This window comes from Hyaena hyaena, unplaced genomic scaffold (assembly GCF_003009895.1).
Source record: "Hyaena hyaena isolate Hyena2069 unplaced genomic scaffold, ASM300989v1 scaffold_31, whole genome shotgun sequence".
In the NCBI taxonomy this organism is placed as follows: domain Eukaryota; kingdom Metazoa; phylum Chordata; class Mammalia; order Carnivora; family Hyaenidae; genus Hyaena; species Hyaena hyaena.
In genome coordinates this window covers 2,588,352-2,656,665 of record NW_024080664.1, presented here as the reverse complement: position 1 = coordinate 2,656,665, position 68,314 = coordinate 2,588,352, and the positions used below count along the sequence as shown (strand labels likewise).

Here is a 68,314-nt window from a genome sequence, read left to right as displayed (position 1 = left end):
AGAGAGAGAGACAGCATGAGCAGGGGAAGGTCAGAGAGAGAGGGAGACACAGACTCTGAAGCAGGCTCCAGGCTCTGAGCTGTCAGCACAGAGCCCGACACGGGGCTCGAACCCACGAACCGTGAGATCATGACCTGAGCCAAAGTCAGACGCTCAACCGACTGAGCCCCCCAGGCACCCTCATTTTATCTACTTTTAAGTGCACAGTTCAATGGCATCAGGTACATTCACAATGTTGTTCAATCATTACTATTTCCAGAACCTTGTCACTATGGTATAGTAGACAGAGAGACGTTGTGCCCATTAAGGAGCATCTCCCTATCTGTTCCTTCCTCTTGCCGCTAGTGAACTTATTCTGCTCTGTCTCTATAAGTTGGCCTGTTCAAGGTCCCTCGTGTAATCAGAATCATACACGATTTGTTTTGTGCTTGGCCCATTTCACTAGCAAACTGTTTTCAAGATTCATTTACATTGTAGCCTCTATCAGAACTTCCCTTTTTTGGCTAAATAACATTCCATAGATTTTTCTAAAGACTTTCTTTTTTTTTTTAATGTTCTAATGGCAAGTGAATTAATTGTGACTGGCTCATTTATTCCAAAGAATTGCCTTTATCTTTCTGCAGTAATATAACAATCAAATTTTCACAACTCAAAAAATGGTTTCAAAGATTAGAGAAATTTGAACAGAATCTGTGACCTTGAAAAGTTGGTGTTTCACTGTGATGATCTCTAAAATGGAAGTGTTGTTGTTGTTGTTTAATATTCAAATTGATGGTTTAATAGATGAAGCTTTGCGGAAGATGATGAAATCAAAGAAACAAAACAGGACAGAACATCTTGAGGGATTTTTGATGTTACACTTTGAGCAAAAAATAACTTGCCTCTTAGGGAATCCCATGAAACTAATGGAGGTCCATGCATCTTGTCTAGTCAAATGCAAATGTGTAATGATATAAGCCAGTCACGTCAGATCTACTATCAAGAATAAAGGGAGCAAATACCTTTCCTTACTTTTCGATTGTGCCCTTGCTGGAAACAAGGGTCAGACTGTGAGGGCTGCTTGCATTACGAGTAATGTCATAATGATAAAATCACTTGTACTGACTTTATTGAAATGAAAGAGAAATCTTTTTAGGTGTGGCTTATGAAACCAGAGGTTGGACAAAGAGATTGATATAAAAAAATGTTTGTGACCCGGGATGTGATCAGGGAGCAAATATGGTATGTTACATAAGATGCATATACCCTTATTTTCCCTGAAATGTGATTATGTTAAATTAGTGCCTTCCTCAGCTCATAATCTTAATGTGCAAAAATGCCCCGTGTGTGAAATCAAATTTGATGAGCTCCATTAGCACTGTGCAAAGGATATATACACAAACATGTTTTGTGAGTTCAAAAATTAAATGAGCAGATGGGTTACTCTTCTGTCTCTGTACTTAAAAAAAAAATTTTTTTTTAACGTTTATTCACTTTTTGAGAGAGAGACAGAACATGAGTGGGGAGAGGCAGAGAGGGAGGGAGACACAGAATCCGAAGCAGCTCTAGGCACTGAACAGCACAGAGCCCGACGGGGCAGGGAGCTTGCACTCACAGACCGTGAGATCATGGCCTGAGCTGAAGTCAGACACTTAACCACTGAGCCACCCAGGAGCACCCCCCGTTTTTTTAATGTGTATTTATTTTTGAGAGAGAGAGAGAGAGAGAGAGCAAGCAGGGGAGGGGCAGAGAGAGGCAGACAGAATCGGAAGCAGCTCCAGGCTCTGAGCTGTCATCACAGAACCCAATGTGGGGCTCGAACCCACAAACAGCAAGATCATGACCTGAGCCGAAGTCAGACACTTAACCCACTGAGCCCCCCAGGTACTGCCTTTTATCTCTGCTCTAAAATCCACATTAAAAAACACATCCAAAGGGGCACCTGGGTGGCTCAGTCAATTAAGTGTCTGACTTCAGCTCAGGTCATAATCTAGAGGTTTCTGGGTTCAAGCCCCACGTCGGGCTCTGTGCTGACAGCTCAGAGCCTGGCGCCTGCTTCGAATTGTGTCTCCCTCTCTCTCTGCCCCTCCCCCACTTGTTTCTGTCTCTTTCTCTCTCAAAAATAAATAAACATTGAAAACAAATTAAAAAATTAGTCCATGGGGATCAAGATTAAATGCAATCAAGGCACTTCACTCACAAAGATATTTATAAACATGAAACAGGTATGCAGTGAAAATTGCACTATGTTACATTGAAAACATGACAGTATGAACAGACTGCAGACGGCTCTCATCTGTGTGGGACGATAACTGGTGGGAAAGTGATAAGGTTATACGATAAAAACATGACTGTCATTTAAGCTGCATGTTAATAGAAGCCTGTCTCTTTGCTTACAACACAAAAGTGACTTTGCAAGTATAAATGTAAAATTTTAGCAGAAGATCTGAATATACGGCCTGAGTTTTAAAATAAAACTATGGAAATTGAAAATGAATTGCTGGACGGTAGTGCCAATCATGAGAAAACTGCCCATTGAGTGGAAATTAAGGGGCTTTCGGATACTCTCACCTCACACTGGAAATGGAGACATGAAGCACTGGAATGTCTTGAGTTTGGATTTTTAACTGCAGAAAGCTTATTTTCTGTGCATACATTCCATGTCCACAAAGCAGCCACTTACGTGACTCTTAACTTTTTTTTATGTAAATCCTATAGACTGTACGAGTTTCCTCTGAAATAGTCTTAAGCAGTATGCGTTATCAGTACTTGGTGATATAAATCATCACCGGGTTTGCAGCTTCTAGAACGGGTCACAAGTTTGCTGAGTGCAATCCTATCCACTCTGGAAGTGGGCTCAGGAAGGCTGTTCACTCTGCCTGCCACGGTGGCGTTCTATAAGGCATCTCAGTAAGCTGCAGTTAATGACAATGAAAAATTTAAGATCATCACTGTTCAAAAGAAATTAACCCAGGGGCGCCTGGGGGGCTCAGCCAGTTAAGCATCCAACTTAAGCTCAGGTCATGATCTCACAGTTCATGAGCTCAAGCCCCGTGTCGGACTCTGTGCTGACAGCTCGGAGCCTGGAGCCTGATTCGATTCTATGTCTCCCTCTCTCTCTGCCCCTCCCCTGCTTATGCTCTCTGTCTCTCAAAATACATAGACATTAAAAAAATAATAATAATAAAAAGAAATTAATCTGGTAATTCTCTCCAACTGAAAATAAGTAGTAAACTTTGGAAATATTGTTAGTTTCCATTAAAGGTGGTTAAGTAAAATCATCCATTGGCTTTGTCTAAATTATATGTTTAAACTTAAAAAAATATCCTGAATTTTGATATAGCTACTTTAAAATTTTTCAGTGGTTTTTCACCTACTTTATTGTTCTGCAAAAAATTAAGCATGAATTTGATTTTTCCTTTTCCTTTGTGCTCCAGTGTTGCTAGGCAGGGTACTGAGTGGCCGCCTCTGAGCGGGGGTGGGGACTGTCTGAGGAGCATGAGGGAACTTTCTGGGGTGACGGGGAGGCTCAGTATCTCGGTAAGGGTTTGAGTCACAGAAGTGTACAGATTTGTCAAAACTCAGCCAATGTTCACTTACAAGCAACACACTTCATTGTAAGTTTTGCATCAACGGGAAAAGACTGTGAGTGATGAGTGCTAGTTAATGTTGGAGGGGAATTTCCTCTGAAGACATCAAGAATAAAATAGATTAGGGCGCCTGGGTGGCTTAGTCGGTTAAGCGTCCGACTTTCGCTTAGGTCATGATCTCGCGGTTCGTGGGTTCGAGCCCCGCGTCGGGCTCTGTGCTGACTGCCAGCTCAGAGCCTGGAGCCTGTTTCAGTCTATGACTCCCTCTCTCTCTGACCCTCCCCTGCTCACGCTGTCTCTCTCTCTCTCTCTCCTAGAAATAAATTAAAAAAAAAACATAATAAAAAAAAGAATAAAATAGATTAATGGATAGCTGCCCAGATGTGACAAAAGTCTAGGAAGATGTCAACAGTAGCCCTGCAGATTTCCATAACGAAGGCTGCGGGCAGCTCTAGTTCTCTAGAATTTGCTGCTTCATCTGAGAGCTCGGTCGGACCCGAGTCTCTCCAGGCGGAAGTGCTGGGGCAGATCTGGATGCAACAACCTGAGAAGTGCGGAAACCTCCAGGGTCTGGATCAAGCCTTGGAGGAGAGAAGGGGCAGAAAAGAGAGTTTGGCCCCGGGGCAAGGGGAGATCGGGGAGGGGGTACGCTCCCCAAATGGAGTGGGGCCTGCCCTCCCCTCCATCTCCCTTTCCCTCATTTTCCTTCCATTCCGTCAATCACAGGCAGGCCGAACGAGCTACTAAGGAAGCCGCAAGCCCTTTCTAGATTCGCTTTATTACTCGCACAGACTACAGAACAGCCGAAGGTGCCCGCGCCCCAGTGCCCTCGCGCTGCACGGAACAGTGGCCTCATGAAGCAAATACGGAAGCCTGGGCGGCTTGCTGCTGACGGTGGCTTCTATCCCTGGCTTAGCTCCTGCGCAGCATCAGGCCTCATCAGTGGGGCTCAGTCGGTTGAGTGTCTGACTTCAGCTTCAGGTCATGATCTCATGGTTTGTGGGTTCGAGCCCTGCGCCGGGCCCTGTGCTGACAGCTCAGAGCCTGGAGCCTGCTTTGGATTCTGTGTCTCTCCCTCACTCTGCCCCTCCCCTGCTCATGCTCAGTCTCTCTGTCCTTCAAAAATAAATAAAAATTAAAAATTAAAAAAAAAAAGACTTGGGTCCATCTGTGATTCAAGTCTTGTCTGAGTGCCGACGTGGGCACGTGCAGACGCCAGGGCCCTGTGCGTCCTTCTCAGGTTTCTTTCCTGCCCTGCACCCCCAAGGCCGTACCTTCAGGGGATTCTGGAGGTGGAGGTGGGGTGCCAACCTGGCTCTGAGGAAAACACAAAGAACTCATAAGCTGGAGAAAAGATGACCCATGTCACTCAGGAAATGGGAGTGAAAATTAATCAGATGCCTTGGAAAGGCTTACAGGGAGCGATGCACACAATCGCTTTGAATTTTTTACAACTTTTAATGTTGATTTCTTTTGAGACAGAGAGACAGAGTGCGCACGTGTGAGCACAAGTGTGGGAGGGGAGAGAGAGAGCCAGAATCCCAAGCAGGCCCGGAGGTGCCAGCGCAGAGCCCATGCGGGGGCCCCATCTTCTGAACTGAGAGGTCATGACCTGAGCTGAGATGAAGAGTCAGATGCCTAACTGACGGGGCCACCCAGGTGCCCTGATAGAAAACTTTTTAAATTAGTGCACCTCTTGGGGCACCTGGGTGGCTCCGTCGGTTAAGCATCTGACTCTTGGTTTCAGCTCAGGTCATGATCTCACGGTTTCGTGAGTTCGAGCCCCGAGTCTGCTCTGCGCTGGCAATTCCGATCCTGCTTGAGATTCTCTCTCTCTCTCTCTCTCTCTCTCACTGCCCCTCCCCCGCTCATGCTGTTTAGCTTTCAAAAACAAACTGTAAAAAATTTTTCTAAAAAAATTATTTTAAATCACTGCACCTCTTGCCAGTGCACTTAACTCTCTAGGCACTGGTGACTTCAAGGCGTACCCTTTCAGAACTTAAGGACTGTATTATCCCAATGCTATTTAAACTATTCCAGAACACACAGGAATAAAAGCAAGACTTGAGGTGCCTGGCTGGCTCAGTCGGTGGAGCCTGTGACTCTTGATCTCAGGGTTGTGGGTTCAAACCCCACGTTGGGTGTAGAGATTACTTAAAAATAAAATCATAAGAAAAAAAAGAGCAAGACTCCCAATCTTTTCCTAGGGGTGGCTTAACACAGACACCCAAATGAGAAGACAGCACGTACAAAAAACTATACAGCAATACCCCTTAGGAATTTTGATGCAAAAAAAAAAAAATCCTACAAAACACTGTGGAAAAGGAAAAACTATGCAGATAGTGGAAAGATCGTGACTGTGAGACGCTGGGGGGAGGGAGAGATGAACAGGTGGAGGGCAGGAATTTTAGGGCAGTGACACTCTCTGTATCATACTCTGTGGTGGACGCGTGCCAGACATCTGTCCAGAGAATGCACAGCACCTAGAGTGAACCCCAGTGTCAACTATGGACTTTGGGAGAAGACGGTAGGTTCATCGGCTGCAACAAATGGACCACTCAGGTGGGGGTGCTGATGAGGGGTTGAGTTGTGTGTGTGCGGGTACAGGGGTACGAGGGAAATCTCTGTCTTCTGCTCAGTTTTGTTATAAGCCTAAAACTGCTCCAAAAAATAAGGTCTCTAAAAAGAACCCTACATAAGATTATATACAAACCAAGTTCAGCAAGACCTTGACCCCATTGTGACCATCTGGGGTTCATTACAAAACTACAAGCATCAGTCGGTCAAGCATCCGACTTCAGCTAGGTCATGATCTTGGGGTTTGTGGATTCGAGCCCTGCGTTGGGCTCTGTGCTGATGGCTCAGAGCCTGAAGCCTGTTTCGGACTCTGTGTCTCCCTCTCTGCCCCTCCCCTGCTCGTGCTCTGTCTCTCTTTCAAGAATAAACATTAAAAAAAATAAAATAAAGACACTGTCGCAAACACCCCTCCTCTGCTGAAGGTGGGAGTATAATAGTTTTTCAGGGCAATGATCTGACAATATTTACACATTTCCCACGATGTACCATTTGCCCAGCCACTTTAATTCTAGAAGCATATGGTTTATTGCAAAGTACCCAGGATGTCTGCTGAGTACTGGTCTTGGAAAAGCCTCTAAAACCCTCTCTACACCTTTGGTGAGGTCAATGTGCGCGAGAGGAGGCTCTGCACCCTGCAATGTGCTGCAGGAGGGGACCCCGTGAGGGAGGGGCTTTCCCTCCTCACCACTGTGTCCCTGGTGCCGAGGACAGTGCTTGGCACACAGCAGGGGCACGGTTCCCAGCGCTGAATGGTTGATTCTACTGTTGAGTTAAAAAAGTTGCAGAATAATACATACAGAATGGTCTCACTTGCAGAAAAAGAAAGACGTTTTTCCCAGATATCTATGCTTGCAGATGCATGCAGGGGATCAGAACGGTCACCCAGGGAATTGTTAAGTGTGGAGACTCCTGGAGAGAGGGACGAAGGTACGGGGTGGGAAGAGACAAGGAAGGCCGGGACTTCCCATGGCAGCCCTTCTGTAATGCTGGCTGTTTCCCGGGCATGTGTGTTGCTTTTAAAATAAATCTCTAGTTTAGGAACAGGTACTTAAGCCATCTGAGCCTCAGTTTCCTCATCTGTAAAATGGAGAAGAGTGACCCTTCCCCAGAGGGTCACTGTGACATCTGAGACCCCTGGGACTCATGGGCCTCCCACATTTGGCTAATCTGCAGTGTCAGGCTTTGAAGGACTGAGGTTCAGGAGGTAAGACTGGGTGGGACCACCCCCCTTCTCCAGGCGGCAGGGACAGAGGGGACGAGGAAGATGCCACGTCATTCACTCATTCATTCACTAACGCTATTATCAGGGGAGGTTGGTGGCTCCTGGATGTCACTTGCATGGGGTGAGGGGTGGGGGGCTGAAGGACAAGGAGGTGTCTCCTGGTCAGGGGTCTGCCCTGGGCGGTGGGGAGGGCCCTGTTGTGCTCAGGGATCCAGAACACGACAGGAGGCACAGGTGGGAGCCGAGTTCAGGTTGCATTTGCTGAGTCTTTATAACCTGTGGGGTATCAGAGAGGCAGCAGCAGCCAGGGGCATCTGGATAAACTCCACGACACCTTCAGAGAGCCCAGCTGGGCCAGAAGTCATGCGTGGAGTCAGCGACACAGGAGGGAAAGCCATGGGGACCACACGATTGTAATTTAGCGACAAGGGGGCTACAGAAGGAAACACAGGACCCGGCCATACTTAAAGGGGGGCTGAAAGCCCTAACTAGGATCTGAGAAGGAATGGCTGAAGAGGAAGCAAGAACACTAGACCGGGCACGGGGTTTTAAAAAGCATGAGGGGGAGGTGCGGCGGTGGCCCAGTTGGTTAAGTGTCTGACTTTGGCTCCGGTCATGATCTCATGGTTTGTGAGTTTGAGCCCCGCGTTGGGCTCAGGGCTGACAGCTCCGAGCCTGGAGCTGCTTCAGATTCTGTGTCTCCCTCTCTCTCTGCCCCTCCTCTCCTCATGCTCTGTCTCTCAAAAATAAATAAACGTTAAAAAAATATATTTTTGCAAGAAATAAAAAGCATGAGGTTACTGACAATGTGAAATGCTTCAATATTTAGGCAAGAAGAAAACTAAAGAGTTGACTTTGCAGTAAGGACTTCCTTGGAGAGTTCCAGAAGCTTCCGGTACAGTGATGGGAAATGTGGGCAAGAGTGACATTCTGTGACAAGCAAGCAGGCGAGGAAATGAAGAAAAGGAAAACAGAAGTTATTTTCAAGAAACTGGGCTGTGAAGGAAACTGGGGCAGTGACCGGGTCCCAGCGAGGCGCAACACGTTCCACTCCAGGGGGGCTGAGACAGAAGGCAGGAGCTTAAGGTTGGGGAGCTAGGTCGGCCGTGGGGGTGACAGGGTCCCCTGAACGGTCACCGACTTGGCTGAGCACACGGCGGATCTTCGGAGGCTAAGGCGGGGCAGGACCTGGAGCGGGGAGGGGGACAGCACCCCAAGCGTCACCTGCTGATGGCGGAGCAGCAAGGCCCCGACTCGGCAGCGCAGGTCTAGCCGGGGTAGGATGCCTGGGTGCGCCCACGACAACCTACTAGGCCTCTTGGTCACCAGTTAAAAACCCCATTCCTTCTTCTAGACCCATCTAAACCCAAGGACAGACATTAAGAACCTGGTAAGGTCTGGGCTTCCCGGTGCCAGGACTGCTGCAGGCACGGCAGCGCAGCCGCAGCAGGGACGCCGCCACTTGCCCGAAGACACTAGGATCCTGGCCGGCACCGCGCTCCCGACGCTCGACGGCAGGGGGCGTGGCCTCTGGGCCCGGAGGCCTCTGGGAGTCGCGGTCCCGGCTCGGCCTGCAGCGGCCTCGCGGAAGAGGAAATGGAAGGACAAGAACTACATCTCCCAGGAGGCTTCGCGGTTCGCCTCGGGCGGGGAGGGACGTGGCCCAGGCCTCGGCCCCGCCCAGCGCGGAAAGTCTCCCGAAGTCTCCGGACAGCCTCCCAGTCCCTGCGGCGCCTCGGGGAGCTGGGTGCCGCCGGAGCTCAGCCCGAGGGCCCCTGGAGCTCCGCTCTCTCATTCCCAAAGCCGCTTTCCCCGCACCCCCAGTCTCCGGCTGCTCGCCAGGGCCGAGCGGAGCGGCGGGAGGGAGGGTCCGCGGAGGCAGCTGCGGGGTCCCTGCTCGGGCCCTGCAGGCGGCTACCAGGCGCCGCACGCGGGAGTGGGGAGGCGGGTGGGGCCTGCTGCGCAAGCCCAGGTTAAAGAGGAGACGGGGGGGCGGGGGGGCACCTGGGTGGCTTAGTCGGTTGAGCGTCCGACTTTCGCTTAGGTCATGATCTCGCGGTTCGTGGGTTCGAGCCCCGTGTCGGGCTCTGTGCTGACTGCCAGCTCAGAGCCTGGAGCCTGTTTCAGTCTGTGACTCCCTCTCTCTCTGACCCTCCCCTGCTCACGCTGTCTCTCTCTCTCTCTCCTAGAAATAAAAAAAATATATATATATATAAAAAAAATAAAGAGGAGACGGGGGTGGCAGCCCTCTGCGGGTGGAAAGGTGGCGATGGGAGACTGGAGTTAGGAGGAGGGCTCGTGCACTTGATTGAGTGCAGGTGAGGCCGCAGGAGACGAGAGTGTGACCCGTATAGATTATCTTCTGTTAACGGGATGCCATGAAGGGCCGGGCGCCCTGCGGGTTGAGAGCCGGCTGCGCTCTGGCCGCCGTGGGTGGAGCCCGTCGGACGTCCGAGTGCAGGTGTTGGGTAGATCTGAGGCTGAAGAGCGGACGAGGATAGAGATGGGCTTCGGATCGGGGTGGACCAGGTGGGGTTGCAGGGCAGGGTGACAGGGAAGGGCCCGGTCCGGACCGCACAGGTCCGCATTCGGAGGTCAGTCCGCAAAGGAGACTGAGGACTGCCAGGGACAACCCCGAGGGACGGAGTGTGCGTGTTTCTGAGGCGGAGGGAGTGTCCCGAGGGGGGAGGTGATAGCCCTTGAGGACGCTGCACTGGAAGGTCAAGTGCGCTGAAACTTGAGACAGGCCCGCTGCGCTCACGGGGGATCTTGGCCGGGGGGCAGCTTCCCTGGAGGCGAGGGGAGCGCTGGCCAGACTGGAGGGGAGCGAAGGGGAGTGAGGTGCGGAAGTGGAGACCGCTAGTGAAAACGGTGCTTTTAAGGAACGTCGCTTTAGAGCAGAAAAAGGAGGCCGAGCCTGACGGGATGGCAGGCCCGGGGAGACGGGATCTCCTTTCTCCAGACGGAGAGATTACAGCTTTGTAGGATGATGCAGAGGGAGGAGAGATGGGTGACGCAGCAGGGTTCCTGAGAGGTCGGAGGGGAGCGAATCCACGGCTGTGTGGAAGGCTGGCACCACGCCGTGCCATGATGGAAGGTACTACCTGGGCAGAATAATGGTTCCCTAAATATGTCCACGTCGTCATTGCCATGTCCATGTGTCGCCTTCCATGGCAAAAGAGGTGTTGCAAATCTGATGAAGGACTGAAGACCCTGAGCCAGGGAGGGTGTCCTGGATTACGCACGTGGGCCCAGAGAGCATCACGAGGTGGCTCAAAAGTAGAAGGAAGAGGGAGCCACGAAGGTCGGAAGATGTGACCGTGAAGGAAGAGCCCCACAGGTGCACTGTTAGTGGCCTGGAAGCTGGAGGAAAGGGGCTGCCAGCCGAAGAATGTGGGCGGCCTCTGAAGCAGGAAAAGGAACCGGATTCACCCTGAGCCTCCAGAGGGGATGTAGCTGCTCTGAAATCACTGGCCCCTCCTTCGGCCCAGTGAAGCCCGTGTCGGACTTCTAACTTACAGAAATGCGACATAATCAATCAATGTTTGAAGCCACCAAGTGTGTGGCGATTCGTGGCAGCCACAGAAGACCACTACAGTGGGCCAGGGGCTTGATGTGGGAGGGAAGCAAATCTCAGCCAAGAACAGGGCCAGGGAGGGAGCCTGGGGGGTTTCAGGGAAAGGAGGGGGCATGAGATAGTTGTCTGGCCGAGTGGGAAACTTGGAAATAGAGCTTCCCGAGGAAAGCGGGCAGGACGCTGGTGGTCCGGGCTGCACCGCCCGCGAAGGGGCGGGGACAGCTCTCGCCCCACGGAGGCCGCCCGTGGTCACTGCTCTAGGGACCACTTACCTGTCTGAGAAGAAGCTGTTCCTTTTTCTTTCTTTATTTTAAAGTTTTGTTTTGTTTTTCTGAGGCATACAGAGAAGCTGCCCCGTACGTAGGTGGGAGGGCCAGAGCCCTGGGTTAGTGGCTTCAGGCCTGAGGAGGGCCCTGGCTCCAGCGACACCTTTCCGCCCAGGTCAGCCTGCTGCACCTTGCATCCTGAGTCCTGGGGGCCCTTTGGCCCTCTTCCAGGGTGTCTGGGAGAATGTGACAAGTGTGCACGTGAGAGGAAGGAGTTAACGCTTCAAAGCAGTCCCTGGCAGATCCCCTCTCCCCCAGTGGCATCAGAGCTTATCACAGGGGCCTGTGTGCTGCTGGAAGCCACATGCCACAGAGGCCTTGCAGGGGGACCTGCTCTCCGTCTCTGTCCCTGTGGACACATCCTACATCGGTCTGTCTGGGCAGCTAAAATAAGTCCAGGAATATCGTTCCCATGCCTTGAGCCCTCTCCTGTGGGCCTGCCTTCCCATCCCACTGGCTGATCCCCAGTCGCTAAAAATAAGGTGCATCTGGTTATACAGACTAGTGGCTGAGATCTGAGATTGAACCACAGGGGAGCCAATGTGAACCCCCCCCACCCCGGTGGCCAGGCCTGCTGGGGGGCCTCTGTAAAAGGACTGTTGGGAAAGATGTTCTCGAAGCAAAGGTGCACAACCAGAGAGGAGACCCAGGTGACAACCCTGAGTTGTCACACTTCAGGCCTGGTCTGGGCACTGGCAACCCAAGCTGCTTTGGGGTCCTGAGCAGGAGGTGACCGAGTTGGGCTACCTGTAGAGTGACCGGGTGTCAGCTGACCATGTGCTTTCTGCAGGCCCTGCCCCAGCCCAGGAGGGCACTGTCCCTGTTCCCCATCACTCTCCTTTCTTTTTATTTTTTTATTTTTATTTATTTCTAGGAGAGAGAGAGAGAGAGACAGCGTGAGCAGGGGAGGGTCAGAGAGAGAGGGAGTCACAGACTGAAACAGGCTCCAGGCTCTGAGCTGGCAGTCAGCACAGAGCCCGACGCGGGGCTCAAACTCACGAACCGCGAGATCATGACCTAAGCGAAAGTTGGACGCTTAACCGTCTAAGCCACCCAGGCGCCCCCATCACTCTCCTTTCAAGGCTTCTGACCTCGTGGGCCCAGTCTGATCTTCAGTCCAAGCTGCCTAGAGCCACAGTGCTTTGACTTCAAGCCATGAACCGAGAGGGTCTCCATGTCCCCGACCTCCCTGGCTCTGGGGGAAGGAAGCTCCCTATTCGGTCAGGAAGAGAGACAACCTAACAGGTAGACTGATGTCTGCATCATGGATCCTAAAACAGATCTTTGAAAGAAACTTCCAAACCACATGGCTAGGAAGTAGGAATTTATTTTATTCCTAGAAGCTTGTATACCAGACAATGGTCCTGGGACAGGCTCTCTCCCTGGTGCTGTTACTCTGGAGACAAGCCCCATGCCGGTGGTGTCCATCTCCAGGCTGCACACAGTCCCTGGGGGGGTGGAAGCACCATCCGTTGTGAGACGTGCCACCCGGGGGGGGGGGCAATCTCCACCACCATTCTACTCCTCGCTTGGCTGGCAAAGGGTGGGAGGTTTTAGAAAAGTTCACCAACGTTAGATACAAGAAAAATGCCCTTCCTTAGTTTTTACACATTAGACATCAGTCAGTCATACTTCTGAAGGGTAACTAACTCTCCAAAATCCTTTATTTGACAAAACTGGAACATGTGTTGGTAACCCTAATACACACCCCCCCAGTGTGCTAAATGCAAGACTTTCAGGGAGGCTCGGCTTCTGTCTGGCAGGTGACAGGCAGTGCTGCCCAGTGCACCTGCCTCCCCTGTGTCCTGGAGGGAGTGGCGAGTTCAAGCTTCTGCTCAGGCCAGGGCCACCAGGGTCCGAGGTCTCCCTCTGTCCCCAGCACTAGTGCCCAGCACCCAGAAGGGTTTCAGCACCCCTGCCCCCGGATGCACACTGTACCTGGGAAGGCTGGGCGGCCTGCAGTCCTGGAGAACCCTGATGGCTCTGTTAGGAGTCTTCCTCCCGCCCGCAGCTCCCGCCGGCCACCCGACCCAGGCCTGGGGGTGGGGGTCCCACAAAAGATACGCGCTTAAGAAATAGGGCCAGGGGCCCGAATGGGCTGGGCTTCCTGGACTGCCCTGCCACACAGTCACTGGAGGAAGACGTCAGGCAGATCTGGGAGACATTCAGGCCCCTGCCGGCACCACGTCTGTCCCCAGGGAGGAGGGAACAGAGCAAGGGAAGGCCACACCCACCCTTGCAAACCTCCGGCTGGGCTGGCGTTAGTCACCAAGGCCTCCAGACGCTCTGGGCTATGCGAGCAGCGGTCAGGCCGCCCAGGGCTGCTGGCACCAAGTCTGGCCCTTCAGCAGGCGCTCGGGTCAGTTCAGCCTCGGGGGCCTCCTCCAGGTCGGAGCACAGGTCGTCCCCGGGGCCCGGGGGACTGGGCAGAGGGGACCCCTGGACCCCTCCCGTGGGCCAGCCGCTTCGCCCAGGGGCTCCCGGAGACCCGGCCAGGGCGTCCCCCAGCAGATCCCGGAAGCTGCTCCCCTCGCGCAGAGGCATGGACTCGAGCAGGTGGTTGAGGAGTTCCGCGGCGACGGTGGCGTCGATGGCCTGGCACGTGGACACAAACGTGTGCACCTCGTGCATGCACTGGATGTAGCCGGCCGCGAAGCGCTCGCTCGCTTCCGCCTGCAGCTGCTTGCGCTCTGCACCCGGGAGTCGGGAATCGGAGAGAGAGAGAGGCGCCCTGTCCGGTAAGCAGCGACTGCGGTGGCCAGGACCCCCCTCCCCCTCCGCCAGCCCGCGGGGACAGGGGTTACCCAGGAGACCCGGAGGGAGCCCGGGGTAAGACCCCAGGCCGAGGAGGGGGCGGATGGGCGACCGCGCCCCGCGCCCCGCCGCCACTCACCGCGCGCCCGGCCGCGCAGCGTGCCCTGCACGCGCCGCACCGTCAGCTCCAGCACCTCTGCGTTCTCCAGCTTGGCCTGCACCTGCGCGGGCGGGAGCGCCGGGGGCGTGGGGTGGCGGGCGCGAGGGCCGGCAGGGCCGCGCCCCCGCTCCGGCCCCGCAGCCCCGGGGCGCCCGCCCGCCCGCCAGGCTCACCTCGGCGCCCGCCAGCAGCAGCCGCAGCTCCTGAAGGCTCTCGTTGATCCGCGCGCGCCGCTTCTTCTCCACCAGGGGCTTCCGGGCCTGCGGGAAGCGGGCAACTGAGCCCAGGTCCCGGGCCCCCCGCCCGCCTGCCCGCCTGCGGCCCCGGCCGGCACCTTGCGGTCCCCCCGAGCCTCCCAGGCGTCCTCGCTCTCTCGGCCCGCTCGGTCCCGGCCGGGCGCCAGGGGCGGAGCCATGACCCGCGCCGCCCAGAGCGCGGCCGGCGACACGAGCGCCCGCGCCCCTCGCAGCGCGCCCGCCGCAGCCCCGGCTCCCCCGATCCTCCGCCGGCCTGGGCCCCGCCCCCTTTTATAGCCCCTTATTTGCATCTCAATGCACGGATTGGCCGCGCGGGCCCCGAGCCTCCGGCTTCTGGGCGCGGCGCGGCCAATGAGAGCTGCGCGCTTTGTCCGGCCCAGCCGCCGGGGCCGACAGGCAGCTGGTGGGGCGTGGCCGGCAGGCGGGGCCCCCAGCCGGGCCTCCGCGCCACGCCGCGGCTTGGGCGCCCGACGGGGCGGTGACCCCGGGCGCTGTGGCCGGGGGTGCGTTTGTTTTGTTTTGCTCCCTACCTGAGCAGGGCCCCCAAGTCTGCTGTGCATGAGAGCAGGCGCTCGTTCATGCGTTCACGCTTGTCTTAGATCGTGCAAGGCGCCTCCGGAGAGGAGCGTCAGCGTGCTGGACTGTAAAGGGCAGAGCCACGGTCAAGGCCGCGGTTTCTGGACCTGGAAAGGTCGACGGGTCCGGGTTGGGAAAGCTGCGGAACCCCGGGGAGATGGGGGCCTCTGGGGTAGCGGGGGTGGGAGGGGCCCCGGGGCTCCCTTGAGTTTCTTGCGCAAGTGTGGGTCCCGTCTCGACCCTTGACACAGCCCTCCGCCAGCATGGGGGTCCTAGTGGGGCGGGCCCGCCGGCACCGCCCCTCCTCAGGGCGCTCCTTCTTTGGTCACCCTTCCCCCCCTTCTTCTGGTACCACGCCCCTTCTTTTCTAATCATCATCGCTGTCCCCCTGAGCTCCCCCCTGCCCCCCTAATCCCCTTTGTTCCCCTGCCCCCCCCCCCCCGATCTCGCTGTCCCCCTCCACACTCGCCTGGCCCTGGTTCCCCTTCGCTGCCACTCTTCCCAGTCCTCCCCGCTCCCCGCCCGTCCCTCTCTGGTCCCCACTCTTGTTCCTGAGCCCCGACCTCCCTCCCTGTGGCCGTCTCCCTCGTCCCCCGCCACCCCTCCCCCTCGGCTCCCTTTTCTCCCAGCCCTCCCCTCGCCCAGGCTCGCGTAAGTCGCCGTCTGGTTCCCGTAACTTGATGCCCATGACAGTTGGCAGCTGCAGCCGCTTCGGTGGAGAAAAGCGGGGGCTGAGCCAAGAGCGACAGGTGTTGGCCGCGCCTTTGTCTAGACCCGCTTTGTCCGGCGGCGGGGGGCGGGTGAACCCGTGTCCGCCAGACGACCGCCACCCCCACCGCGGGCCGCCCATCTGCCAGACTGGCCTCTCTGCGGCGCGGGCCGGGGGTGGGGGTGGGGGGAGTGTGGGGGTGAATGGGCGGTGGGGCCGCGCCCTTGGGCAGCACCTGGGGATCCCGGCCTGTTCCCTGCTCCACTGGCCTAGGTAAACGTCACAGCACAGTGAAGTGGGAATGGCAAGATGGGTTCTGGCCACCCCACCAGGCCTTGGCACCCACCGAGCCTTCCACCGGGAACACTTCACTCTTTCCTAGGTCTATTTCAGGTCTCCGCTTCCCTCTTCCTCTTCCGGTGGGAGTGCACCTGCCCACAGTGGCACCGCCCCTTTACCCAGTCCTGCACCACTCACCAGGGACTGGGGCTGCGGGAGTCTGGTCTGCACCCCTCCAAGCTCTAAGCGTCCCTTGTCAAGGGCACCTAGGACCTTCCATCTACCTCCAGCGCAGAGCTGGGCCTCCGCGGAAGCCTGGGTGGACAGGCAAAGTGAGGGGACGCCCCAAGCCTGGCTGGAAAGCAGCAGGGGAAGGAAACATGCAGGCACTGCCCCATGGTGGTGAGTGGGTGGTAGGACTGAACCACAGCCCCCCACGCGGCCCCCTGAAGCTGCACCTTGCAGCCCTCCCGGTGACTGGTTCGCTTTGGGCTCCCCACCGGAAGGGCCTTCATAGGCAGGCAAGTTTGGTAAGAGGTTTGAAGTTTCCCAAAGTCACCTCACTGACCTCTACAAGTACCTGAGAGTTTCTTCTGTTGATTTTCACCCGTCCACACTCAGCCTCCTGTTTGCTTCTCTTCCGGAGTCTTCCAAGACCTCTCCAGCCCAGCACTGTTCACCCAGGTAGAAACGTACTCCTTTATTTCCAGTTGTTCTGTCTCCCTCACGTGCCAGAAAGCTCAGCTCTCTTCCTTCCCCCTCATCTGGCTGCTCAGAAACCCAGCGGCCCTTCTCCCCCCTATTCCCAGGGGTGGGCTGATAGGGGAGGGGATTCAGTGTGGACCCCAAGACCACACATAGCTTGCCTGTGACTCTACTGTTCTTCAGTACTTAGACATCACTCCAGGGAAGGATACCCCCAAGTAACTACAACTTTGGTTTTATCCCTACTTTGAGAATCTGAGATGTGAACAAATAAACTCAGTACTATTCCTTGTAGTCTGATGCATATGCTTCCCCTTATCCATGATATTGTTTGAACAAGACCAAACAGGTATTTTAGAATGCTCTCCATGAAAGGCAGTCCATGTTGGAACAGGATGGTCAGCGGTCTGGGGGAGGCCTCTGGGAAAAGATCGATAGAACACTTGACTGGATGGGTTATGGGTTGGGGGAGGAAGGCATGATAAAGGTGGATAGTGCAAGCAAAAAATGAGAGGCAACTAGGAATTCCAGGAAAAATAAAAAGCTCCTCCCAAAGAGAAATGTAATCTCAGCATACTGATTGACCTAGAAGTTAGCAATTCTTCCACAGCCACAACAATACAACACTGTTCATGGGGTTTCAACATTTAGGATCAATCTATACGGAAGGCTTATTATGGTTACAGGACATGATATAAGGTGACTTTGTAAAAACTAAAAGATAGGTGACTATTGTCAGAAGGGAGAAGGCTGAAGGGAGGGCTAGGGTCCTCAAAAGGCTTGTCTTACATAGGAAGGTGGGGTTTGAGGAACACTGTCTAGAGTCGAAGGAAGGAAAATTAGGTGGTGGGAGATGCCTCAGGGTACACTGAGGTAGAAGGACAGAGCAGGGTATAGGAGTCAACAAAATCCTTGGCTGGACCAGAAGTTGCCCAATGCCCCATCTTTGAAGTTAGCCTCGATTTCCCTCAGTTGGCTGGCTGGCTTGGCCTTGTCCTCCCAGACGCCTGGCTGCTCCATCTCTGGGCCACCAAGCCCTCTCTCCCGCCTTTGCACAGCCTCCTCTACTGGACCCATTTCCTGCCATTTGTCCCTTGGCCTGATCCTACCTTCAAAGGTTGCTTGAGCACAGACTTCCTGAGCATTTGGGCCCTTTGATCCCCCCAGATCCAGGGACAGAGGCCAGCAGAGGCTGGGCAGGCTGTGGCGGCCACAGGGGGACCAGTTAGCGGCAGGGGGGGCAGGCCATAAATCCTCAGGGAACAAAGGCAGCGGCCAGCCTATGGACATTCAGGCCCCTTGTGGGCAATCAGCCCAGAAAGCTTGGAGAAGCTCCTTTTGGTCTAGAAATAAAGCGGGGGTGGGGGGTGGTTTGGGATTATATGGTAAATAAAAATGCAATTAAGAGTCCCCAAAGGCACTCAGTTTGGTGAAACAGCCATCTCTGGCCATTTAAGGCCAGTTTGCAGAGGCCTCTGTGCTTACTAGGGGGGCTTTGTCTTTGTTCCCTCACCCCCAAGCCATCCCCCGCCCCCCATTACCACCGGGCCAGGAGGCAGGGAGTCAAGCCTCCCCCTCCTGCTCAGAGAGCTTCTGGGAAGCTGGGCACTGGGTCCAGGATCCATTCATGTCTCTGCTCCGTTCCTCATGGTCCTGGTGTGAAAGGTGGGAGGAAGTGGGGACCAGGACCCCGCTGCTCTGCCCGGACCCACAAGGCTTCATCACCGTGGAAAGAAGGAAGGGGCCTGGAGAGTGAGGGGACTGTGTGGCGCTGCCCCTGTCATCTCCGATGGAGACACGACGCCCTTCTGGCGGGCGTCCTGCAGACCTCTGCCCTTGGCCCCGTGGCCAGCGCACAGCCATCTGTCCTAGAAGCGACAGACAACCTGGGGGACAGCACAAGGGGAACACAGGAGGTGCCTGGGGTCACCTCGGAGTGGAGAAGAGTTGGGTGCTGAGCCAAGCAGCCTCCCCCCTGCATCTGCAAGTGAAAAGCCCATGGGAGTGCTGGATTATAAGGTTAGATTTACATTTTCTGAAGTTCACGTCCTAAGACTTCACCGGGCAGCTATGGCGGCACGTGGTGAGGGTGCGTGTAAGAGAGACGCATGCGTGCACACAACCAGGAAAGGACCAGCGGAAGAGACGAGGGAGGCCTCTGTGACAGAAGTGTCCCGAACACGGCACTTCTAGAGTTCTCTGTTGAAACACGTCTTTTGGAAATCTTTGATGCCTATTGTGTTTGCTCTGTGCTACATTCAAAATACACCCAAGTAACAATAAAAAATATACTCGCTTTATTTGCCAATTTTCTAAAAAGCAAAACAGTCATAAAAAGACACAAGCAGTAAACATACATATTGCACTGGGCAAAGAAAGTTTGGTTTGTGCATGGACAAACCACTTGTCCGGCGAGGCTTACCAAGTCATGAGACAGACACTGAGAGCTTTTTTACATGTCTGTTGAGGAACAGATTAAAAAGAAGGCTCAGTTTAAAATCAAGAGAGTTTTTACAACCCGTGTGTAAGCACGCACACTAAAGGAAACACATCTCGCGCGGCATCGTGTAAACAATTTCACAAAATGCTCCTATTGTCAACTTTCTGGAAGGTGTGGAGGCTACGCCGTTCATGGCCAATGAGCGCAGATCATACAATAACATAATGCCGGTGGTAGACAGCAGTGGGCAGTGGAGAGCGTCTGGACAGCTGTATGTTTACATAACACACATGTCACCTTGACCAGCATCTAATCCCTTAATGATCAGACTTCAGAAGCAGGAGACGGGTTTGGTAGCTTCTATTTTCCACCCCTACGCACAGGCTACTACCTCATTCTGGGCATCATGAGAAGGTGATGTTACTTTATAAGTTAAAAAAAACAACAACCCACAGTATTCTTGCATTTGAGTTTATGGAAAACGGGATGAATATCCAAACGTAAGACTGAGAACCAAGCAGATTACAAGAAGGCTTATACTCCAGTAGCCCCGTCTCTATCAGACAACAAGGGAAAGCCTGCTTTCTTTTCTGTTTCTACAAACTCAGTCCAATTTTAAGTTCATTGTTTAACCTGTGGTAAGTTTCCATTCATTCCAGGGACCAATATAACTTTTCCCCAAATAATCTTGGGGATACATGATGCAACATGAGGTTCGGTGAGAAGATGGCCTCACTCTTCCCCAGGTGCCCCGCTGACCTGGAAGTGCTGGTGACACTGGGGAACATCACTGCAGAGACCGTAACTGCCCCGAGTGAGGTCAGGCTCATGGAAAGAATGAGGGCCAGCATCCCAGTCAGGGGCGCCGTGGGAGAGGTGAGCTCATGGCAACCTGGAAAACGCAGGCGTGGTCACCGGCTCACGATGTCAGAGGCTACTGTGTGCCAGGCCTCCTGTCTGGGAGGCTCCCATCAAAGGACCAACACTAACAGTTCCCTGCGTGGCCACCCAAGCTTGGTCTGCAAAGCGAAGTCATCACAGATGTAATCAACCACATACTCTACCGACCTATTGGTCATGGTCTGAGAAGGATATACTAGAACGATGTAGACACAGGAGACTCTGGGTGTGTGCTAGGCTGGTGGAGGGGGCGTGCAAACCGCCGGGCCTCTTCGGTTCCAGCGAGCATTTCCTCTCCGTTTGCCCCAAACACAAGCTCCACCAGACTGAAATGTTTGCTGCTGTAGGACCTGACGTTGAAGCTGCTGCCGTGCTAGGGCGGCTTCACAGCACTTAACACAAAACACTTTGCAAGAGAATCAGGAGAGGCTGTGATCTCCAGCTGGCATGTTTTAAAAACATCTAGTTTGACTAAATGATACTTTAGATAAATAGCCCCCAGAGGCCAGAATGTGATCTGACCAGAACACCCACCAGGGAAGCTCCCCGCTGTCTGCCGCAGCCCACGAGAGGCCTGGCGACACCCACGGGGGCGTCGAGAAGCCTCCTCGAGTCCAGGGACTTCCGGGAGCCTGGACTCGCGCAAAGAGGGGATTCAGGCTTTCTCGGGTTAAACAATACTGAAAATCTGTCCGCCTGCCCCCCAAACTCTGTATTTATGTTTTAAATATAAAAATTCATTTCCTCCCAGACCCTTCCCACCCTCCACAGTCTTAAATCACCCCTTCAGGAAACTATGTGGGTTTTTTCCCTAAAAGAAAAAAAGCCACATAAGGGTATGTGTCCAGTTCATGACAAGCAGAGGTGAAACCCCCTCTCTTCCGAGCACCACCTACCACGCAGATCACGGGCCGTGGGGGCCGGGGGCAGGGCCAGCACAGAGTTAGGTCTGCTCTTCACTTCTGTGAGTCAAGGGGGCTCCGCTGCCCTCCTCTTTGGTGTCCATGGCTTCGCTGAGACCCAGAGTAGGCACATCCTCCTCATGTGGCACACAGATGTTGTCCGGTCCCGTGTCCTCACAGTAAACACATCCCTTGAAAGGAAAAATGTCAACTCAGTAACAAAAATGACATTCTCGTTCCCACAAAGTAGTTCACCCGGAAGAGGTGCAGGTGCTTGGCCAGGAGGCTGCTAGAGGAGGGATGGGAGGATGGGGAGCCTCGGGGGCTGCCGGGACCCTGCCTGCTCTTGAGGGAGGCCACAGCTGCCCCCCAACCCCGGGGCCCAGTGCCCCCTCCCCCAAGGCCGGAGGGGAGTCTGCCCTTGTCTGGGCAGTGAGGCAAAGCAGTGGGAGCGCTGTTCCTACCGCTGCTTAACGGCCCACGGACACGGCGAGGGCTTACGGCGGGAGCGGCTCTCCCTGTTTCCTGGTTGTTGGGGTTTTTTAATTGAAAACAGAATTAAAAGAAAAAAACATTCAAATTGCAGCATTCGACCTCGAGACTGAGCACTCAGAAGACCTTTCCGGGAGCACTGTGGCAGAGCCCTTATGAGAAAGTTCCTCGGACTCTGACGGTATCGCGGTATCTTCCGTGTTCGTTAACAAACCCTTTTAAATTCTAGGAGGTTTCGGCTTGCAGAACAGTGGCAAAGACAGTACGGAGTGGCCCCCTCGCAGTGCCTTGTAATGCGACATCAGAAACTAAGCGGCGCGACTTACGGTGACATCCACGGCGGCGGGCAGGTGGCCTTCCCGCAGCCATGGGTGCGCCTCCTGCAGCTCCCGCGTCTGGCTGTCCGTGAACCTGGGCTGCGACTTAAGCAGCGGCTGCAGCTTCTCCCTATCTTCCTTTAAGACTGCTTCCAAATTCCTTCAGAGAACATTCAGAGACAGGCACGTTCAGACTGTCTTCATGACAGATTGTTGTGTGTTTTTTTAAATGCTCATTTTCTATTAGCTCTTTCCATAGTAGTATAATTTTGGGTGATTTTGTTTAATGCAAATTTCCTTTTTGTTTAAAATAAATTACCGTATTTAAGGTAACCTAATCTCCCAGGTAAATAATCCATAGTTAAAAAAATTTTTTTTAAATGTGTATTTATGTTTGAGAGAGAGAGAGAGAGAGACAGAGCGTGAGCATGGGAGGGGCAGAGAGAGAGGGAGGCACAGAATCCAAAGCTGCTCCAGGTTATGAGCTGTCAGCACAGAGCCCGATGTGGGGCTCGAACCCACGAACTGTGAGATCATGACCTGAGCCAGAGTCAGACGCTTAAGTGACTGAGCCACCCAGGCGCCCCAAAAATCCATGGTTTTTCTACTAAAATGATACTGTGAGTAAAAATTTTGGCATTATTATTATTATTATCATTTTAGAGAAAAAAAGAGAGAGCACAAGTAGAGAAAAGGGGCAGAGGGCGGGAGAGAGAACATGAAGCAGGTCCCATGCCAGGTCCACATGGGGCTCCAAAACGTGAACCGTGAGATCATGACCTGGGCCAGAATCAAGAGTCAGACGCATAACTGACTGAGCCCCCCCGGTGCCCTGGTTTTATTTTAAATTAGACACGGGAGCAGGATACCTGCAGACGCCTGGTGCTGCCCAGGCTGGCCAACTGGAGGCTCTCGCTGTAAAGGCGGTTGGCGGAATAACTCCCTTGCCTCCTGCAAATCCTGATGCTGCCCACTGCCCCGGAGATGGAGCCCCATAAGCCCTCACGGAGGCTTGCCTGCTCTGAGCCTCAGCGTTAACCCTTTCCCCAGCTTCCCCCATCCTGGGGGCTCCACGGGGACAGTGACTGTAACAGCTCACTAGGACGACCTGACACAGAGTCACTGTGGAGGCACAGCCCCAGTCACTACAGATCAGCCGGTGGCTGAGGGCTGCTCACCTACCTCGACCCTTGGCTCTGCATCCCTATGACAAATACACCCCATACAAATACAAATCTGCCCCACAGGGTTACTAGGCAATAGCAGAAGGGAACCAGACATCGGCACCAATGCTTCCTAAGCACTGAGCACGATGCCCTGGAGGGTGGCCAGGAGCCGATCCTCCCACAGCCCATGGCAGGTCACTCCATAGGGCTCTGGGGCACGCTGTCCACACAGACGGCAGGCGGCGGGATCATGGAGCCATCAGGTGCCACCCTACTTCTCTGTCTGCTGCGCTCAACTGCATCTGAGATGAGGCTGCTTCAGAGGGGAGTTTCCCCCAACCGGGTGGGGGTGGGGGTCCCACATCCCTGGGGAGAAGGTCGAGTGGTTACCGGGAAGGCATCTGGTACGTCATCATGATGCTGTCATCCGTGTTGGCCATCAGCAGCCAGACGGGGTCTTGGAGGACGTACTTGATGAAGTGCTCGCTTTCTTCCACGTCCGGCTTCACTGTGGCTTTGTGATTATTCTCTGAAGAGTCGACGCTCCCGAAATATTTGCTGGTATGACTCGTGTCACTACTGCCTTTAAAAACACAAAACGTGTAAAGTTGAAACTTTTAATGCAATGTCGAACCTTGTGTGATGTGCGTATACAGAGCAACGGCAAATTTAGGGAGCTGAAGAGTTTTACTTGGCAGGGAGCGCCCAGGGTGGGGGGTTTTCCCTCCCACTTCTACTCCTAGCACGGTGGTGGGGGGTCCTCTCCCTCCTGGGCCGGCGAGAAGTCCAGAGGGGCTGGGTCATGGAAAGCGAGGTCTTCTTTCCAAGGGCTCACTGCTCCTCAAGGCTCGCTGGCTTGGGGGTCGCTCTCCTGTGAGCCTCCGTGGGGAGCGGGCCGGGCAGGGTAGGGGAACTCCGGGGAGGGGCGTTGCGGAGTGTGGGCTCTGCCCTCTAGAGAGTTCCACTCACTCGGGGCTCCTCCTAGCCGCTCCAGCAGCAGCCCACACCCTGGCTCCACAGAGGGGCTCGGCCGCAGGGTGAACACGGCCAGCCCTCCCGCAGGCCCCGGAGCCCCGGGGGCCAGCGCGGGTGAGGCCTGCGGGGACAGCTGTGTCAGGCCCGCAGGCGCCGAGCTGGGGCAGGGGAAGGGGCCGGGCCCGCCGTGTGAACCGCCGTGGGCTCCGGGGGCCGCTCGGAGCCGGACGGCGGGACCCGGTCCGCACGGGCTGCTGCGGCCTGAGGGGTGGGAAAAGCCGAGGCGGCCCTCAGGTACGTGAGGTGACCCTCGTCCAGGACACCCTGAACGGGGGCCGCTGAGGCGCGAGTACCTGCTCCGCTCCCAGCCGTGTCGCAGCCCAGCGAGTCGGAGGCCCCGCTCCCGGACAGGGCCGAGCACAGGTCCCCGTGCAGCAGCAGGTCGAGCAGGCCGCTGGACGCGGACAGGGCGTCGGGGCTCGGCGCGTCTGCGGGCGGCTCGCGCTTCGGGAACCGGAGAAGACAGACGGTCAGCGCGGCCGGGGCGGCCGGGGCCCCAGGTCCCCCAGGTCGCTGGCCCTCCCTTCTCCCGCCAGTGAAGGGGCCCAGGGAGCACGTCCGCGGCTACCGGGGCGACAGCAGCAGGCCCCCGGCGGTCCATGAAGGCCGCCTAGTCAGCCTCAACGTGGGGGCGTCACACCAGACCGCAGTTCCAGGACCCCTGAGGGGGGGCCGGGAACTGGCTCCGCAGCACCCGGCGGCTCCTCCCCGTGGGCGGGGCTCTGGCCTGGGGGCGGGGCCTTGGGACTGGGGGAGGGGCGTGGCCTCACAGCTCCGGACCCGCCCATCCTCAGAACCAGCACTGGGTGCAGGGCCCCCACCCCCCCCCCCGGAAACCGTGACGGGGGGTCCTGGGGGGGCCGCACTGGGGACTTGGTGTTTGCAAGGCCGTGCGCCCCCTGCTGGGAACACAGGCGGGGCCCGTGCCTCTCCTCCTCGGGGCGCCCGTGCACCGCACCCCCAAGCTCCTGCAGAACGCAGAGCTGGTGGCTGGAAACACAACTGCCATCTCATTACCCGAGTGAGAACAGCACCCCTGCGTCCCTTAGGGCTTGGGAGGGGGGAGCGGGCCGCCTGGTTTCAGAGCCCCTCCTCCCCCCCCCCCCCCCCCGGGGTGCCTCTGTGCCAGCTTCCCTGCCCCCGGACGAGACTTAGTTCTGGCATTTAAGCTGACGGCACTTTATCCCCCAACGTTCACGGAGAACCTCGAGGCGGCCGTAGCCAGTCACCAAGCCACGTGCGGCTATCTGGACCCTGCAGGTGCCATCAGACAATCAATCCATTTTCCTTTGTTCGGCTCCCTAAGCAATGCAGGGCCCCCACTGCTCTAGCTGACAGGGCTGTTTAACTGGGAGACCTCAATTTCCAGCACGCGTAATCATGTCAAAACTGAAAACTTGGGTAGAAGCCGCAGTGTGTAACCGCCCACGTCGGGGAGCACGCAGGTTTGCCCTGCCCCTGCCATGCCGGTGGCGCCTGCCCTACAGAAGGGGCATCAGGGGATCCTTACAATTGGCAAGGCCTTCGGCTGCCGGTCCCGGGACGCGCCAGGTTTGCAGTCTGGCCCTGCCCCCGCGGGGCCTGAGGACGCTGCCATTGCTGTGGCCACGGCGCTGCCCTCAGGGGCCTCCTCCAGCTGCAGGAGGTTGAGCTGCAGAGGTGAGCTGCCCCGGGACTGGAAGAGTGGAGGGGAGGCTCTGCCCGCGGGCCCAGAGGCGGACGGCAGGGAGGCCGGGGTGGCTGTGCCAGATGCCGGTGGCCCGTGCTCTGCCTGAGGACACGAGCATGGCTGTTTGTGGGGGGAGGTCCGACCAGGGAGCTCAGGTTGCGCGGCAGGGATCATCGCGGGCAGAAGGTCAGGCTGGCCTGGGAAGAAGGCCTGGGGCAGGCTGGGGGTCACCGCGGGGAAGGAATAGTTGGGGAACACCAGCGCCATGACCGGGGCCAAGGGGACAGTGAACGGCGGGTGCTGGATGGCAAACTCGTGCTGGGTGTCCATGGGCACGGTGGGCACCGTGAAGCCAGCATGAGGAGCCATGGGCGCAGCCGCCACTGGCCCCGGCGTGGGCACGATTCCTGGGGCTGGAAACACAGGCAGGGAGTAAGCTGGCACAGAGGCAGGGAAGGGCGTCGAGGGGCAGCTGGACTGGGACGTGTCCGACGGTGACCAGGCTGTGGCGTTCAGGCCCATCAGCGGGGGCCGGTGGGGCGCCGGTCCCCCAGACCCGGTGCTCTCGGAGGAATCTCGAGGCTTGGCCCGTTTGGACTTCAGTTTTCTGTTCTTCCCGGTTTTTTTCCAAGATGAGTCTATTCCAGAGGTATTTCTTAGTCCAGGGGTGGCTAAAATAATGGAAAAACCAAAAACCACCAGAGTTAAGATGTAAACATTTATGTGACTCAGTTTTTGGAGATTTGTAGAAGTTTAGAAATGCGAGGGCACCTCCTAGGTCAGCAGTCCGGGGCTTCCCAGTGTCAGCCTGGGATCCATGGGGCCTCCGCAGAGGTGTCCCGGGGCCCTGGGTGAAGGATGAAAACTCAGGGCAAAATTCTTGTGAAACTAGCCAACCAATTTTAAGGACTGCCCTTCACTGCAAGACCACGTGGCTTGCTGTCTTCTGCTATTAAATTGTCCTTTGGTGTACACAATCCTAGTGATGAAAAGTAGTATTTAGAAGGTTTTATTTGGGCCAAAAAAAAAAAGTAAAAAGGCTGATCAATCTATGCTGTTTCCTGACATGGTCTGTGAAACTGAAGGGTAGATCCACTGATGTCATCGGGCCTTATTTTTGAATTTTGCGAGTTGTATCACAACTGTTCCTTAAAACAAGAGATTCCTGCTCCACCTGTTGAATGAAGCGTGGACTGCATGTGAGCGGAGGTGTGTGGGGTGACCAGAGCTGCAGAGATGATGCCTTTAGAAGGCGGGAGGGCTACACCAGTAACGGGAGGAGCCTGGGCATGGCCCCACCCCTCTCCTGGCCCCGGGCCAGCGCTAGCAGGACTTTGGGTTGGGGTGTCACGCCATGCCTGGGATGGGTCCCAGGAACCTCGGTGTCTCATGTCACCAAGGGGAACTTGGGGCTTTTGCCACAGGTATGCGGGGACATCTGTTCCGGGGTGTGGTCCACACCTTTGCTCCACACTAGAGACAAACCGGCCAGTCCGAGGCAAAGCGGTAAGAGGGTAGAGGTTTTGTGATTCAGCCTCTGTCTGGTGTTCTTCCTATAGGAGATCTGTCCCCTGGTGGCACTAGTGGCCGAAGCACTGGGCTCTGGGGATAACACATCAGGGTCTAGACAAGGCTGCTGTGGACAGCTGTATAGTCCGTGCACTGTAAAAACTGCTGGGCCAAGGGGGCGAGAGGAACTCTGCACTAAGCCAGGCCCTCAGGGTGGGTCTGCCCACGGTGGGAGATGTTCTTCTAATTTCCAGAGATTCCCTATGGCCTGGCAGTCACCCTGAGTCTGGGGAAGAAGGAGAAAAGTTAAAGAGTAGAAGAGACGTGATCCTTGAAAGCACCAGCCCCTTTTACTTCTTACACATTCACCGGTGTGTGTCTGCGTAGAGGCTCAGTGGGAGCTGGGTGCTTGTGGTGCGTGCGTGTCCTGGACCCACTAGGGGGCCCAGGGAAGAGGTGGCACCTCTGATCAGTCTAGCCCCGTCTACCCTACTTCACCCCATGCCCTTGAGCCAGCCGCTGGCGCTCAGCCTAAAAGGCAGCTTTCTGCACTCCCGAGGGGCTGCCTTCAAGCCTGAGGCCAGACCAGCCAGAAGGACACGTCTCTTGGGGACAAGGGATGTTGGCTGGGGCCCCACCCTGCCCAGGAGTCTGACACCAAATGCCTGTCACTACTGTGGGCAGGTAGGGTCCCCTGCCCCTCACAGTCACCCAGGGAGAAACATCTGACGTGGCGTCGCTGCAATGGCCCCATCCTGTGTTCCACAGGGGCCAGCCAGGGGCTGTCACTGCTCTTGATGCCACTGTTCCCTTGGGGACCCGAGATGACACCTGCTTCTACTGCAAGAGACTGCATCACCGCTAAGTTCCAACACGTATCTTACAAACGCAGGTGTTCTGAGGACTTTCACACTCTGAAAGCAGCGCTGGGCCTCACTCCACCGAGAATATAAAGCTTTTAAAAATCCACCTTAGGTCAGGCGTCGCCACTTACTTCTTTCGCTCCACTGCCCCTTGGACTTTTCTTGTAAGTAATGGTGGCAGCGAGACTGGAAGATGTGGAGCTTCCGCAGCTCTTTGAACTTGAGCAGGAAGTTCTGCTCCTCCTTCTGGGTGTGAGCGGCCAGCACCTCCTTGGTGAGGCCCAGCGTCCGGAGGGGCTCCTTCTCGGCGCCCAGGCCGCAGGGCCGGCCGTCCAGGGACTCGGGGCCACTCGCGGCGTCTTCCACCAGCTCTGGAACACAAGACGGGACGTCTGTGGGCAAGGGCCCTGGGGCTGAAACAACGGCCGGCCCGCACGACACCTCTGAGGCAGAGAAGCCCTCGTGAGGCCACAGCACAGGGCTGAGATCCCCGACGGGCTCGCTCGGCGCCCCGGGAAGGCTGACGACGACGACAGACGCTGACAGAAGCCTCGCTGCCTGAGGCGGCTCCGGGAGCAGGTCTTCTCAGCAAAGTGAAGTGGGGGGGGGGGGTCTCGGGGCTCAGCTCAGCGCTGGAGACGCTCCTAGTCCTTAGCTCTGAGAGCACCGCGGCCAGAGCTAGCGCACAGCCCCTGGCCCGGTTCCGGCATGAGAGCCGTCACAGGGCAAGGGCAGGGGGCCCCACGGACCGTCCAGAAAGAGGGGTTTGGACGTTGACTCTCTCCCCTGTACTGTGTCCTCACTGTCTCTCTCTTCCCAGAAAAGAACAAATTTGGGTTTCGTTTCACTCACGGGTGTTGTGAAGAACAAGTGGAGTCAGTGCCATCCCACCTGTACTGGCTCCTGTCCTCAAGCGGGGAGGGGGGGGACCTGGGGATCCCTACTCAGTCTCCCGCGCCCTCCCCCCACCCCAGGCCCAGGCTCAGCACCACCTTGGCCCCTTCCCTGCTCACGCCTGAGCAGACACCTGCCACCAGGTGGTGCCAGAGAGTGACGGGGACGGTGCGGTGGGCCCCCAACCTCGTTCCCACGCTCCGGGATTTCCTGGGCCCCCGTACTGGGCAGTGCTAGGCTTCTTCTGCACTTGGATAAACTTACAGAAAATTTTAGAAGAGTAGTCAAAAATTCTAATTTTTAGGGGCACCTGAGGGCTCAGTCAGTTAAGCGTCTGGCTCTTGATATCAGTTCAGGTCATGATCCCAGGGTCTTAAGATTGAGCCCGTGCTGGGGGTTCAGCCTCACTGAGCGTGAAGCCTGCTTGGGGTTCTCTCTCTGTCTCTCTCTCTGCCCCTCCCTGGCTCACCTCTTTCTCAGAATAAACATTTTTTTTTTTTTTTCTAGGAAAGAGAGAGAGACAGCGTGAAGAGGGGAGGGTCAGAGAGAGAGGGAGTCACAGACTGAAACAGGCTCCAGGCTCTGAGCTGGCAGTCAGCACAGAGCCCGACGCGGGGCTCAAACCCACGAACCGCGAGATCATGACCTAAGCGAAAGTCGGATGCTTAACCGACTAAGCCACCCAGGCGCCCCTGAATAAACATTTTTTTAAAACTTCTAATTTTTACTGTTAAAGTCGGATCGCCCTTGACATTGTCAGAGAACCGACATGCATACCTAGCTCCGGCTGTGGCTTCTTGTCACCCACGTGGACGATGGTGCTGCTGTAGCTGCACTGGCTGGTGAGGGACACCACGCTCTCCGCCTTGCCAGGCAGGGTCAGCGAGGTCAAGTGTGCACTGACCTCTGCGTGGCTGTTCACCTTGGAGGGCGATGCCGTCTCTTTATAAGACACAACGGACAGAAACACAAAAACACAATGAAAGTAAGTGGTTCGGATAAGAAACACCACGTCTACGTGGCTCACCAACACCCACAAGGCCACTGGTCTGAGTCAGGGGTCTCTGCCCGGACCCCTTCTGCGGGGCCTGTGGAAAGAGGCAGCCAGAGGCCCGGCCCCTGCTGAGCTCTCTCCCTCGTGGCGTGACGGCCCAGCTCGTGCTCTGTCAGCAGCGGACACGGTTTCTGGTCCTCGTCATGGCCACCAGCAACACTCACAAGGGCTGAGGGGCCTGGGATTTGAGCTGACTTGTGGGGGCACCAAGATTCAGAGGCCAGGGCTCCGCACGGACACCATGTTGCCCAAGAATGACCGTGTGCAGTGCCCCCAGGCCTCCAGATCCAGCAGCCCTCACAGGACTCTCGTCTCGAAGTCCCCAAGTCACCTTCACGTCTGCCTTATAAGAAGGTTGTCAACTTTGGAGCTACTTTGGTCACTGAAAAAATAGCCTCCACCCACAGGCTGCGTCCTGGAGGCCCTCAGACTTGCTATGGGAGGGAAGGGAGCTCAGGCCTTCCGGGACACCTGAAGCCACAGCGGAGGACCCAAGTTATCACTGCTACCCCGCCCCCTCCGGCTCAAACGGACAAGACACCTGCGCAATGTGGCCCCGGGCCGGCCACTGCCTTCCGCTTATCACTGGTCTTCTGCATCGCCACGTTGGCCGGGAACTCACACTTCCTCTTGAGGGTGGCAGCCTCACTGCATCCCTCCAGATACCTGCGAGGGGGGCCGGGAAGGGCTTTGTGTGACACGGGAGCTCCCAGAGCATGCGAGCCGCAGAGGGGAGGGCCGGAAGTGCCTGCACCTGATGACGCCGTCCAGGCAGCTGATCTGCTGGTAGGAGCCGGCGGGCGGGCTCTTGCCGCCTGGCTCTTCGGGAAAGCCACCCGCGGGCAGGCTGGTGCCTGAACTGTCCTTTTCCATGGGGACAGCTTTCATCTGAGCACAGGAAGTACTCTGCATCTCTGAAAGAGGGACCAGATAGTTTAGTGAATAGCCGTTTCCCCCAAACAGTATCCTCAATGTTCATAAAGGGTCTTAATTCTATTAACAATAAGGCTCAGGGCTCAGAACAGGAGTCACAGACACAGAAATGCAGTGACAGCTCTGCAGGAGGTGAGGGTCACGGCCACCCATAGAGGGACCCTGGAGGGAGCTGTCATCCGGGCCAAGGCCTGCTTCTCTCTGGGGCTTGGTGGCCCTTGGCCCGGGCAGTCCCCAGGGCCGGGGACTCAGCAGTGGGAAAGGCTGGTTCTTATTTAAACTCCTAAAGCTGCCAGGGCCAATTAGATTGCAGGTGCTTTTCAGGTACTCAGTGTCTCCTGTCTCTGGGAAGCGGTCACAAGTCACAATGGTCCCCAGCGCGACTCACTGTGGACGCTTCTTGCCCTCACCACACGCACCAAATGCTATCCCCGAGGGGCTCTCCAGGGCAGAGCCGTGCCCTGCCCACTGGTGTGTCCCCAACACCCAGCACAGACTGTAGCACGCAGCCCGTCCGCTGGGGGCCAAGTGCACCCCTACACGTCCTGAAGGCCAAAAATCCTGGTGAAGAACAGGTGTGGGACAGCCCACTGGAGGCTTCCTGGAGGAGGTGAGCCCTAAGGGCAAGGGAAGAGCAAGAACCCACGAGCGGGGGAGGCTGCGGTGCATGCGTGTGCGCATGTGCGTCTCACAGAGGAACAGCTGAGCCCAGGCAGGAGGGCACAGAGTCACAGCCCGTGCGGCGGCGAGGGGACGCGCCTGACAGGTGCCTGTGCCGCTGGCGCCCCAAGGGAGGGCGGCCTTGGAGCACAGCTGGCCTCGTCCCCCCAGGCAGCACGTGCGCGCGTGCAGAGGTTTATCGAAGGCGTGGAGGGCAGCGGTCTACCTGCAGCACGTGTTTCCTCTGGTTCTCCAGGCTCCCCAGGGTAAGGACTCTTGTTCCTGACGCCGGGAGCATTTTTACAGATTTCCTTGAGGAAAAACAAAACGCGTCACCCCCTCGAGGAGACCCTCTAGCATTTCAGCCTGTCCCCCACGGGGAGGACAGAGAAGAGGTGGAAACTTCTAGCAACGCAGAAGCGAGTCCTGAACGAGAAACGGGAGCGAGGCTGAGAATGCAAATAAAGGGATGCGGCAGGTCACGGTTTTGTTACGTCTTCACTGCCACTTGCCTCGCCCGCTTTAAGTGATTTCCACCCAGACTTCAGCCATGTCTCTTGGCTGCCCCCCCGACAACCCCCCCCCCTTTAGAGGCCAGAGAGTGAGTCCCAAGTCCCAAGTGAGCAGGCTCAGGGGACTGGGCACAGACGCGATGGCTGCCGCAGGCGGTCTCCCCGGGGAGGGAGGGGCGCGCCGCCCAGGGACTCACCGTCCTCCTCCGGCGCGAGTCCTCGTGGCCGTTGCTGTCGCTGGAGGACGTCTGGCTCATGAGGGGCTCATGGGACCCGTTGCTGCCCAGGCTCCCGTAGCCGCTGGAGCCACTGTGGGGGACGGGCTGGGGAGACAGCCGGCGAGGCCTCGGATGCGGCTGGGGGGCGTGGCGGGCACTGCGGCTCCGAGGCCCCCTGGCCCCCCAGCATGCCCATCTCATAGAGAGGCTGTGACCTGCCCACGGCACGGGGCGAGGACAAGGCGGGGGCTGGGCCGGAACCCTGGGGCAGTGCAGAGTGCGTCCCCTACCCCAGTCACACACACTCCCTAAGAGAGGAGTCATCCCACCCTCTCCCTCAGCCCCCGGGCGCGGGCCAGGCTGTTTCTATCCAGGGATTTTAGGAACAAGAAGGGTGCCCTGTGGCTTCGCTGTGGTCTAAGGAGACGGAGAGGCAGGAAGCTGGCTGGCTGGGGGGCCTGAAACACTCAGTCCCCAGGAACACAGAGGAGGCATTCTCCGGTCCCCCAGGGCCCAGCAGGTGACCGCTCTCACCCAGTGCACCGTGGGGGACCACGTGTGGGCTGGTGTCAGGGCCTGGGGGTGGGCTCGGGGGCTGGGTGCATCCTTCCGGGGCTTGCCCACGGCTGCTGTTCAGACACAGCCGCCCCAGATGTGCGTGGCCGCCCCCAACAGTGCAAGCCGCAGCTGTGCCCTACTGTCTGGGGCTCAGACCATCGGAAGAGGGAGGAGCCTGAGAGGGAGGGACGGCCACCCCGGGTCTCCGGGCAGCCCTGGGCCACTTACACAGGGGGACAGGCGGCGCGCAGACGATGCACCCACCTGTAGCAGCAGCCGGTGGATCTGCTCCGTGAGCTCCTGCACCCCGGGGTGCAGGCCCTTCTCCTCTATGCACGACGGAGCCGAGAACACGTCCTCGTTCAGAGGGCCCCTGTGCAGGTGGGTGTGTCTGAGTTGGGCCCCACCCCTGCCAGGCTTACCTCCCCCCTGCAGGCCCCTGGGCTGCCACGTGCCCTCCGCTCGCGGCGCTGCCTGTATGAGGTCCCTCCCCGCTGGGGGCACAGGCACATGGCAGGTGACCTGGGTCCCAGTCACCTCGCCCCGCGGCACGCAGCCTGCTCGGGGGGAGGCAGGGTTCCTGAGCTGCGCGGCGCCCTGAAAGCACTCACACCCTGACTCTGTGTCTCCCAATGATGAAGGAGATCTTTCTGCTCCAGGGGTTGATGAAGCTGGACCAGCTGGTGTCCAGAGTCACGTACTCGCCGTTCCGGGCACGGAACCGGATGGGAGAAGAGTCGAAGGGCTGTCCGCCCGACTGCATGACTGTGGGGGGAGGGCGTGGGCGTGAGACCCGAGGCTGGTGCTCTCGGGAAGGGGGTGAGAGGCTCTCCACTCCGGAATCACCTCGAAACGAGATGCCCACCTCCCCAGCACTATGGCTCTCGATGCCCCGCTCTGCTTTGAATGGCGACAGCGGGCTGTCTCCAGAAGCGCCACCATGCATTCCGGCACACACTTCTCCAGCCTTGACGGGTCTCTGGGGGCACGCTCCGTGCCACCTGTGTCTGCGAGCCCTGGGCTTGGTGGGGACACCTGTCATCCACTCCCCCGGCCTGGTCAGCACCTGTGTCACCATAGCTGAACCTGCACCCCCCCCCCACCTGCCGGGGAGCCAACAGTAACGGCAGGATGTTCACGATCCCGGCCGCGGGCTCACGACAACGCGTGTTCCTGACCAACAGGGCTCAGGCTCGGGCCTCCGTCACATGCACTGCGAGCCTGTCTGACCCGTTTAAGCTGGGGGCTGATCGCAGGATTTACTGTGGAAAGGGGGACCTACTCTTTCTGTGGATGGTGAGCATCAAAGGCCTGTCACTGGGGTGAAGCTGCACGAGCATGGGGGTCTCGATCAGGTCCTGAGGTAGGTAGCCCAGGAGGGGGACTGCCCTGCAAAGCAAGCACACACACGGGGTCCCTGTGCAGCCTGTGCTGGACGCGGTCCAGAGCACAGCCTCCAAGCGGGGCGGTGGGTCGTCTCCAAGAACCATCTTCCTTGGGAGGGAGAGGGGGGAAGGGACAGGCTCCAAACTCCCAGGAGAGCAAAGTCAGGGAATTAGGCTAACAGAGAACAGTCGTTCGGTTAGTTAGCAAACAACAGATGTCAGCATCCCACACGCCTGTGATCAGAAACTAGCTCCTGGCTCTTGAAAGAGTAAATCATGAGATCACGTTCTTGCTTTTTGTCTTTTAAGACCTTTTCTTTCTTCCTGTCCTTTGCCAGTTTGGCCAGAGGGGGCTGGGCATGGCTTCTTTTAAATAAGTTTTGCCTGGACTCTGGAAACCCCCGTGTGGCTCTTTTCCAGCTCAAGATATTTTGCTGCTATGACTTTGGCCGCTGACTGTCCGGTCCTGAGAAGCTGCCGCACGGGCTGGGGGCCTGTGCGCGGTGCCGTCGGGTTTCCTCTGCAGCGGTCACCCTACTTTTGCAACAATATTTTGGGGTGACCGTCTCGGTGCCCCTCCTGCCTTGGTGTCCGGCACGCTCTGCCACTGTTCCCCCTTCCGAGCCACAGCTCAGCCTCCCCACCCCGGAAGTTCTTGCATCCGGACTGCTGTGTCCTCAACCGCTTCCAAGCAGGCACCCTCTGGCGGAAGGGCATTCTTAGCCTTTAGAGCGAAGCTGGTCCGTTCCCAGTTGAATGGAGCTTTTCCCGTGGGCCCAGCATTAGGATTAGATCTTCTCCTCCTGGTCCGACGCACACTCTCCAGGCTCTGTGTGTTCATTTGACAGACGTACAGAATGTTCCTGGCGCCCTTCCAGGTCCAGGCTTGGCCAGGGGAGGGGAGGAGGAGGAGGAAGGGGAGGAGGCGGAGGAGGAAGAGGGAGAAGGAAGAAGGGGAGAAGGGGGAGGAGGGAGGGAGAGGGTGGGGAGGAGCCCTGGCCCCTGGCCCAGCTGTCCTGCGCTGCGGGCCGGCCGCCTGCACGGCTTTGCGGAGGAAGGCCCTGCGGACTGCGCACCTGCTTGTGACACGCGAGTGGCCCCGGGGCTGCTTTGCCAGCAGGGTTCTCAGGCTCTGCAGGACGGAAGTTACCCTGCAGGGCCCACTCTCCGGGACCCCATGGGACGGGGCTAGGCGGGGCCCAGGAACCCGCACGCGACACCTTGTGTCTCTGGTGAGCCACCACAGGCGCCAGCAGGGCCGCCCTGAGTGCCCGGAGCCCACGGTTCCCGGGCTGCCGGGGAGCAGCTCCTTCCCGAGACGCTCCGTGTCCAGGGTGGGTGCCTGGTGTCTCCAGGCAGGTGCAGGCAGTGGGGCAGACGCGATCCTCGACGGCATCTGTGAGGTCACCCGGCCCAGGTGAGAAAGCCCAGTCGTGGTACTTCCAGGTCCACTTCCCGTGGGTCTTCCCAGGGAGGCCCTTCCCCGTCACAGCCAGCAGCCGGCAGCCCCTTCTGTCTCGTGCAGGCGGAGCCGGGGTGGGGGGGCTCCGGCCCCAGGCCAGCCAACCCAGAACCCGCTCGGAAGGCCAGGGTCCCCGCCTCCAATGGCACCCTCTGTACCAGCCACGGCACCTTGAGTGGGAGACGGAGTGGCGCTCCGGGCAAGCACGGAGGTGACCTCCCCCTCCCCCGCGGGGAGGACTCTGGCACACACGCGGGGGGACACGTTTCTGCCGGGATCCCACAACGGCCTCCCTGCTCCAGTCCTGACCCGAGCACGCCACCCCTGGCCGCTCCAGGCCACACTTGCGTGCGATCGTGAAATGAGCATAAACAGGATAACAAAGCTAGACTCAGGCAGAACACTTATCGGCTCTCCAGAACATTCTACAGACACAACGTCCACACCTCAGGGGGCTTTCGGGGCAAGTCTGCCATCACTCCACTGCCTGCAGCTCAACAGTTTTGGAGGTTACCACTTTCGTCACACCAACATGTAGGCTACAGAGCTTTCACGTCAGAACCTGAAACTTGATTGAGCTTTATTTAGCTGCTAATAAGTAACCACCGAGATAACAATGAACCACTAAATACCACGTGATTGAGTCTGCTGACCCGAAGGGCACGATGCTGACTCCAAGACATGCACAGGGCACAGCACCACCCTGCTTACCTTTCATCCACATCCTGGAACAAGCAATTCGGTGTGTGCGTGGTCGTAAAAATTCTCTTTTCAGGAGGAATGCGAGGGGCTGAAAGAAGAGAATTTTACACAAGTTTCTGATTCGAACACACACTTGCTGCAGTTGTATTACAGCTAACGGAAAACGCCGTGTAGATTCATAGGACGTGTGGCAAAGGGAAAGATTAGGGAGTGGACCCTGGTCAACGGCCTGTCGCACGGGGGACAGAGCAGACCCTGTGTGAGGTGACGGCCAGCCAGCCTCCTCTGCTTCTCTGTGGACAGGCTGAGTCTAGAAAGTTAGGCGCCGCCATGTTAACAGGACCACGTGCTGACGCGTAGGCTTCTCTCGGCAAAATCATGCCAGAAGGCCACATTCGTGATCTTCCAGATCCAACAAGAGTGAGCTGAGCAAATTGTTTTCAAAAATGGGTTAAGTGTTTAGATTTAAAATTCTCAGCAAATGTCACCATGATGGGGACTTTACAGATTCTGGGGCAGGCAATGGTGACAGCGTGACTTACATAAAGGAAATCACATACCCAGAATTTTCCTCAGTTACCAAATTCATGGACAGAGCATTCAAACATCCAAAGCTTTTCATTCGTGAAGGAGAATCATGTTGGGGAATAACTCGTTGAAATCCAAGTAATCCCCCAAAATCTTTCTTGACTGTTTGGAAGACACTATGCTATATGGAGAAACCCCTCAAACATCTGAGAGAAAGCCACACACCTAAAATGCTTCTATCAGTCTTAAGAAACACCTTTTTAAAAGCCGACATCATTAACCACGGAGGAAAGTTCATAAGCACAAGGAAACGTGAACTAAACCGGATCCCCATGGTTCAGCAGTTACATGTGGCGGCTGCTTTCTGGGAATTCCGGTCTCGGAGCTTGCGGGGCTGCCAGGGCGAGGACCCTGGGTCCCCACCAGGTCGCACAGCCGATACCGAAGGACGACCATGTCACGAGGGCTGTTCAGTACGCGGGAGTCACAGGAGGATAGAATCAGGGCAGCAAAGTGCTTGGGGGCCTTTGGGCTTCAGGGGAAAACCCAGATTTGGGGGTTGTGGGGGGAGAAGGTGGTCTAAGCCAGCAGGACCAGGAACGGACAGCCAGTGGGACGAGCCTGCTGTGGGGGGCTTTCTACAGGCAGAGGGGGGGCGGGAGGAGCCGGAGTGAGGAGGGGGGTCGGGGCCAGCCTGCCCGCAGAAGTCGGCGCACATCAGGAGGCTGGGAAGTGCCGTAGGAGGGGGTTGAGCCAGCGCTTTATTTCTCAGGTGGGGGGGTGGCGTGGGGTTCTGAGCAGGCAGCGTGGTCCCTGACTTGGGGACCTGTCAGGGCCACCCGCACTACATGGGTGGAAGGCAGAGGCGGGGGAAGGGGAAAGGGCGCTCCGGTCACAGCAACAGCCTGGTCACAGGCACGAGATGCCAGCCTCCAGACCCTCTGACAGACACAGGGAGCCCCAGGGGACAAAGGTGGGTTGCGTCCAGAGGGGGACAGAGACTCTGCCCCTGGCTGGGGGCCGGGGGGAGGCCAGGGCCAGCAGTCAGCCTTCCTGACGCTGGGTGTGACCCACGGAGTAACTGAGGCACCGCGCGCAGCCTGGGCCCCCGCCTGGGCCGGGCTGTTACCTTCGTAGCCCGAGTGCACTCTCTCTGCCAGGAGCACGCAGCACAGCTGACCCTCGGCGCCCTGCCCGTCCCGCACCTTGACCAGGTAAGGCGTCATGCGGAAGGGCTGGTAGCGGATCTCGCTCTCGTGGCTCTTCCCGACACTGTGCGGGACAGCAGGGTGAGAGGGGGGCGGTCAGGGCAGAAGGGATCGCCCCGCACTGCTCCCGGCCGGTCACCTCTGCCCCCACGGCGGCTGTGGTGAGGGCACCCCGTATTTATTGTACCGAAGCCTGGGAAGCAGAGGCAGGCTCCCCTCTTGGGCGCCCAGGCCACGCTGGCTGTGCTGCCCGGGGTCTGGGGTCTGCGCCTCTGCCCCACTCCCTCGCGTTGCCATGACATGAGAGGGCACCGCGAAGACCGGACAGCCCTGGGCAGTGGGACACCTTCTCCAGAGCAGTTCATGTTTTTCTTGGGGGAGAAGGCATTGCGTCAATACTGAGGCCCCAGCCCCGGCTGCCCAGAGCATCAGTGCCCGGCCAGGGGCCCCTCCTGGTGCTGCGGCCACACGCATACCCGGTCCCCTGTTTTGGGCCAAAAGCCTGTTGGGGAAGCTATGGGGCTCTCCCTGGAAAACACACACTTGAGCTACAGGCTACATGTGCTTTCGGGGTCCTCTCGGGCCCTGGGGTACGGGCCTTCCCAGTTAAGGGCCTTGGGCTGCTGTCCCAGGTGATGGGCACCAAGTCCTGGCTCCAGCTGACGTTCTGCACGAGGAACGAATCACCCTACCGCTGGCCATGCTGTCTTAACTCCCCGTGCACATTTTTTTATTAAAAAATTTTTTAAAGATATTTACTTATTATTGAGAGAGACGGAGCGCAGGCAGGGGAGGGGCAGAGAGCGAGGGAGACACAGAATCTGAAGCGGCTCCAGGCTCTGAGCTGTCAGCACAGAACCGGACGTGGGGCTTGAACCCACAAACAGTGAGATCATGACCTGAGCTGAAGTCAGACACTTCACCGACTGAACCCCCAGGTGCCCCTCCCTGTGGACATCTGAAAGGCAGTTTGCACACAGACTTTTCAGGAACATGCATGCTCTATGGCAGGGTGCCTTTGCAGGGCCTCTACCCTGAGGAGCCGGGGCGCAGAGGGGCACGGGGCGCAGAGGGCCACGGCACAGCAGGAGATGGTGGGGGCCCCTCCCACACCTCCTCAGCCCCACAAGCGGGGCTCCGGGGAATGTTTGCGCCCAGCCTGGGGAAGCCAGGCACGGGGCTTACCTGACTCGGCAGAAGAAAGATTTCTCCTCCATGCATTCTTGAGCAAATGAATCTAAAAGAGAGAGAGAGAGAGAGAGAGAGAGAGAACCCTGAGTCACTCATCCAGTCGCACCAACATGCCACAGGGAAGAGGGGGAACCCGGAGCCAGGTGCGAATGCCCATTTACACGGGTCCCAATTGGAGCCCTCGGAGACCGTCTGGCTGAAATGGGCTCAGGAGCACTTCAAAGGCTACGAGTCTGTCGTCAGAAGGCTACTGTTGGTGGAACGGTTCAGAAGCTGCCACAGACGCACCAACTGATAAACCACTTAACCTGGGAAAACACTGACTGATGTGTGGAACGTGTGTGTGTAGAGCTCTAAGCACTTCTACCGACGTGTTTCGGTCGTATTCAGTTCTAACAGGCGGCCATTCCAGAGCTCATGTCAACCCTTTCACTAAAATATGAACCTTCTGCAGAATCTGAGCCACTGAGCAACACCGGCATCACCAGAGACAAGTGAATGGTGTTGCTGCAATAAAGGCATTTTTTAAAATCTCAGACGTTCATCTTTCACATCAAGTTTCCTCTACTCAGAAGAAAAAGGAAAAGCAGGAAACCCCTAATGAGGGAACATCGTGCAGAATTACCGCCTGGAAGGGCGTCAGAGAAGTCACCTGGTCCTTTTTTATTCAGACAAAAGCTCAGTGGCAGCCACCCCAGGGGGACAGTGCCGGTCTGCTCACGCCGTATACCCTCGTGCGGAGTGATGTCGCTTCCACGCAGGGACCTACGGGTCCTCGTGACACACCCCATGAGCTTTAGTGACATGACCAGACAGTCCGCATTGGGATTTCTGGGAGAAGGCAGGCGGCTCTACATCTGAAACCAAAACTGAGCGCCTCCTTTGGGGAGTCGGCCCTACAGCACAGTCCCGGCTCGTCCGCTGTCGGGAAGGTGCGGCGCGGGGGTGGTGGCCAGGTGGCCGCCGGCCTGCAGACTGGGAGCAGGAGGAGGAGGGGAGCAGGTGGGGACGGGGGCCCACGACCCAGGAGGCGGTGCGAGTGGGGCTGAGGAGCAGAGATGCGGACCTGAGTCAAGGGCGAAGCAGGTGCCAGTTCTGGGCGATGTGGGGCCCAGGCCGCCTCCAGCCACGGCCACGACTGAGGCCACGCTTCTCTGGGATGAACCCCTGTCCCGCCGAGCCCCACTGTTCCCCTGTCCCTCCCTCCCGGTTCCTTAGTGTCCCTGCGCTTCAGTTCAAGTTCAGCTCCAGGAGACCAGAGCCCCATGGCGGACGGGCAGACAGATGCTGCGGGGCTTACACAGCAAAAGGGAGGCTTCTGCTGGCGGCCTGGTCACTGACGGCGTGGGGGGGCTTCGGGGAAGGCCTGAGCTGGCTGGGGCCCTCCCCTGTCTGCTGCCTTCTGCCAGGACCCCGTGCCACATTTCTGCCAAAACTCGTCTGGCCGCTGTGCAGACTGGAGCCTGACCGGCCTGCAGAGCTCGGGTCTGAGCCCGGTCCCTGGCGCAAGGCCGCCCAGGCCACGGCGAGGAGCGCTCGCCCCGCCACTGCGGCATCGCCGCCTGGCCCGGCCCTGCGGTCCCGCAGGAAGCAGGCCCTGGCCTCTGCGCCCCGCGGGTCCACCCAACATGCCAGCTTCTCAGAACAACTTCGTTTCTAACACGCCTAATGTTTCTTAAAGTCTTCTCGAAAGGTCTTCCCTCTCTGAAGTTCATGAAGACTCCTTTCCTATGTTTAGCCTGAACAAGCAGCTTTCTGTCTTTGGCCTCAGACAGCTGTCGCGCAGGGGCACCGAGCGCCAGTTTCTGGCAGAGGAGAGGTGGGGCACGTGCCCTGTCCCGGGGGAGGGCCAGCCTGGGCCCCCGGAGCCCCCATGCCCTGCGGGCACGCGAGAGGGGGCGTCCAGCGCCCCGGGCCCTCACCTGCCCCGCTGCAGACGCTCCAGGGCGGGAGCTTGTAAGGCGTGGTGGCCGCGTGGAAGACGCTGACGTCGTGGGGCGCCAGGAACTCCACGAACCTGGCGCCGTGGAAGACGTCCCTTTTACAGTGAAAGATGGAGGCAACTTGGTCAGAGATGTACAGGACCTTCCCGGTGACCAGCGACACCACTGCGGCAAACATGCCCTGGAAGGGAGAGGCGGCTCAGTGGGGACGGCACTCGGGGCCTGGACGGGCTGCCTGCCCCCCCACCCCCGCAAGGGCCACAGGCTGGGGGCAGGGGAGGCCTCTGGGCCGCCTCCTCCCCTCCAGCCCGTCTCTCTCCCCGGGAGCGGGGCTCCCCCCAGCCCTACTGGCTAGCGGCCCGAGCCCTGGCCCGGAGCTCCCAGGGGCTTCAGCCGCGGTGGGGACACTGGAGGAAGGACGTGGGAGGGACCGGGGAGCCCCGCTCTCCAGGCCAGTTCCGCCAGGATCCCAGTGTGTCTGCGTCCCCACCTGCCCTTGGTCTGCTCTCTGCAAAGTAGGGGCGCAGGGAAGGGAAACTTGACTCATCTTCCCCCAGACGACCAAGGCTGCCCCCACCCTAACGGCTGCTTAAAAACACATGAGCGTTGGAGTCTGGCGAGCTGAGCTCAAATCCCAGGTGCCACCCCCCAACATGAGCCTAAGGTCACCGGGTGACTGCTCGGTCACGGTAGGGCTTGCTCTTACACAGGCCAGGAACGGGGTGGGGTCACCGGGAGGGAAGGACAGTCTCAGAAAGCCTTGGGCGTCTGCAACACAACTGCGGCTTCTGAATCACTGACTCTACCTCGTTCTCATTTAAGGCAAGAACTTATTTCCTGATATCCTGAACTCTGCAGCAGGCGGTGTAGCCAGCTCACCCGGAGGAAGGGCTCGGCCTGCGGGGGGAAGGCTCTGCTCGTGGGGACACTTACTGCGTTCTTCACGATGAACTCGGAAGTGACCCCCTCGATGGCCTCCACGGTGTAGGAGGGCACGCCGGCGCCGCAGGGCTGGTTCTCGGTGGACATGAGCAGCTGGTAGTACTCCTCACTGGCTGCGGGAGACACAGGGGGCCCTGAAAACCGCTCCGACCTCCCCTACCTCCCCGCGTCGGGGCTCTGCTTTCCTCACGGAAAAGTGGGCTATGTGCGCTAGCTTCCTCAGACGCCGGGAGAAGAGAACAGAGAAATGTGAAGGCAAAGCAAACAGAAATCTGTTTTATTTTTCCAGAAAACTCTGAAGACCTGTGATTATAGAGCTTCTAACATGGTAAGCACACGGGGCGCCTGGGGGGCTCAGTCGGTTAAGCGTCCGACTTCAGCTCAGGTCATGATCTCACGACTTGTGGGTTTGAGCCCTACGTCGGGCTCTGTGCTGACAGCTCAGAGCCTGGAGCTGCTTCAGATTCTGTGTCTCCCTCTCTCTGCCCCTCCCCTGCTCATGTTCTGTCTCTCTCTGTCTCTCAAAAGATAAGTAACAAAAAATAAAATAAAAACAAGGTAGTAAGTACACATTATTCTAAATAAGATGGGTGTAGAGTTGCACCTAATCCTCAGTTTGCCCACAAGGTCTTTAATCAGAGCACAAGGGCCTCCCCCCGGAGGATGGCCGTGGCCCCAGTACGTGGTCCCCGCTGGCCCTGGTGCTGCCATCCAGACAGACCCACTCATCCAGGACATACATCTTTCAAGAGCAGACTATCATGGTGCTGCCCCAGCCTCCGGAGGGGGTCAGCCCCCGGGCAGGGGTGCTGGCAGACCCGCCCTTCAGTGCAGTCTGTGAGCACCCTTGGGTGGGCTGGCCGGGAATGGGGTCTGTTTTTACTATACTAACCCTCACAGAACAGACACGGGTTTAGACAGGAGCCTGCCGGGAAACCGGGGCTGACGAGGGCACCCCGGAAGCCAGCGCACGCCGCACACCGCACGCCGCACACCGCACGCCGCACAGCGCAGAGCCTGGCTCCCCACGCCCGGCACAGCTCTTCCCGCCAGGCTGCGCGGGATGAGCGGCGGCGCCCTCCTGACAAAAGCTGTTCAAATGTCAGGAAACATGGAGACTACTTGGGCCGTGGCTTCGTATCCATCACAAGTGACAAACCTTGCCCTGAATGCGAGCCGTGCCTGGAGGGAGTCACTGAGGGTAACAGAATAAAGCCATTGTCTGGTCTTGATCTCAGCCCCCCAGGCTTTTCTATTCTTACGCTTGTTTCTGGTGTACAGAGTCCCCTGGGGCTTGTGTGTGCGGGTTGTGCACACGAGGGTCAAGTAGGTAGAGCGGGGCCGGGGCTCCCTGGTAGAGGGACAGGCACCCCCTCGTCTGCCCTACGAGATGCTGGCTTGTCTTCCGTCTCTGCTTGCTGCTCATAAGGGACCAAACCAGCTAAGAGATTCCTCAAAGTGCAGGAGTTAGGGGCGTTTCTGGTATAACGGAAAGGGTTCCCCTGGTGTCCTCCAAGCTTTCTGCTGTGTTCTCGCAAGCTCTGCGGGGAATGTTAAACAACTCTCCAAGCTCGCATCCCCACGGCCAGCAACAGACCAAAAGGTGAGGCTGCCCAGACCTTTCTGACTGTCTGCAGCTGAAGCTTCCTGACATGACCCCGAACAGAGGGCTCACGGCCCGACCCCTGGGGACGGGCGTCTGCAGAAGGGCTCCCCCAGCAGCCGAGCTCCTGCTTCACGAGAAGAGCTGGCGCGTGTGCGTGTCCTTAGGGCGCTGTGCCCCTTACTTGTCTGGGAGACAGAGGCACCTGCGGTCACCTGAGTCCCGGGGGGGGGGCGGGGGGGGGGGCAGGCACCTGCTCACGGGAATCCAGCCGCAGCCCCAGTGAAGGCAGACTCAGCTCTGTCGGCAGTTACGTAAGGGGCTTAGAGTTTACGGAAATGTCAAGCGTCTGAGCCGGATGGTGCAGATTTTGGAGACTGCAGTATTGTTCACAGAGCCCGCACTGCATCTGTGAGGATGCGGCTCAGGTGTCCTCAGGTGGAAGCCTTGGTCTAGGCCACGGACCAGCCCCAGGGCCCTTACATAATCCGCTCCAGCTGAGAGCGGAGCAGCATGTGGGCGGAGCCTGTGACGGGAGGAGGCGCGGTGCCTGGCTTCCTGGGTGAGACACATGCACTTTTACATCAAGAAACCAACTGCTCAAGGGGCACCTGGGTGGCTTAGTCGGTTAAGCGTCCGACTTTCGCTCAGGTCATGATCTCGTGGTTCGTGGGTTCGAGCCCCGCGTCGGGCTCTGTGCTGACTGCCAGCTGGAGCCTGTTTCAGAGTCTGTGACTCCCTCTCTCTCTGACCCTCCCCTGCTCACGCTGTCTCTCTCTCTCCTAGAAATAAATGAAACATTAAAAAAAAAAACTGCTCAAGGTCTCAATCAGGAGCCCTAAAATACTGTCCTGTGAGAATGAGATCTGGCAAAAGCCTCCCTGTGTCTCTTCTTTGTTATTTTTATTTATTTATTTTTGAGAGGTGGCGGGGAGAGAGAGAGAGAATGCACAGCGGAGGGACAGAGAGAATCTGAAGCCGGCTCCGCACTGTCAGCACAGAGCCAGACGTGGGGCTCCATCTCACGAATCATGAGATCATGACCTGAGCCGCGATCAAGAGTCAGATGCTTAACCCACTGAGAAGAGGAGCATTTCTTCTTGTCAGTTTTCAAAGGAGCGACCAGCCCTCAGCTCAACTCACATTCCCGCTGCGAGCTGCTCACGCAGCGGGGCCAGCAGCTCTGGCCCGAGCCTGGAGGACCCTGTGCTCTCTGACCCCAGCCCAGAGCACAGAGCATAATGCCGCAAATACGCTTCTTTCATCGGCTGCTTTTCTACCTGTTGTTTTTCTCTCTCTAAAAGCCAAGTACAGTAGAACACTGCTGAAGAGTTAAGGTTTCCCATCATCGCGCTTCACCAGACTCCTACAACTTCCTTCCAGTCTCAGGACTGGGTTTTAGAAAGTGGACCCCAATCCCGCCAATCTCTACAGGCCTGGATCCCACGCATGGCCGGACATACCTTTCACCTGCTTCACACTCCTCAGTGCATACTTCAAGGTCGCCAGCGTGCTGGCCTTCCCTTTGGCCTTCTTGTCTCCAGGGAGGTGGACCTTCAGCTCCTTCAGTGTTTTTATCAGCTCCTTGTGCGTGTCCGCTTTTGCAGACTGCTCGCTGCTGTGGGATTAAAGAAAAAGGCGATCACACGTTCGCTTCCCTGGCTCCTCCTTCCCGGGCCTCTAGCCGCGTGTCTGCACCAGGCCCCTAGGACGGTCTGGTCCACGCGGGTCTCTGGCGCACTGTGGGATGCGCCGCAGGATCCCTGGGCTCACCCGGCACAGGCCGGAAGCAGCCCCACCACCTGTGACGACCGGAGAGGTCTCCTGACCCTGCAGACATCTCCTGCGGGGGGGGGGATCGAGACGGCCCGGCTGAGGACCACTGCTCTGACCCAAGTGAGTGTGGCACGAACCCCTCCCCCGGGGCTCCCCATCCCCACGGCTGGAGCCCGCCTTTACCCAGCACGGCCTGCTGGTCGACCCGCAGTCGGGCTGAGCCGGCCCCCACCTGGAGCACTGGCTGCCCGACCTGTGTCAGACAGAAAAGCATCGAGCGATGGACACTACAGAGCACAGCAAAGCAGTTTCCTGGGGCGGGAATGTGAAGGAGGAAAGTTCCAGGAAGGACGTCTAAACTTAAGGATACAGAGACAGCAGGAAGCCGGAACAGGTGGGCACCTCCTGGTAAGAGCAGAGGGAGCAGAAAGAACACTAGAAATCAGGTCTCTCTGGGGGAGATGGCCAGGTGCCCGCACGCCCGGGCCTAAGGGCTGGGGTCTGCCCCAGCCGTCATACAAAAATTCTGCGGACAGGAAACAAAGGATATCTGTGTCACAAGCACCTAGAGTGGGCACGGAATGTTCCAGGTGGACATGTCTAGGGTGCAGACATCTGTGAAGATGGGTAGGAAGGGCTCCAGACGTGGGGTGCCACCAGGGGCTCTGAGTAGCCGGTGTGTGAAAGGGCCCCTTGGCTCACAGCCAAGCCGTGCAGACCAATGGGCTCTGGCAGAGGCTTGAAAAACTGTCCTGTGACCCCAGGGTGAACCTCCAGGGACACATCCCAATGTGTCCCAAGCCCCAGAAGCAAGGGGCTTCCAACGGGCCTCACCTGCAGCCACTCGCTGTTGTGCTGTGTTCGGACTTCGCCATCAGGAGGCCAAAGGCGTCTGGGCTGTAAGCGTGAGACAGGAGGCCAGACTCAGAGGACTGCACGCCCCCCTCGCCTCCCCCCATCCCGCGAGAGTAGACCAGATTAAGCCAATTGAGAAAAAGTATGAGCGGGAGAGAAAGCGGGAACAGAAAACCTTCTGATACCAGAAAACCGAAGTTACGAGAAGGACCGAGGGACCAAAGTCATTTGCTAGCGGGTCTCCAGACCCCTTGCCCCCAAGATCTCGCGGCTCCTGCTTAGCCTCTGTCTGCTGGCGGTCAGATATTCCACACCCACAGTCCCATTGTTAGAGTAAATTGTGGTTATTCTGAGTTAATGAGATTTTTTTTTTAATGTTGAAAAACTGGGTCATTGTGATTTAAAGACCGCAAAAGCAATCAAACGGGAGGAGACGCAGGGAAAACAGACATGGCCTGGCCTGGGTGGGCCCAGGGTCCCACCTACCCCTGGTGGGCGACGGGCGGCCCGCCCAGCACCCCCAGCTCCTCGCTGCCCTGCGTGGGGTGGTTTTCGCTGGTTTCATTTCCGCTGGAGCCACTGCTCATGTCCACGTCTTCCTGGAGGGGGTTTCCGTGAGGCTGGGGCTCCACCAGCTCCTGGGTGGGGGCGTGGGGCAGGCACCCCGCGTATCTGTTCATGTTGGCACCACAACGAAGCTGGAAAAGAAAGAAATGTCAGCGGGCCTCAAAGACTGCAGTCATCGCGGCTGCCTCTGAGATCTGTTTCCACATTTTGCTAAATAAGCTGGAAGCCGTCAGTCAATTGCGAGTGTTTTTGTTCTTATTCACTGAGCACCCCCCTGCCATGCATTCCCCGGCATCTCCAACTGCCGACGTCTGGTCAGGAGCCCACAAGGGCGTCCGTGCCCACCGCCCACCGTGTGGGGAGCTCTGGGGAAACTACGGATCCCCCGGACGGCTGGCGCGGCCTAGGAGCCTGCGTTGTACAAATCTACCCGGGTGACGCTGGGGAGCAGGAGCACTCAGAAGGCTCGGCAGCCCCAGCTGCAGGGGACCCCAAGTCCAGGCCGTGGGCAGGGCACACCTCCCAGGAGAGAGGAGGCTGCGAGGCAGGGGCTGCCCTGTGAAGTGGGCAGAGCGGGTGTGCGCACGCGGCCTGCTGGGGCAGAGGGACCAGCGCGAAGCCACTGAAGGACTGGAAGTAGCGGATGCGTGGACCCTGTTGCATCTGGACGCGTCCTCACCACTGTACGGTGCAGAAACTAACTTGCGCTTTAGGGGCCGAGGGTGGAGGGGCTGAAGTGAGAGGCAGGCCGGCCCTCAGGCTCCTGCAGTCATCCTGGAAGACAGCCACGGGGGTGAGCGAGCGGTGCGTTCTCAGTTCTCAAGGCAGGACCTGGGGGTATAGACCCCTGGCTCCCCTCCCCTCCTGACCTTGGCGTCAGGAAGCCAGCAAGCAAGGGCACCCGCTGGCACAGGCCTGGAAGGCCAGCCTTGGGCACTGAGCGGGGAGGGCCCAGCCGCAGCGCCCTGACTGAGCGGAGTCCCTGGGGACAGAACGTGTGCTCAGAGGACCAGCGCAGACACGGGGTTGGTGGCGGTGACTGTGGACACACAGTGTCTCACGTAACCCTCGTGATCAGAGGCCACGGAAAGCACACAGGATGCCATTCCTAGTTCCAGTCCACAGATGAGAAAACAGGTCAGTGACTTGCTCGAGGCCACCATGGCTCTGGATCTGTGCCCGCCTGCTCCCGAAGACGGGCACCCGGGGGGAATCCAACCACATTGGCCTCCGGGAAACAGCAGGTTCGATTAGACCCGGCCCTGCTCATGAAGCAACGAGTGGGGAAAAGCCCACGTGCAGCTTCTGAAGACGGGCAGCCCGGCAGAAGAACCGAAGCCACAGGGTGTGGGGGAGGCCAGCCGATCCAGGATGGCACCTACGCCGGATCACAAATAAAAACCAAGAAATGGTGGGTTCAAGGAAACAATTAATCAAGGACGAGCTGAAGCCACAGAATGAGAAGAAAATGCCACCTGAGAACAGAACATCAGAGAGACCAAGCCCAGAGTCAATAATGAACGAGATGGCCCCGGGGAGGGGGAGGGGGAGCACGAGGAACTCTGAAAAGTGGAAAGAGGGAGCAATGATATCAGAGCCGTGTTTCTACCTGTGGTAACATCTCTTTCTGGAAGAGATGCCACGACATTAAGAGAGAGATTATAACGAAAGATACACACCGAGAAAGCCACGCTGGCTGCAGACGGGTTCGCAGCTGCTGGTCGAAGGACCCCCTGAATGCCCGGCAAAGTTACCAGAAGAGTCCAAGCCAGCAACGTCCCAATGATAAATGATGTTTTCAGGGGGAAAACATCCAAACGGGAGAAACAAGCAGATTAGCTACAAAGGATGGAAAGTCATGCAAGTCCTGGGCAGAAGACACAGAGAGGAGGAGGAGGCTGCGGTCGAAGGGAGGAGGCCTTCGCCGAGCACGCCTGCCCATTATGGGCTCAGCGGCGGGCTAGCAGGGTCCTGGATCAGAGGAGCTGAAATGCCTGAGCAAAGTCAGGAACAAAACAAGTCTACTACTCATCTTTGTTTTGTCCATTTGACTGCTTGTTTTGAACATTTCAGGCAAGTTCTGGCTGACTCGTTGACAGAATGAAAGATGCCAACTTTGGGGGGAGAGAGAGACCAGACACTAAGAACAGGCTATTCCCACCAGGAGGAACGCCCAAGTTCTATAAACACGGAGGGATGCTCGACCTCGGCAGTCACGAGGAAAAGGCAAAGGATGAGGCTACCAGAAGTGAGTGGGACTGAAGGTGCCCAGCGTCCACGAGGCTGAGGACTTTTGTGCACTGTGGTCACTAAGTCGGTCTTTCTGGAGGGGACTCTGCGCATGTCCAGCAACATTTATAATCTGCACTTCTTCCCACTGCCAGGAGCCCCTCTGCCCGTGGGAATGCCCGTATGCGGGCGCAAAGACCCATGAGTGTGGTGTTGGAGGGATACAACCACCAAAGGACGTCTCGGGCACCTTGTCCACCACGAGCACCCTGGCCGGCGCCAGCCTAGACTTCAATCTGAGCGTGTGCCTCCCCTGCCCACGCAGCAGTGGGTGAGCTCCTCCGCTCCCACGGCTCGGAGCCCAGCCCCCTTCCGCATGATGGTCTACGGCCCTGACGCTCCGCTCCTCCCTCAGGGACTTGCGCTTGCTGCCCCCTGGTGCCCAGAAGACCCATCCTGCAGACAGCCCGTGTCCACCCTGCACAAACAGCACTGACTCCCCCCCCCCCCCCCGGCCCGCATCCCCAGTGGCTTCCTCTCCTCCACCGTGCGGCCGCTGCTGGACTCCCCCCGTGCTCCGCCCTGATGTGCTGAGCTCTGAGCTGGTCCCTGCTGTAACCCCAGAGCCCCCCACGTGTTGTTAAAGGCGGGGACACCTGTGCTAGAGGACACTGCGCACCTGCTAAAAAGAGGTGGGCAAGACACCCTGGTACAGGAAGACGCTGGGACACAAAGGAGGACATCACAGGACACCGAATAACAACATCAAAGTGGCACACCGCGCTCAGGCGCTGCTGTCCATTGACTCACTCGCTCCTAGGGCACGTGGCGCCTTGGGCTGGTGCGCGTCGGGGACCGGGACAGGCGTCTCCTGTCCTCACAGAGCTTACGTCCCAGTGGGGGAAAGATCACGGGGACGGCGTATATGGCGGGTTAGTGCTAAGTGCTACGGAGAAAGAAGCACTTGTTGCGGGGGGAGGCTGGGTGTGCCGCCAGGGAAGCCGCGTGCACAGGCAACGTCTGACCTTGTACTTGAGCCCCCATGGGTGGCGCTGAGTCACAGCCCCTGGGCCTCGCTCTCCTCAGGCCCACAGCCACCACTGAGGGTATGGTCCCTGGGTCCTCTGGGCCTCACACCAGAGGCCACCGGGAACGCTGGGCTGTGCTGGCCACGCATGGCCTTAAAGGAGGCCCCTGCCTCGCCAGCTGCTGCCGGGGGGCCTGGCGAGGCAACTGGGCCTGAGGGACAAGAGCTCTGGCCGTGGGGGGTGGGAGAGAGGCCCGGTCAGCAGGGAAACAGCCGCTGTGTCCCTCCCTTGGATGGAGTTGTGAAGCTTTCCTTTCTGTCCTTCCTCCTTCTTTTTCTGGACGGCCTTTCTGACGAGGCCCTGGAGGCTCAAACACCAGCTGGGCCTCCTCTGTCTCAGCGGGTGTCCTCGCGGGGGGGGGGGGGGCTCATCCGAGCTTCCCTGCTTCCTCTTCCCCTCACTCTTGCTGTCCTGGGACAGGGAAATGCTACTGTTAAGACTTGGCCCGGATCCTGCTTAGAAGAGTAAAGAGAGTGAGAGAGTGGGCCAGGAAGGTGCTGGGGGAGAATATTCTAGGCAGGGGGTGATGGGGAAGCAAGTGCAAAGGTCCTGAGGCAGGGGCATGTGAGGAAGTGGGACCAGTCTGGAGCAGAGTGGGCGAGGCAGAGGGCAGGAGGGTGATGTGAGGTGAGAGCTGGATCCCCAGGACCTCACAGGGGCAGGGCCAGGGCCCCGGCTCCATCGTGAGTGAGATGGGAAACCGAGTCCTGAACAAGATCTACCAGGGGGAAGCAGTTCAGTAGAGTCGCCAAGGGGCTGTCCAGGGTGCTGAGGGCATCCCCGCCCCTGCCCTCCTCCTTCCCCAGCGCCCTGGATGGCATCCATCTCATCCCACAGGCCCCCCCAGATGAGCGGCCGGGCCTCCCTGCTGAGTGAGTCCTGAAGGCCGAGGGGTGAAGGGGGCCGCCCTGTGTGGCGAGGGCACCGGTGGGTTCCACCTCTTCCCAACGGGGGTGTGAGCCGGGCCAGCTCCTAAGCCTGCCGCGCCTCGTCCCCTCACCGGTGACGGGGGTGACAGCAGCACCCACCTCTCGTTGGCTAAGTGACCCAGCCTGCGCCAACCGACTGGAATGCAGTTGCGTCCGACAAAGGCTAGCTTTTACCCGGACCGCCAATCACTACGGGCCAACAGAGGGGTACGAAATAATTTTTTTTAAAGGAGACGTCTCCCTGCCACCAGGAAAGCTGCTCAGCCGGGCGCCCCCAGCCCAGGCAGTGAAGACCTGCCCCAGGCGGTGGCATCGCTCACTCTGCCGCCCTCCGCCCCCGGGCGCCTGCCTGAGTAGGAGTCACTGGGTAGGAGTCACGAGATTACCTGGGCTGGAGAGCGCATCTTTGCCCAGAGGGTCTGGCGAGCAGGACAGACGCGTGAAGCAACAAACCAACCAAACCACCTGAAGCTTCATCGTTCCAGAAAATGCATCGCTCAGCACCAACGGCTCCGAGGCACCGGCCTCGCTGTGCCGACTTGGCAAAACCAGCACGCTCGTCAGAGCGGACTTTGCCTCCTGCCTCCCACAAACGTTCACGGAGCACCTGCTGGTGCCGGTACTGCCAGGGCCCTGGGGAGCCCCGGGCCACACCTGTGTCCGCCCCTGGGGAGAAGTGCTCAGAGCCCGGGGCGCCGGGGGCTCCAGAAAGGAGAGGACGGCCAGGCTAAAAAGGGGGCGGCGGGGAAAGCTGGGGTGCCCCTGGCCGCCCCCTTTGCAGATGTCCAAGGGAAGGATCCTGGTCATGTGACCGCCCTTTAACAGCAAGGGTTGCCCTGACTGGACACAGGAACATTTAGAAAGCGCAGTCCGCAGTGAGATCATAGTCTGGGACAGCCTCACAATAACACGGGGTAAGGGAGGGGGTGGGGGGGAAGGAGGGGATAGGGGTGTGGAAGGAGAGGGGCCGGGAGCCAGCTGGTCCAAGCCGGCTGATGAGTTCATCAGGGTTCATTACACCATCCTCTCTACTTTCACAGGCATTCAGAGTTTCCATGGTAAACAGCAAAAAAAACACACCAAAAAACGGCATGAAAGCACAGCCTGGTCCAGTTCCACCCTCTGCGGCCGCCGCCGCCACACTTGAAATAGTGCATTTCTTGGTGGAAATAAGTCGGCGTACGTGTGGTCCCCTCACTTAAGGTGGTCACATTTTTGAAACAAAAGTTCAAGATACATACAGAAAAGCCCTAAATCGTAAGGTTTTGACGTGTGTCCATGAACTGACTTCACCCGCATACCTCGTGCCCAGCTCTGGAGGCAGAACACTGCCAGCTCCCCTCCCCCAGAGGCCCCCGGGTCTGCCCCCCCCAGCCGTCACCCACCCCCTGGGTCACCGCCAGCCCGACTGCTCACAGCCTGCTTCATCCAGCCGGTTTTCACACTTTATATGACGGGCATCTCACAGTCTGGACTCCGAAGCCCGCGGAGTTTTACAGCCCCGAACATTGTAACGCGCTCGCTACTTCCTGGTCGAGCCAATTCCCCCGAGGCCAGGCTGCCTAATCCGGAGAAAATGTTTGTCCTGCTACATAAACACCCGCGCTCTCCATGGCGACGACCGGCGGGGCGACTGAGGAAAACGCCGTCCAAATATGGCAGGAAGAAGGCAGGAGGGAGGCGGGCGGCCTCCCCAAGGCTCCTTTTCATTCCCTCAGCTCTGCGGTCCAGAGCCCCACGCTCGGGTAGGCGGGAGGCACCTCAGCTTCCGGCTCGGGTGCGGGGGGGAGGGAGCTGCCCCGGCGCCTGCGAGCACCCCGGCCGCCCGGTCGCCTCCCGTGGCCCCGCGGCCGCCGCCTGGGGTGAGCACACTTGTTGCAGACCTGCTGAAGCCGGGGCTGACGGGACAGCTGAGGGGCGGCGCCCATCAGAGGCCCCTGGCAGGACCCCTGGCTCCCCGCGGGGTCAGCAGGTGGCCAGCCTCGCACGGGGGGGCGGGGGGGCCCGGGGCGCAGAGAGGTGGCGCAGGGGAGGGGTTATGTTTCTTCTGAGTTTTGCCCAATAAAGTCGTTTTGAGGGCCACTTGTTCTTTGGACTAAATAACCGCTGGGAGGTCCTGCCAGTCACCTGGTGGCCTGACGGAGCCTGCGGTTCGCGGAGGGCCCGGAAAGTTCCATCACCGTCTGAAAACAGAGGCGTGCCCCCCATGATTTCTCTGATAGCGCGTGCGTGAGGAAACGCAAGCGAGGGAAGCTTCCCTCCTCCCTTCGAAGCCGCGGCCCTGCCTCACCGGGACTGTGATGTGACCTGAAGGCGAGAGCGCATCAGACACCTGTCTCCGCGTGAGCGCTTGGGGAAATCGGCCGTAAGTAACCGGAGCCCAGAAACCCAGGCGTGGAGGCAGACCGGGCAGATTGTCTCATCGGAGCCCCTCCGCGCAGGTGAGGACGCCGAGGCCCAGGGGGGCGGCTGAGTCACCCCCTCTCTGCCCAGCACCTCAGCCCCCACAGAAAGCCTGGCCGCGTTAGTTCTGCACCAGTGAGTCACACCAAGATGAAGTGACAGATAACTGTGAGCACCCACAGTGGCTCCCTTCGCTGGCATATCACGTCGCTTCCACCGAAGAAAGAGGAGTCCCTTTCCTTGTTTCACTCCTATGCCTTAGAAAAAGTGATGAACTTCGTATGTAAAAACTGTTGCCAATTAAAGCCTTCAGATAGAGCCCTGCTTCTTCTCGGCCAAACCCAGCCTGGGGCAAGAAACCCCCACTGGGGCGAGGGGGTGGGCATCGCCCCAGTGCGGCCAGGGAGAAGACGGCCCCCCCAGCACCAGACAGGGGAGGTGAGAAGCATTCGTGGAGAAACTTCCACCACGGCACTGGGCTTCTTAACATTTGGGGGACCTGGGGCTCCTCTCCCCAAATTCTGGCCCAGTCAGCATTCGGCACCCAGTTTCAGGCCTCTGTAGAATGTGGGACGCTCACCCCGACCCAGATCAAGAGCCTCAGGAGGATGGAAAGGTCGCGGCGAAAACCCACGGCCTGGCCTGGCCCTGCGGTGGGGTGTGCCTCAGTTTCCTAATCTGTCAAGCCAAGGTGTTACCTTGGATGGCTTCCAGGGCGCCTTCTGTCTCTGCTGTATGAATCAGCTTTCCAAACTGCTTTCTGCTGTGTACATTACGGAAACCCCAGCAACCAGATTCTCGTCCCTTACCTGGCCTCTCTGGAGCGCAGAAGCAGGCCGCTACCTGCCCCCTGGTCCATGTGCTGGCCGTGGCAGCCAAGGTACATCCCCAAAAGATGGTGTGATTGCTCATCACACAGCGGGGCCCCCTTCTACTGAATCTGGGGAGAGGGGGTCAATACAGGGAGGTCCAGGGGAGGCAAAGGGGGTGAACCCTGGGTGCGGCCTCCCTGCCCACAGGGTTCTAGGTCTGGCCTGGGCACTGGGGCTCTCTTCTTTCTGCTCACCTAGCCCACGGGGCCCATGGGCTGCCCGGGTAACGCTCCTAGACCAGCGCCCATCAGTGGTCCTTCCCCAGCCTGAGACGTGGCTCTCTGGCCTCAGAGCAGGAAGCCAGCCCCCCAAGGGGCCCTGCGTGTTCCCAGAAAGGCTGCACTGAACCGGTGACCTTAGCCTTCCCAGGACCCTCTCCCCGTGGGGCACAGGGAGGCGGGGTAGGGTCCATTAAAGAAGATCATCTAGAGAAGAACAGTCCCCGTGTGGGAGTCACTCGGTAGCTCCGCGACCTTGGACAAGTTGCCTAACTAATCTCTCTGGACCTCAGTTTCTCCATCTGCCAAATGGGGATAACAGTACTCACCCCAGACCACCCCTTTAAGACGAGAGGAGTCAAATGGCCCAGAAAACTCTGGGACTACGCCTCCGTGGGCTGCAGGAGCCGCCGCCGCCCGCCCGGCGCCGGTCCACGGACCCCCAGACCGCTTGCCCGAGGCCCAACCCGGCGGTTACGTAACCAGCCAGGGGGGCTGCCCGACCGCGCTCGGCGCCGCAGCCTGGCACCCGCCCGCCCCGCCCGCCGTGTCACGCCGCGCCCTCACCGAGCCGCGTCCCCGCTGGTCCGTGCGTCCGTCCGCGCGTGGCTCCGCCAACCCGGCTCCCGCCGCCGCCGCCGCCGCCGCCGCGAGCAGCGCGTAGCCCGCAGCGCCGCCGCGGCTGTCACATAGTGGAAAACGTGACTGCGCGCGCCGCGCCCGCCCCCGCCTCCAGCCATTGGCCGACGCTCAGCCTCATCTGCATACCGAGGGGGCCGAGCCTGCCAGCGCCGCGTGTTCATTGGCTGCAGCGCCCATCGCTCTCTTTACATAAGTCGCACATGGAACTCCATGTTCACCGCGTCGGTTCCTCAATGAAGACGCGGCGCGCTCGGCTCCCCCTCCTCGTCTTCGCGAGTGGTCCCTTCCACTTCCGGTCTCGGCGTCTCCCATTCAAGACGGCCGGCGTCATGTGGCTAGGGCAGCTCGGAGTGGCGCGTACCACCTCGGCCGGGGGGAGCTGGGTGCGGGACGGGACCCGGTCCAGTGCACCTTGCACCCGCCGGCTGGGCCGCCGGAATCCTGCTGAAGCCCGGGCCCTGGAAGGCCGCCACCTGTGGCTACGGGCCGGAGGCGCGCCCCCGCGAGAAACTCTCTGCGGACATCTTTCATTCCTATTCATTCATTTACTCACTCCCATTCATCCTTAGCTGGGCGCTGAAGCTGCTGGGGAACCACCCAAGGCTGGCCAGCCGGCCGGGTGCACGCCCACCCAGGCCACCGAAGTCCTCACCTGCCAGGACTTCAGCTTCCAAGTGGCCTTTCTTATATATGACATCATGTGTTGCAAATTTTGATTCAGCAAATTAGGACATTGTTACTAGGAGCGGGTACCAAAGAAAGAAGCGGTGTCCCTGCTCCCAACCACGTCATTAGGGGAAAAGGACTGTCTCCTTCATAAAAAGGGAACTTAAATACTAAATGGGGCGGCGTGGATCTTAGATTAACCAAGGTCAGAGTTATCCGCAGAGGGTCCGTGGGGGAAGCAGCACTTGAAGAGGGGAAAGGAAAGGCATTTGGTAAAAGGCGAAAGATGTGTGCGATCTGAAGATAAATCAGAGTATTGGAAAGGCATTTGGAAAAGGGAGGTTTTCAGAAGGCGTGAGCCACAGAGGCACATGGGCGGGGCGGGGGTGGGTATATAGGGCTCTGGGACACAGTAGGTCCGGAGCATCCTGCTGCCACTTTTTCTTTCAGTAAGCATTGTTGGGGGCACCTTAAGCCCGAGCCTTCTGTTTAAAGAACCAGGAGAGAGAGAGTGGAACTTACTCTCAGACCAGCTGGAGGGCTGAGGCTTGCTTGTAGAACATGAAACAGCATGCAGGCTCTGAGGCAGTTCAGCTGCTACAGGCTCAGAGACTTCAGGGTCCCGGCGGGCAGGGGAGGCTGGCTGGGCTCTGAGGGGCTGAAGGGGCCCAGCATTTCCCTCCATCTCCCTGCAGGCAAACTAAGCTGCTAGTTCTCAAAGCCAAACCCACACTCAGGAATTCCTGTGTTGGAGCCACTTCTTTCCCTCTCCTTGACAAGGTGTGGATACAGCTTTGTCAGACACAGATGCAAACTGGGGCAAATACCAAGTTCATCAGGACAGCCCTTCCCACATAAGCCCTGAGGGGCCTGCTGTGCGGTCCACACACCAAAGTGATAGTGGCCCCTCCTCCTGTTTCTCTGACACTGACACCTGGAAACCCTCCGTGCCTCCCTGCCTAACACACACACACACACACACACACACACACACACATACACATGCACACACACACACACCAAGCAAATCCAGGCTCAGCTGCACCCTGCACACACCCAAAGGCCTTTTGTTTCTTCACATACATTGACGTCAATGGTGAGCTCCATTGTTCTGGAAACAAGAATAAACAGACAGCTCATTCACATCACACAGAGATTCTTCTGCTCAGCTTTTCCTTAGTCTTGCTCCATATTCAGCCTGTAGCCTAATGTCACATTTCCTCCCTAAATTTAGCTCTTTCTTTCTTTTTCTTTTTTTTTTTTTTACATTTATTTATTTTTGAGAGACAGAGTGTGAGCAGGGGAGGGTCAGAGAGAGATGGAGACATAGACTCTGAAACAGACTCCAGGCTCTGAGCTATCAGCACAGAGCCCGACGTGGTGCTTGAACCCATGAGCCCATGAGATCATGACCTGAGCTGAAGTCCGGTGCTTAACCGACTGAGCCACCTAGGTGCCCCTAAATTTAGCTCTTTCTATTTCAACTATCAATCTCGTAGCAAGATGTTGGAGTCCATTATTTTAAAAATTATCAAATATAGAGGACCCCTAGAACCCTTCAGAACCTAATCTATTTTCAGGGTCTTCCTGCTAGTTTTTTTTTTTTTTTTAAATTCTTGTTGTTGGAAACTTTCATTCACTCCACAAATGCTTGTTGAGACCTAAGTAAATGTTGGGGTTATGCAAAAATGTATCTCATTGGATCCTTTGTGTGCAACATAGAAGAGGTGACGACCCCAGGACCAGGCTTAGTCCTTGGATGCCACTCTCACTGGACCAAGAATCATGAGTGTGTGTGTGTGTGTGTGTGTGTGTGTGTGTGTTGCGCCATTAGGTGGGAGGGGGAATGAATTCTTTCATGGTCAGCCTACACTGACCTAGAAATGTGTTGGGGTAGCTGTCATCTCTAGGACAGAACTCTCGGCCAAGCATATTGCCATTAGCACGAGGGGAGGCAGGCTGGCAAGAAGGAAGTCCGTGGAGGGGGATGGTGAGCCTGTTTCCCCAGCTGCCTGGGGAGTGCCCTCGGTGGAAGGAGCTGGCCTCTGGTGTCAGCCTTCACCCTGCCTCCCACCTGGGGGGCTCAGTCGGTTAAGCGTCTGACTTTGGCTCAGGTCATGATCTCACAGTTTGTGGGTTCATGCCCCATGTCAGGATCTGTACTGACAGCTCAGAGCCTGGAGCCTGCTTTGGATTTGGTGTCTCCCTGTCTCTCTGTTCCTCCCCCATTTGTGCTCTCTCACGCCCGTGCACTCACACTCTCTCTCTCTCTCTCTCTCAAAAACAAAAAGAAACCTTAAAAAATTAAAAAACAAAAACACAAACACAAACAAAAAAACAAAGCCTGCTCCTCCCCTGCCCCCAGTCCAGTTCCTCCAGTGGGCGTGGCTCAAATCAGCCCCGCCCACCCCTGCCCCAGGGCCTCTGCTCACTTGGGCTTCCTCGCCCTTGCAGAGCCTGCCTCTCATCCATTCATGCACTCAGTTAGCCAGCCATTTCCTGGGCAACTACTACGTGGCAGGCACCGTGTTGGCCAGACATACCTGCCTTGGTCAGAGTGGTCGTTCCCACCCCGTTCCCAGTCTGGGGAGGAAAATACTCAATGTTTCAGCCTGAAGTGTGATGTTAGCCTTAGGCGTTTAGTTTTTCGTAGATGTTCTTTGTCATGGAGAGGGTTCCTTCTCTTGCAGTCCTCTGAGAAGCTTGTTGTTGTTTTTTAAAATCATAAGTAGGTGTATGGGCCTTTAATCCATGATAGTTACTATTATTTTACACTACCTCCTCCAAATTAATCTATTTTTGCTGACTTGCAAAAATACATTCTATACAACATTCTGCATAGACTTGCTTCCTTTGTTATTGTAATTTACAACCAAAAATGTAAATGATTGGAAATATTACTGCCCAAGATTCTGCCTTTTCTAATGTTATTAGCTGTTTTCTAAATAAAAGACGTGGTTTTAATGGAAGCCCCAAAACCGTTTGCTAGCATGTCACTTGAGAAAGGACTAAGACTTCAGATGTCCTGGTCATGAGGGTGTTAAAGCCCAAGCGTCCCCTCTAGTGAGGAAGGTTGGGGAGGAAAGGGGCAGGGGAGTTGCTGGCCAGGTCTTTGCCTCTGACCTTGAGGGCTGACTTCTGGGCCAGCTGGTCTCTGGTATCTCAACTCCCTGCGCCCCCAGCCAGGTTCAGGGCCACCAGTATCCCTCAGTCTCCTGGTGCGGCCCAAGGAAAGACAGCCTGCCCGCAAGGTGACCTGTGCACGAGGTGATGCCTGATGTCTAAGGTGACCCCCATGTCCGAGGTGCCTCTTTCTTTCTTCAGAGGGTGAAAGTCTCTCTCATCAGGTGGCATGCCACTTGCCTGGACAGCTCCCAGCCCGCCGTGGGTCCCCAAGGCTGTCATCTCAGCTTGGTTCTGTGTGCAGTGCGGGGTTGGCTCTGAGGGGTAGCCCAGCAGGGATCCCCCAACCACGATGTCCTGGGGCCGTGTCAGGAAGCTGGGCTCTGCATGTCCCAGGGGTACAAACGAGGTCCCTCCCCATCAGGATGCCTGGTCCTTGAGGAGGCCGAGGTCTGGGCTGCACATTCATGGGTGGGCGCGGGCCTCAGGGTGCCCCTTGCCCTGTGACAAGCTATGACCCGGCACGTGCTTACTGTGTTAGGTGCATGCTCCGTGCATCACGCCTCCACAGGGCTCATGTCCAGATCCCCGCTGTCCCTTTGCAAAAGCACCCTTGATGTCATGATGCACCAAGGAATCATGCAGGGGTTAGGTCTTATGTCACCCAAGAGGGACAACCTTTGTCTACACAGAATGATCTCACGGTTACCCTCACCACCGCGTTCCTGTGGAGTCTGGGAACCAGGTGACCCGAGTCCAAACTCCAAGGTCCCCCTTGTCCCCTGAACGTCTTCCCCACCCTAAATCTCCCTCTATGGTGCATGGCAGGCCAGGTGCTGCCCGGACCCTCCTAATTCCTTTTCAGGTACCTAGAGGCTCATGGGTGTGGACAGCTGGAACACAGGTCATCCACATGTGCCAGCACCCGCCTGTCTATGCAGCCGTGCGGGCCCACAGCGCCTGTCCTGGCATCATAGGGCCCTGTGAACCCTGCCTCAGTCTCTGCCTCTAGGTTTTCCCTCCAGTACTTTCTGCCCTGTGCCTCGCACTGAGTTACCCGCCACGTTTGTGGCTCCCCAGTGTGGGAAATACACACTTGTCCCCAGACCACAGCTTTTTGGAAGAACAAAGGGGTTTGCCCGGGCCACTCTCAGGGTGGGATGGTGGTGGGTCACCTGACTGAGCCCAGGGGACTGTGGGCAGTAGCCTTGGGGCGCACAGTGGCCCCTCCGTGGGAGAGAGCCGGGGGAAGGGCTGCCCGGAGCCCCTCTCCCTGCTCCTCCTCAGCAGGTCCCATGAGGGAGGAGGAGGGGAAACAGGAGAGCCCCACCCTCGGGGCACTAGGAGGCTGCTGGGGCCCCAGGATGCCGCGGGGAGACCTCACGGGCGGGCGTCCACAGGAGCTCAGGGGCGAGACGGACTCTGAGTCACGGCCAGCGCCTGGGAGCTGCCCGCGTGGTGGATCCGCACACTGAGAGGCAACCTCGGTGCCGCGGGGCAGAGCAGATGGCAGGCATGGGGACCAGCCCAGGGCCCTGCCGCAGAGCCAGCGGTCTGGGCCACCCGGCACCCCTGCCTGCCTCTTGGCACGGAGCTCAAGGGGATTGGGCAGACCTGTCCCGGGGGGGTTCCCTCAGATGGGGGCACAAACTAGGACACCCCACTGAGGCCAGGGACCCCTGAGGGAACAGCTGGGAATCCAGAGAGCCCCCCCCCCAGCACTCTCTGGACTCAGAGAGCAGTGGGTGGCTTCCCGTGGGCGGGCCCTCCGGCGGAGGGGGGGGCTTTGGGGGTGGGACAGTCCTCCCAGACCCCGTCTCAGGCGGGGACCTGCCCTTCTCCCAAGCTGTGTGGCTCTGGCTTGGGATCAAAGGACGCCCGAAGGAAAAGGATGGCCTGCCCAGACCCGGACCCTGTCAGGCTGGCCGAGCACGGGGGACGGAAGGGGGCCTGCAGCAACAGGAGGTAAGGGGCTGTGGGGGGGTGGCGAAGGCTGGGGGCCCCTAGGAGACCAGAGCCTGCCATTGTCACCTGTGAGGTGAGGCCCACCTTGCAGAGCCTCTAGCCACCCCCCCGCCCCCCCGCCCAGGTCTCAGCAGACGAAACTAAAGAGCCGTGGTCTGACCGTGTCAACGTGGGATCCCCACAGGGAGCACGGGCAGCTGTAGGGCCACCCCGTGAGACCAGTCCTGGTCCGGCCGCTCTGCACCCCGTGTGAGTCCTTCAGACCAAAAGAGAATGAAGGTTGAGGCCGGGTCCCCTATGCTCCCTTCTGGGAGATCGCGGCCTGTGTGCTCCAGACCATATGTGCCAGAAAGGGGAGGGGTCCCAGACGCTCTGGGGCTGGCTAGACCTGAGAGCCCAGGTGGCTGTCTCTGTCACCCAGAAAAGTCACTGTCATAAATGCTATTGGGTTCTTCCCATATTTCCTCCCCAGGCACCACAGGGCAGCCTTACAGTTAACTAGTGAGAGGCGAGAGGGCGCCGGCCCATCCATTGCTCGCCCTCTGCCCTCCCGTGGGTAGAGATCTCCAGCCGGTCCGGAGAAGCCTCATAGGCTGAGCAAGGGAACCCAGTGACTGCCTGGCTTGGCCCGTGTGGCCATCCCTGAGCAGTGGCCACGTGAAAATGCCTCTGCTTGTCCTTCACTCTTGCTGCCCTGGAATTGTACTTCCAGCTTCAAGCATTAGTCTTTCTTTTTTTCTAAAGTTTTTTAAAAAATTATTTAATTATCTTGAGAGAGAGAGAGCTTGAATGAGCAGGGGAGGGGGAGAGAGAGAGAGAGAGAGAGAATCCCAAGCAAGAACTGTCCTGACACAGAGGGCTCGAACTCACAAACCTTGAGATGACGACCTGACCCAAAACCAAGAGTTGGGGATGTTCAACAGACTGAGCCCCCAGGCTCCCCTAACGCATTCATTCTTAAGCCTGTCTGGAGGCTCAGTTTTCTGGGGAATCTACATGAAGACATTGGATGCTGAAAACGGTTCTAGAAAGCAGATTCTTGGGGGTTTGTTTTGGGATTGAAGTGCCTGCCTGTCTCAAAGCCTTAGGGGCCCCATTCCCAGCGGTAAGTGGGACCGTGGCCCTTGAGCTAAGAATGGCGTTTACATTATTTAAAGGTAAAGGGAGAAACGAAAGCCAGAGAATATGCTGCACAGATCAGACAAGACCCACAAAATGGACCCTATTTTCTCTCTAGCCCTTTAGAGAAAAAATTTCGCTGAGCCTCGTAGTAACCCATCGCGCAGCGGCATTGCAATTCTGGAAGTTTCCATGGGGGACAGCAGAGGACAAGGCACCAAGGGAGCAAGCAGATGTGGACCTTCATCGGCGGGGCCACAACAGTAATGATGCTGACGGCAGAGAAGGGAGGTTCCCTGTGTTGGTGCCCGAGACCTCGGGAAGCAAACGATAGGCTTAGGACAGTTCACTGCCAACCTCAGACCACGTCTGCGAGCCCGAGGGCCCCCGTGGCAGCTCGGCAGACCCCCATCTTCCGCAGCCACTGGGCAGACTCGGAACTCAGCCCTGGACTCTGATAAGGTTCACAGAGCTACAGAGGAGACAAAGCCACTGCCTGGACAGGTCCCCTGTTCAAGGGCAAGAGTGCGATGGGTAATGATCCTGGGCCGTGGATGTGGCCCCTGGATACAGGAGCTGAGGATCTCAAAGCCCCAAGCTCCCAGGAGCCTCCCGCTGGCAGAGGCCGTGCCTCCGACCTTGCCAGGGAACAGACGGTCCCTGCTGGTGCCTCACCTGGAGCAGGTGCCTTGCATAATGATGCTTGTTCTCAAGGTCAGCCCTCAGCCCCCCCCCCCCCCGGCTTTGATTCCAGGCCTGTAACGAAGGTCACGTGTCAGCCGAGCTAGGGGAGAACTCACCGGCCCGGGAGCCCTTATCTGTTTAGAACGCAGGGCTTTGGCAGGAACAGCAGGAATTCGTTCTGATCATTTCCCGGGATGACTCTGGCAGCGCACTAGTAAAAGTTTAACAGCCGGCTCTCCGAAGGGGAACATTTTTGTAGCGTTTGCCAGTTTTTATGGTGTAAATAACCACACTGTGGCCAATTTCAAGCTACCAGCGTGACTCGGTTACGAAAGAGGCCATGCCTACAAAGGTCGAGTGCGTGAAGGGGGGGCCACGTCCCCTCACGCTGGGCTGGCACGGCGGCCCACCCCGCCAGCACTGCTTCAGGAATAGTCTGGGTTTGCTCGGTTACAAGGAGAAGCGGGTCTCCCGAAGCTCAGCACCTACGAGACTGTTTTCCCAAACGGTTCAGGCGATTTTAAAAGGGGCTGTAGTCACAAAAGAATCTCATTCAGCCGCTCATTGTAAAAATCTCTCTCAAAGTCAGTGAGACCTCTGGCCTCGGGCATGAGGGGTCTGCCGCGGGGCCAGTTCGTGTTGGGTTTACAGCAGTGGCTCTCAGGACGTTGTTTGTGGCAGAGACAGCCCAGCGCTCCGCCAAGCGACTCCTGCTCTTTGTGGCCATAAAATGTACTGTCAACAGAGAGGAGGCGACTCAAGTTTCTGGCCTGTGGGCGAGGGCCCCGCTCACCCAAGTGCTGGTGTTAAGTCATTAGGGTTCCGGTGAAAGAGAGATGGCTGCCAGGCATCCCTGTTTCATCCTTCCGGAATGAGCTGGCCCTCGAGACCTTTCCTGTCAGCCCGCCTCTCGTGGTCTGAGCCCAGAGAGCCAGACGTCTGGGCAGACCTTGACCTAGACCATTTCCAGCCCTCAGGGTCAAAGGCCAGGAGAAGGTCACTGAAAGACCCAGCTCTGGACGGATTGTTCCGGAGGGGTAGGGAGGGTAGGCCTGGCCAGTAGCTATGCCCAAATCCTCCTGCCCTTGACGTCGAACATGGCCTGAGAGATTGAGACTTGCGGGGTACTTCCCTTGTAGATGAGCTTGGCAGTCCTTGTTTTTAGGGGAGTACGTTTGTGTGAATGTATACACGAGAGAAAAACACAAAGGAACGTCAATGGCGCACCTGGGTGGCTCAGTCGGTTAAGCGTCCGACTTCGGCTCAGGCCATGATCTCACGGTTCGTGGGTTCGAGCCCCGCGTCGGGCTCTGTGCTGACAGCTCAGAGCCTAGATCCTGCTTCGGATTCTGTGTCTCCCTTTCTGTCTGACCCTCCCCAGCTCGCTCTCTGTCTCTCAAAACAAAAAAATAAAGATATTTAAAAAAATTAAAAAACCCAAAAGAACGTTAGAACTTTTTCAGTGGGTCTTTTCTGGGTTGTGGACCATGAATGACATTGGTTTTATTCTTTATATTTTTCAGTGCCCTTCACATATTCCATCATGAGTACTTCTCATGTTATATGCACTTGCATACGTAAATTGTAAGTTCTATCGAGTCTGCATTTATATATTACAAGCATTTCTTTTAATTCTTTTAATGTTTATTTACTTTTAAGAGAGAGGGAGACAGAGTGAGAGTGGGAGAGGGGCAGAGAGAGAGGGAGACACAGAATCTGAAGCAGGTTCTAGGCTCTGAGCTGTCAGCACAGAGCCCGACGTGGGGCTCGAACCTACCAATGGCGAGATCATGACCTGAGCTGAAGTCGGACACTTAACTGACTGAGCCACTCAGGTGCCCCCCTTATAAGCATTTCATTATTACAAAACTATAGTTTTAAATGTTATAAACTACTAAATATAAAATAAAAAATTAATTTTGAACGGGATGTTTAGTATCAGATTAAAGTGGTTTGCTCCGTGACGAGGGCTGTATTAATAGAGATGGAGAATAAGGACCAGAGCAGTAAAACAGCTAAAGCACTGAATTTTATTCTCATTGAAAATTTACTATTTTTGTCTGGCTTCTGTTCATTTCCCAGATTTTGTCTTCGATAATCAGATAAATATTAGCTTCATGCTATTTTGAGCAACCATGGCCGGAAATTTACCAACCTTGTATTTATCGTGCAAATCTGCCAAAATGGTGAACAAAGAAAATAGTCTACAGAAGTCAGGGAAACAATAAACAGACTGCAGAGAACAATCTGACGATGGATACCAGGTGCACCCGTGAGCCCAGCAAACACGAGCCGTGAGCTCTCAGGGATCGAGACTCGCTGTGATATTGAACATACGGAATAGTTGGAGGCTTTTAAAAGTCACGGCATGGGGCGCCTGGGTGGCTTAGTCGGTTAAGCGTCCGACTTTCGCTTGGGTCATGATCTCGCGGTTCGTGGGTTCGAGCCCCGCGTCGGGCTCTGTGCTGACTGCCAGCTCAGAGCCTGGAGCCTGCTTCAGTCTGTGACTCCCTCTCTCTCTGACCCTCCCCTGCTCACGCTGTCTCTCTCTCTCCTAAAAATAAATAAAACATTTAAAAAAAAAATAAAATAAAAGTCACGGCGTGATACAGATGCTACAGAGAGGTACAAAGATAAAATGACGGGCATGGATGTACCTGTGAGGTCAAAATAAAGTCGACGCGGCGATATTGCCGAAAGACGGAGCAGAATTTGTTTTCAGAGTATGTCTTGTATGCACAACCGTATAAGACGTGTATGCTGATGGAGGGCACGGGAAGGGCATACGGAAAAGTGATTTATTTCTGTGGGGCGGGTGCAGTGAAAGGATCGTCAAGCTCTGTGCGCGGCCTTCCTGGTTTGCTTGCACAAAGAATCCAGAGTACGGGGTTGCTAATTCCTGTGCTCTCTTTCTCACGTGGATTTAAACCCAAGCGAACAGCCTTCTGAGGATGTTTGCTTAACGGCCCTGCACGTCTCTCGAGTGGGATTTCAGGCAGCTGAGGCAGAGACTGGAGCGGGCAGCGGGGAGGAGGCCCTGGGGGGCAGGGGGCTCCCTCTGCCCTCCTGGACCTGGTCCCTCTGCAGACGCTTCCTCCCCTGACGCCCTTGAACGTAGGGCTGCCCGTGCTCTTCTATCAGTGACAATTAGGCGGATCCTTCCCTGTCACCTGGGGAGGACACGGGACCCCAAAAGAGCGCTGCCAGCCAGCACTGGGTGGGAGCTGCTTGGTGTCCCAGCAGCCACCTGAGGAGGAAAGTCTTAGCTGTCCTAGGTGCCCGAGATGGGGACGCCGTGTGTCCTTGCCCCCACCCTGGTCCCCAACTTCCATTCTTGCCCTCCCCTACATCCTCGCCACAACGGACTCCGGACTTCTAACACTCAGAACTCATCATCCAACGGCTCCTTCGAGGCATCTTTTGTTGGCACCGTGCCAGGATGATGACGGCTTCTTAATTCTTAGGGGCTAAACCTTGGGCTTGGGGTTTACAAGTGTTCTCCCTATCTGGGGCGCCTGGGTGGCTCTGTTGGTTAAGCGTCTGACTTCGGCTCAGGTCGTGATCTCACGGTTCGAGGGTTCGAGCCCCACGTCGGGCTCTGTGCTGACAGCTCAGAGCCTGGAGCCTGTTTCAGATTCTGTATCTCCCTCTCTCTCTGACCCTCCCCTGCTCATGCTGTCTCTATCTCTCTCTCAAAAATAAATAAAACATTAAAAAAAATTAAGGGGCGCCTGGGTGGCTCAGTCAGTTAAACGTCCAGCTTCGGCTCAGGTCATGATCTTGCAGTTTGTGGGTTCGAGCCCTGCGTCGGGTTCTGTGCAGGCAGCTCAGAGCCTGGAGCCTGTTTCGGAGTCTGTGTCTCCCTCTCTCTCTGCCCCTCCCCCACTCATGCTCTGTCTCTCTCTGTGTCAAAAATAAATAACAACTATAAAAAATTTTTTAAAAAACCCAAGTGTTCTCCATACCTGTTTGAAGCTCACCCAAAATAAGAACTATTTCCCCCTTTTCCAAAGATGAGCTTTGCCTTATCCTATCCAAGCGTTTTGTTTCTTGGTTTTTTTTGAACTCTTTTATTCCCCCTTTTCTGTCTGCTCATCGAGATTTCAGGCCACATCTATGTAACTGCAGAAGTGATCTGCCCTCGAAGGTGCCCTCTGCCAGCAATAAAGGAACTGACCCAGACTCGCAGCTGGAGCGTCAATGATGGACAGTTGTCCCTTCAGATCTGTGCAGGGTGCTCAGGCCCAAGCGCAGGTCACCTGCAGCAGCCCTGTCTGTCCCTGGTGGCTCCGGGCCTCCAGCTGCATGACCCGGCATGAGTGTGCGGCATGTATGCACGTTTGTGTGCTGCAGGTATGTGTGTGAGGGTGCCCAGCGCCGGGGACCGGCATCTTTCATCAGTCTCAAAAGACTGACCCATTTTCAGTACCTGCTTCCTGCGGCCGGTGACGCCTTTGTTGGGTTCGCATAGCGGACCTGAGAGTCTCCCGGTGAGCCTGGCTTTGCTTAAGAAGCGCCCTGTGGGCGGGTGGTTAGGAAGCGCAGCCCTGGCTCTCCTGTGAAAGTTCAGCTCCTTTCCTTCCGGAAAAGTTCGAAGACTCTCAATTCCCTTTCCTGGGTCGCGGCTGACACCTGTCTTCAGATGCAAAGTCAGCAGCGGATGATGGGAGCACCCGAAAAGCATAGCCCGCGGCTGGTGGCTGGGATGCAGAGCCGACTGCTGGGCGCCATGCGGGCACCGGGCTCAGCGCTTGCACACAGCTGGCCCCGTGTTGGCAGAGAGAGCGCCAGGCGAAGACAAGCCCCAGTGTGCTCAGCATTTGTCGAGGGGCCCAGCACGTTGAATCGTTTCGGGCTTGTTTGTAAAGTGGCATTGCACTTACAATAAAAAACGATTGCTTTACTCTTAAAATACCCCACGCTCTCTTGCCTGTGCATCCCCGAGTCTCAGGGGTGGGCCTGTCTCATTCAGTGGCTCCATTCAGTGGTGTAGCCCTTCTTTCTTCTAGATGCTGGCCTCATGTCTAGTATTACCCGTCTGACATTTATAATCATTGTCGGGCATGTATCAAATTTATCTACTTGGATTGAACAATCACCCTAAAAGAACACACGTCTAAATTGTTAGTTAGAGGCGCCTGGAGGGCTCAGTTTGTTAAATGTTCTGGTCTTGATTTCGGCTCAGGTCATGACCTCATGGTTAGTGAGATCAAGGTTCATGTCCAGCTCTGCCCTGACAAAGGAGTCTGCTTGAAATTCTTTCTCTCTCTGCCCCTCCCCAACTCATGTGCATGCCTCTCTCCAAATAAATAGATCAATTTCAAAAAAAAAAATTTTTTTTTTAATTTTTAACATTCATTTATTTTTGAAGGGGAGAGAAA

The 68,314-nt window shown here is 57.2% G+C and overlaps 2 protein-coding genes and 1 non-coding gene across 6 annotated transcripts; 1 reads left to right on the top strand and 2 right to left on the bottom strand.

Moving 5' to 3' along the window:
- The first annotated feature begins 5,640 nt into the window (after nt 1–5,640).
- Nucleotides 5,641–5,713, top strand: TRNAK-CUU. The gene has a single exon. It is a non-coding gene; the product is annotated as a tRNA-Lys (tRNA).
- A 7,259-nt stretch (nt 5,714–12,972) lies between these two features.
- HES6 (hes family bHLH transcription factor 6) lies at nt 12,973–15,050 on the bottom strand. Of its 3 annotated transcripts, none has more exons than XM_039228608.1 (4): nt 14,973–15,050; nt 14,359–14,445; nt 14,165–14,246; nt 12,973–13,961 (listed from the first exon to the last, which is right to left on the bottom strand). In XM_039228608.1, the coding sequence occupies exons 1-4, from the start codon at nt 15,000–15,002 to the stop codon at nt 13,537–13,539; spliced, it is 624 nt and encodes a 207-aa protein (XP_039084539.1). In that variant the 5' UTR covers nt 15,003–15,050; the 3' UTR covers nt 12,973–13,536. The 3 variants fall into 3 exon arrangements, with proteins under 3 accessions (XP_039084539.1, XP_039084538.1, XP_039084541.1); XM_039228607.1 differs by lacking the exon at nt 14,973–15,050 and adding an exon at nt 14,520–14,600; XM_039228610.1 differs by lacking the exon at nt 14,973–15,050 and adding an exon at nt 14,520–14,600 and having other exon boundaries at nt 13,552–13,961; nt 14,205–14,246.
- A 3,958-nt stretch (nt 15,051–19,008) lies between these two features.
- PER2 (period circadian regulator 2) lies at nt 19,009–56,664 on the bottom strand. Of its 2 annotated transcripts, none has more exons than XM_039228621.1 (23): nt 56,565–56,664; nt 46,915–47,126; nt 46,408–46,470; nt 45,261–45,415; nt 42,186–42,307; nt 41,232–41,433; nt 39,304–39,355; nt 38,040–38,182; nt 36,392–36,470; nt 34,116–34,222; nt 33,445–33,598; nt 33,098–33,206; nt 32,255–32,380; nt 31,772–31,856; nt 30,707–30,866; nt 30,494–30,618; nt 29,676–29,840; nt 28,136–28,375; nt 25,474–26,303; nt 24,257–24,407; nt 23,319–23,511; nt 21,772–21,922; nt 19,009–21,144 (listed from the first exon to the last, which is right to left on the bottom strand). In XM_039228621.1, exons 1-23 carry the CDS (start codon nt 56,613–56,615, stop codon nt 20,995–20,997), a joined length of 3,825 nt encoding a protein of 1,274 aa, XP_039084552.1. In that variant the 5' UTR covers nt 56,616–56,664; the 3' UTR covers nt 19,009–20,994. The 2 variants fall into 2 exon arrangements, with proteins under 2 accessions (XP_039084552.1, XP_039084553.1); XM_039228622.1 differs by lacking the exon at nt 56,565–56,664 and adding an exon at nt 55,302–55,362.
- Nucleotides 56,665–68,314: the final 11,650 nt, after the last annotated feature.

What these genes read in the sequence shown, in the direction of transcription:
- HES6 (XM_039228607.1), bottom strand. Translation starts at nt 14,600, where the DNA reads ATGGCTCCGCCCCTGGCGCCCGGCCGGGACCGAGCGGGCCGAGAGAGC. An exon ending in AGGCTCGGGGGGACCGCAAG is followed by an intron (nt 14,446 to 14,519) that starts GTGCCGGCCGGG and finishes CGCTTCCCGCAG; the next exon opens with GCCCGGAAGCCCCTGGTGGA. An exon ending in GCTGCGCGGCCGGGCGCGCG is followed by an intron (nt 13,962 to 14,164) that starts GTGAGTGGCGGC and finishes TCCCGGGTGCAG; the next exon opens with AGCGCAAGCAGCTGCAGGCG.
- PER2 (XM_039228621.1), bottom strand. Translation starts at nt 56,615, where the DNA reads ATGCTGTTTCATGTTCTACAAGCAAGCCTCAGCCCTCCAGCTGGTCTG. An exon ending in GGGAGACACAGAGTCAGGGT is followed by an intron (nt 33,207 to 33,444) that starts GTGAGTGCTTTC and finishes CCACCTGCACAG; the next exon opens with GGGCCCTCTGAACGAGGACG. An exon ending in GGGGCAGTGGAGCGAAAGAA is followed by an intron (nt 26,304 to 28,135) that starts GTAAGTGGCGAC and finishes CCATTATTTTAG; the next exon opens with CCACCCCTGGACTAAGAAAT.